General features: G+C 37.7%; 4 protein-coding genes, 2 long non-coding RNA genes and 1 other non-coding gene across 7 annotated transcripts; 1 reads left to right on the top strand and 6 right to left on the bottom strand.

The window, feature by feature from the left end:
- Positions 1–11,732: 11,732 nt before the first annotated feature.
- LOC110873378 lies at positions 11,733–12,878 on the bottom strand. Its single transcript, XR_002555102.2, has 2 exons — positions 12,471–12,878; positions 11,733–12,120 (listed from the first exon to the last, which is right to left on the bottom strand). It is a non-coding gene; the product is annotated as an uncharacterized LOC110873378 (long non-coding RNA).
- Positions 12,879–27,661: 14,783 nt separating this feature from the next.
- LOC110871317 lies at positions 27,662–28,167 on the bottom strand. Its single transcript, XR_002553643.2, has 2 exons — positions 27,887–28,167; positions 27,662–27,807 (listed from the first exon to the last, which is right to left on the bottom strand). It is a non-coding gene; the product is annotated as an uncharacterized LOC110871317 (long non-coding RNA).
- Positions 28,168–36,441: 8,274 nt separating this feature from the next.
- LOC110873379 (nuclear transport factor 2) lies at positions 36,442–41,919 on the top strand. The gene is made up of 8 exons (XM_022122296.2): positions 36,442–36,601; positions 37,095–37,283; positions 38,727–39,030; positions 39,140–39,568; positions 39,734–39,849; positions 39,948–40,013; positions 40,705–40,768; positions 41,498–41,919. The coding sequence occupies exons 2-8, from the start codon at positions 37,095–37,097 to the stop codon at positions 41,737–41,739; spliced, it is 1,410 nt and encodes a 469-aa protein (XP_021977988.1). The 5' UTR covers positions 36,442–36,601; the 3' UTR covers positions 41,740–41,919.
- A 638-nt stretch (positions 41,920–42,557) lies between these two features.
- On the bottom strand, positions 42,558–44,911 carry LOC110873380. Its single transcript, XM_022122298.2, has 2 exons — positions 44,754–44,911; positions 42,558–43,083 (listed from the first exon to the last, which is right to left on the bottom strand). Exons 1-2 carry the CDS (start codon positions 44,823–44,825, stop codon positions 42,676–42,678), a joined length of 480 nt encoding a protein of 159 aa, XP_021977990.1. The 5' UTR covers positions 44,826–44,911; the 3' UTR covers positions 42,558–42,675.
- Positions 44,912–47,322: 2,411 nt separating this feature from the next.
- LOC110871318 (AT-hook motif nuclear-localized protein 16) lies at positions 47,323–48,006 on the bottom strand. The gene has a single exon (XM_022120144.2). The coding sequence runs from the start codon at positions 48,004–48,006 to the stop codon at positions 47,323–47,325; it is 684 nt and encodes a 227-aa protein (XP_021975836.1).
- Positions 48,007–48,257: 251 nt separating this feature from the next.
- LOC118492660 lies at positions 48,258–48,449 on the bottom strand. Its single transcript, XR_004894663.1, has one exon. It is a non-coding gene; the product is annotated as a U2 spliceosomal RNA (small nuclear RNA).
- Positions 48,450–49,339: 890 nt separating this feature from the next.
- On the bottom strand, positions 49,340–52,068 carry LOC110870318. The gene is made up of 6 exons (XM_035990059.1): positions 51,946–52,068; positions 51,736–51,858; positions 50,627–50,849; positions 50,379–50,514; positions 49,898–50,202; positions 49,340–49,758 (listed from the first exon to the last, which is right to left on the bottom strand). The coding sequence occupies exons 1-6, from the start codon at positions 52,062–52,064 to the stop codon at positions 49,381–49,383; spliced, it is 1,284 nt and encodes a 427-aa protein (XP_035845952.1). The 5' UTR covers positions 52,065–52,068; the 3' UTR covers positions 49,340–49,380.
- Positions 52,069–72,089: the final 20,021 nt, after the last annotated feature.

Genomic DNA, 72,089 nt, shown 5'->3' with positions numbered 1-72,089 from the left:
GGAACATCCCATTAACCACGTTGTTATCTGCCTGAGCCTGACGGGCGTTGATGTTGAAGATTCGGGCGTGGGCTGCTTACTGTTGTTGCTGAGGCTGCTGTTGTTGCTGTTGCTGCTGGGGCTCTTGCTTGACTACCCTGTTCGGGCACCTGTTTGCGAAGTGGTTAGGGTCACCACATGCAAAGCAGACTCGAGCATTGACTGCAGGTGCTTGAGCTGTTTGTTGGCCTTGAGGGACGGGAAGTAGAGCTTGGTTGACAGTAGCTTGAACTGGGGCTTGACGGGGACCATAGCGACAGTTCGCAGTGAAATGACCGTAGAGGTTGCAGTGAGCGCAAAAACGACAGGCTAGACCCACTGGATGATGATACGAGCATGTCGGGCAGAGTGGGTGAGGGCCTGTGTATGCACGCTTCACTGGCGGTGCATTGATCACTGGAGCTAAGCGAGGGTGCTGCTGCTGTTGAGCTGGTACAGCTTGTAGGGGAGTGGCGTTTGTCGCGGCAGCACAGCTCTTGTTGCTGGAGCTGTTGTTGTTGTTCCTCTCCTTCCTTCTTGATGACTTGGAGGATTGAGCAGATGAGTCGGTGGGTGCTGCAGTGGCTTGATGTAGAGACTTGGTTTGCTTATCCCAAAAACCAGACTTCACTCGCTTGTCGTTTATCTCAGCGGCGAGTAGGTAGGTTTCTTCGATCGTTGCTGGCTTGGCGGCGTGAACAAAGTCGGCTACTCAGTCGGGTAAAGCTCGAATGTACTTCTTGATGGCTTGATCTGAGGTCTTGACTTGATCGGGACATATGATGCTAAGCTGCTTGAAGCGAGCAGTGAGAGCAGCGTTGTCTCCATCCTTCTGCTTGATTCCCCAGAACTCGTCCTCCAGCTTTTGGCGTTCATGAGGAGGGCAGAATTCGTCGATCATAATTGCCTTCAACTCCTCCCATGTTAGCTCGTAAGCTGCATCATTTCCGCGCTTGTTTCGTTCGGCTGTCCACCAGTCTAAAGCACGGGACTGGAAGACACCTGTAGCATTGAGAGTGCGGAGATGTTTAGGACATCCGCTCTGGCGCAGAGTGACTTCGACCGAGTCGAACCAGTGAAACATGGCTGTAGGACCATCTTCGCCAGTGAACTCTTTTGGTCCGCATGCTTTGAACTGCTTGAAGCTGAAAGCAGCCTTGCTTGAATCCTTAGGGTTTTCAGCTCGGGATTCTTCAGACGTTTTGCTAACATTTTCATACACCTCACCCACGGCCTTCGCCACTTGCTTGGAGATGATAGTAGCGAGACGTCTGTCCCTCTTTTCTTGGCGAGTAAGTGGGGTTCGGTATCCGGACGACGACATGGTCTGCATTAGACATCGTCACGAGACTCAACACAACGAAATCGAATCTCACCTCACACGTCTACTACTATCTAAAGCTTAGAATCACGTCGAAACACATAACATGTAATCTCATAGACACAAAAGCACAGAATCCACATAACCACAGAAGCACCTAAGAAAGTAGAGCACATAGTCACGAAAGGCACATACGCATTTAATCACAGAGCAGTTAATGTCACGTAATTCCCCTATAAGCACATATAGCATTCTGACTGCCTCAAGATCCTATCATTCAAAGCTCGTGTGTCGTTCGTATAGCCTATCAAATAGCATCGTATTAGCCTAACTTAGTCGTATAGCATATTATAGTATGATATCGTCTAGAGTTACGACAACTGGATGTCGAATTGAGATAGGACAGCAAATGGGAGTCGTGTGTGTCGATTGAATTAATATCAAAATCGAATAACATCCCAAAATATAAACACAAAACAGAGAAAGCACACAAAAACACATAGAAATCAACGAGTCATCAGAGTACGCGATTGCGGTTCTCAGAATCGAAACACATAAAATCGAGAGATAGATTGTCTGCGGCTACTAGACATCGACTACCCAAGGCAACTCGACTATTCATAGTAGACTTGTCATCACTTTCGACTCTAGAGGTCGTGTTTCTGCCTCGATTCATGGGCATTCCACACGCGTTCCCTAGGTCATACTTGTGAGTTCAGGTCGTTGGAGTCCGTCGAACGCCTTGGTGAGATGGAATAATATTCGGAACAAACTGCAAAGGTCAGGGTTTCACCCCTTGGCTTAGCAATTTCTTCCTTGTTTTTAAGGAAAATTAAGGAGAATTTCATCAAAATGGGGGTTTCACACCTGATTTGGTATAATTCTCCTTGTTTATTGGCGAGAATGTCGAGATGAAGGAGTAAATTCCCCATAAGTCAGTCAATTTAGTCGGGAGTTTGCGGTTTTCACACCTATCCCTCACTGAATCGCCTGACTTTAATTGAAAATTCGAGTGCAGTACTAGTGAAGAATTGCAGAATAAGGCACATAAACTGGGTCTGTTGGTTCCTAACTATAGTCTAGGTCTCTAAGACAGCGACCCGGACTAGGTCGTGTCTCGCCTAATTCCCTATAGTTATGGCTCTGATACCAATCTGTCACACCCCAACCGATGGCGGAATCATCGGGGCGCGGCACTGAGCGAAACAGATTTTTCAAAGAAATTCCATAACAACTAATATTGCCGAATAGTTTAAATATCACGTCCCATACCGTGACCCATAAGATAAATTTAGTTATTACAGACATAGGTATCCTTCAAACAAAAACATGTTCCGACAACTCAGATTTAAACACATAAATATAAATTGTCTTGGTTTCTAGACTCTTTCCTAGCCTCGATTTCACAGCAGGGAAAGCAAGTAAGCATCCTAAACACCTGTCACATACGTTAAAATAAAGTCAATACATATAATGTAAAGGTGAGCATACAAGTTTGATAATAGCATATAGAGTTCGAATAGTTTTCGCATAACCAGCACGTACACAGAGTGAAACGATGCACGTTAATTATCGACATGGACCTATCAATACCAACGACTGCGGGTTGACTGTCTGAGACAGTTCGCAATACATGATCTGTAACGCTCCGCATTTCTGCACTTTCTCGTTTTAGCAAGTCATGTTGTACTTTCCATATTTAGACTCTTGTACTCTCTTTGTAACCTACTTTCGTTTCGTTTGTAATTCGAGACTATTGATCTTGACGAAAATGAAACTACTTTAATCATGTTGTGTATTCATATTAGACTTATGTGCTATTGGTATTCAAATTTCGCGTTTGAATGATATATTATCATAGACTCTCGATTCGTTATTACGCTCAGTGCTCGTTAAACTAGTTGAAACTCGTAAAATAGTGAAACTCGAAAGCTTTGTGAAACGAATAAACGTTTAAAGATTTTTATTCGTTATAAATATGGTCATTATTCAAGTTTAAACTAATGAAATTGATTAAAATAATTAATTTTGTTATTTAAAAGTTTTTTTTTATTTTTATAATATCTAGTTAGTCTCGTTAGATATTAAAGTTAGTTTTTGTAAAAAAAAAAAAAGATATTAAGTTAGTAAATATAAACTAACTTAGTTAGTTTAAACTTAAAGTTAATTTTCCTTTTTAAATAACAACTTAACTTGGTTAATTAAAAGTCCAGGGACTGTTTTTGCAATTACTGAAAATTTGGTGTTTTCTAGAAAAAAAAACAAAGAAAAATAAACCTCAAAAAAAGGCGCTGACCACGGGACTCGAACCCGGGTCGCCCTTCTCCCACACCCGCACACTAACCAACTGAGCTGCGCCTACACATTTATCTTAACCCAGCATTAAATTCATTTATACAGTCCTTAAACTGAACCTGGCAGCCGCGACCAGACCCCCTTTTCAGCGCGTTTCAGCGGGATTTTTGTGTTTATTTGAGTTTTAAACTCATTTTTAACATTTATTATTCAACTACAAACTAACCTAATCACTCCCTATAAATACCAAGCCTCTTCCAAGCCATTTACACTTTTCTAATCACTCTAAACACTCTCAAATCCTCCCATAATCAGCTGCAAATCTCAAGTTCGAGCAGATTGTTGCATCTTCACAAAAGTGAGCATAACTCACTCATTTCTTAACCTTTTCACTTGATTCTTTTTCCTACTTGCTTGGTTAATCATGGGGTTTGATTCCTTGACTTCTCCTTGGAGAAATCAGACCCGGAATTGCCCCGAAATTGACCAAAAACTTTCTGTTTTGTTACAAACTTATGTAAACTTCATCCAACTTGTGTCTAACACATCTCATACCAATGTCCTAATGCTTACAACCTCTCTTATGGTTAGTTAAGCTTAAAAACATGGTTGAGACACTTAAATCAGAGGTTAAAACCTCACAAATATTCTGTTTTAGTTAGGGTTTTACCCACAAGTAGTGTTCAAGCATGAAGCTTGATGAATGTGTGATAGTTGGACTAGCTTGGGCTATCCTTCATAGAAATCCACTCACTACTTGATGTTTTTCCGTAGATTAGTTGTTGTTATTACATTATTACTTGTAAGTTCATGACCCTCCTTGTTGTTTATAACAACAAGTGTAGTGGTGAACAATAGAGGTACCTAAATGGAAGCTTGTTCTTCCTACCTCATGTATGAATTCTATGACACAAAGAGGTGCCTAAATGGAGACACTAATCTCCTACCTCATGCTTGAACCATAAGACTTTGTAATCTTTTTATTATCTAAGTTATTCCATATGTATACCTAAGTAACTAAACTTGATGATAACTTAATAGTTACTTGTCAAGAATATGTTACATCATCTATGACCATGCCCTTGTTACGACTCTAATGGACCTTTGAATCCATGAAATCATACCAACTCTTTTGAGTTTTAATAGTGTCAAGAACAAGAGTTATGTGTACAAGATGATTACTTTCACTTATGTTATTTTCTATACATTCTAAACTCCGAATCTATAATCTTCCGATTTCCCCAAACTCATACACCTTTGCTTTCCTCGTGTAGAAGGACAAGGTGCTCCAAACTAATTCATCTACCAACTTTGCTCTCGGAACTTCAAGTCAAGACTTGTAAACCGTGAGTATACTCGATCCCTTTTTCCCCTTTACACTTTGGGATGCAACATGTATACCTATTCAAAACAACTTTTATGCTTAAACAAAACATACTCTATCTATGAACGTGACATGAAACTATTATGAATATTTGCTATGCTTGTATGCTCTATGAACGATTTGGAACGTTATATGCTCATTAACTTTGCTAGCCCACCTTAACAATTATAGCGCTATAGGATTAACGCCCCGCCCGCTATTCTAATTGGGTATTGTTAAGTTAAACATTACCACCCCGCTGAACGATTGGGATTAGGCTATTTTTGTGCGTTGTATTCTTGGGTTTGATCATATAGTACGCCAAAAATTGCATTGCTAGTAAATTTATTCACTATGTTACATGTTGGATATGAGTTTTTATTCTATTATGCTATGTAGTCAAACTTGTATACTCGCCTTTGCTTTTGCATTGAACTCTATTTTAATACATGTTGCAGGTTAATTGTTGAAGTATGGACTAAAGATGAAACGAGATTTAGGGTGGACTAGATACACACCTAGATTAATTTATCTTTTGTTGTTATGATCTATGTTGAAACAATGTTGTTGTTTTTGTTTGAATCTTGTTGACTTTAGTATTGAAATGAAATTTGAACTTAATTAAATATTGTCACATAGTGTTATGAAGTCTCTAGCAATCTATACACACTTCGTCTCATCCCGATGTTTCCGCCATCGGTTGGGGTGTGACATGATCACCACCGTAAATCATGCAAGTAAATTGTCCTTAACAACCCCCGTGTGAACGGGTGCTGAGTCCAAACTATAGTACTACGTTGCTAAGGCAGGTAGACAGCATTCCACGTGTAAACATAACAACAGGCATACATTTAATCACGTAATACATGCAATCGGTTAGCGTTCAAATAGTTTGAATAGTGTGTTCGTTTGTGATTTTGATAAGTAACGTATGTAACACCCAAAAGTGCTAAAGCAAAAAGGGTTCGAGTATACTCACAGTGATTGATTATGGATTGAAGGGAGCGCTGGGAGTAAGGTTAGCCTGAATAGTTCGATAGCACAACAATGAGTAGCGTGGAAAATAAGACAAGTGTGAATGGATCGAATAGGCTGGTCGATCGAACGGCAGGTTCGATCGAACGGGCTGTTCGGTCGGCTAGTATCTCCGATTGGACAGTCCTGTTCGATCGGCCGGTAGGCTCGATCGGCTGGGCCATTCGAGTGGATTGTTTCTTCCTCTGGTGTGTTTGTGTTTGAGGATTTGAACTTTTGAAGTTTTCGTTGTAGTATATGAGAACACCAAAATGTCCTTACCTTTCTGGTCGATCGATCGAACGGTCCGTTCGACCGGCCGACTTAATCGATCGGCTGGGAACCTTAAAGTGTTGCTCAACAGGATGTCGCTCGATCGAACGGACTGTTCGATCAGCTGGCATTCCATACTACGAACGAGTTGTAAAACGATTAAGTGTTGAATCTGAACAGTAATGTTTACCAATCGAGTAGCGTATTCGATCGAACATCACTTCGTCAATAGCATACTTTATAAAAAGTGAAGAGTGTGGAACCATGTGCTAGCCAATCGGCTGGCTCGGCCGATCGGCTGGTATGTCCGATCGGCTGGGTTGTTTGGACAGCCTAGCCGTTCGACCAGCATTTCTGACCTGGTCGGCCTTTCGTCTAACACTTGGCTGTTTAATTATTTGTTGACATATCGAGGTAGTTTGATAACGAGTTGAACTATGATATCCTCCGTTCCTACTCGTTTCTTCGGCTCGGACAGGAATCACCCAAGTCCGGCCGGTGAACGGTTCGGAACGTCGGTTTAGAGTTTAACCCATCGTCGGTGAACCTTGTATATAGAATCCGAATCTTGAACCTCTTAACTGTTAGAATGATTAGTTAGCCGGTTCAAGCTTCGTTTCTACCGGTTTTAAGGTTTTGAGTGTAAAAGGTTGAAGAAAGTTGGAAATTATTCATGAATATGTTAAGATCCATAAGAATCTTAGTTTGTTTATGTGGAAATCGATCAGATCTAAGCTATTCACGGTTGAATGAGGCCAAAGTTTGGTGTTCTTCAAGAACACCATGATGACATCACTCAAGAATACTTAGATCTTGGTGATTTCATGGTTAAAAATCAAGTTTTGAAAGATAGAAAGGTGTAGAATCATGCAATGATAAAAAACGTACAAGAATTAGAGTGAGAACTTACCGGAGTTGAGAGAAATCTGAGAAAAGGTGGAGAAGAAGACTGGTTCGGTCAGAGCTTTCCAAAAATGGAAAGTGTGACAATGACAGCCCTATTTATAGGCTCCAAAAGGGGAAAGTGCCAGCCGATCGGCCAGGAGCTTCGATCGAATGGGCTGCTCGATCGGCTAGGAAGACGCTAGCCAATCGGCTGGCCTGTTCGATCAGGATGCCTCCTGTTCGATCCGCGACACACTTTGAGTATTTCGCGACTATTTTCGACGTTTCGATTTCGATGGACGATGACACGAATACGATAGAGTTCCTAGTCAAATTACTTTCAGTCCCAACTACTATATCTAACATACAATCTTCTATAAGTCACGTTTCGATGTCAGTTTCGATTGAGTTCGTTTGCTTTTCGAGTTTCGATTCGATTTTCTATTGATTCACTTGAATACCACACCAAACTTATAAGTAAGCACGCACAAGTAACACATAAGGCACACACACGTATAACAGTACCAGAGTTCGCACAATTCGAGTCTCGAGTTTGATTGATTGACTTGATGAACTTGACTATCGATTGATTAACTTTATCGCATTGTTACTTCCTACTATTCACAGTCGTAAATCGGTCGCATTGATTAAACATTCGATCATTTCATTTATACAACACTTACTCCACATAATACAAAAGTAAAAAGAACATTAACAGTCAAAGAAGTCAAAGTTGACTTGGACTTTGACTTTGACTTTGACATTCGAAAACACGGGGTGTTACATTCAGGTTCAAATCCCCGTGTCTTCTTTTTCATTTTTAATTCATGTTTCGTATTTGTTTTTAATTTTTAATTTTAATTTATGTTTTGTTTTTTATTGGAGCTGATTTCAGCTTGTAAAAAGGCTATTTTTTAGTTTTAATTTTGATTTTTCATATCTAAATTTGGGCCTCCATAAATTTACAAGTTTATTCAATTTTTCTTCTTATTTAACCATTTACCTAACAAACTTTACATGTTTTCTTGTAGGTTTTTTATTTCTCATTTAACCATTTACAATATAAACTTTGAAGAACTCAATAAGTCAATATCTAGTTCTATTTTCTTTTAATTTATATGAAAAGGTTCGTGTTGTCAAACTAATTTGGGTATGTGTTATTTTGCTACACTACTTTTGTTTTGTTTATTTTATAATTAAAGTCGTATTGTGGTTTTTTGATGTACGGTTGATGAGTTTATATATTATAGGGAGGGGCCCAATTTTTTTTGTTTCGCACTGGACCCAAAAGTATTTTATCATTTTCGGAGACGGCCCTGATCATAATTATAATGTGAAATAAAAAATATGTTCATAATATGATCTAAGTATATATAATATAGAGTAATATGCAGACCAAATACGAAATAAATATTGAAGTTTGTATAGCCATTCATAATAATATGATCTGTTATTTGTTTTAGGATTTGTCATAGGAACTTAAAATTTTGTACTACTACTAATATTTATTGTGACATTTTCTTGTTCAAAGGTAACGTGTCTGACTTTATCTGATAATAGATTATGCTGACGGGTTAATGTTGGCATACTATTATATTTTCTACCATCCAAATATAGTTTCTACACTTTCGCTATCATTAACATTAATATAAGGTATGCTAGTATTCAAATCTATAAACCAATATGAATTGTACGAAATAATTACTTTTATCACAATTAGTAAGGAAACCAATAAAAACTATTGATAATGTAATATATCCTATACCATTTGAAAGGTCTGAAAAGGGACTTCTAAAAGTAATGTAAATGAATAGACAAAAATTGAATCAATAAAACCAATTAACTATAGTTGAGAAAATATTGTTATTATTTAATATGATCATAATAAAAACAAACATTTGACTTTATCTAAATATTTATTCATATATAATAATTTGTATCAGTTATTATTATTATTTAATATGAGAGATAAATAGAAAAATAAGGTGAGAAAGAATTATACAATGGGAGTCAGTTTGGGTTATTGTATCGCTGCAACGGTGGCTTCACCTGGGACAATGGGAGTCGAGGTATGCTTTCTTTATTCTCTTTTATGCAATCGAATATCGATCATTGATATGTGTTGGTACATTGCAGACATTGGTTCGTTACCGGTTACCGGTAGTGGTGATAGTGTTCAACAATGGTGGTGTATACGGTGGTGACAGAAGAAACCCTGAAGACATTACGGGGCCGTATAAGGATGATCCCGCACCCACTTCGTTTGTCCCCGGTGCAGCGTATCATCTTCTAATCGAAGCTTTTGGTGGAAAAGGTTTTCCTATTGGGATCTAGATGAGCTTAAATCTGCTCTTACCGAATCTTTTTCTGCAAGAAAGACTGCTGTTATCAATGTCACGATTGATCCGTATGCTGGTGCAGAAAGTGGTCGGGTACAACACAAAAATTGAGGTATGTAAGATTTGGTTTTGTCTTCATTTTGCATAAGTATGGAAGAACATGCATTAATTCCCCTTTTCTTTGTTTCAAAAATTGTTTACCAATTTATTTGCATGAAGATCAAAATTTTGATTTTTTTTTTTTTTTGGATTTACCACTTTGATGCAAACTATTAGTTGATCTTGTGAAAATTAAAGAAAAAACACAAAATGTTCTTGCAAGAATGTCTAAAGAAACACCGTATTTGGGCAAGTATGTTGTGTTTCTGTTTACACATATCAAGGATTTTGATTTGTTTCATTGTTTGTAACGAAAATCCATGTATGATTGTTTGGAGAATCATGTACTGATGCACTTATAACTTTTATATAGTTGTAAGGAGCATTAGAAAGCATAGTTATGTTTATTTTTGAACGTTATGCTTATTTTAAGAAGAGGTAGTAAGTATATTAGGATTTTGATTATTTAAAATCTCATTCACAATAACGGTGATTCGTTCTAGATATATGGATTCAATCAAAATAAAATTATAATATAATGTTTAAATCTTTTTAATTTAAAATTTAAAATTTATCTATAAATTATTAATGCCCTCATTGAATGACATGTGTTCCAAATCAGGTTTCATATATAGTATAGACTAGTCTAAGATCCCGCGAGTTCCGCGGGTGGCTTAACACAAACATATAATATATACTGGAAATGAGATGAACTTTGTAATGAAAGAATTTTTCAATATAAACGTATAAAAATATGATTTTTCTCACTTAGGTAAATATGTTTTGATTCATTTTTTATAGGTATTGAGATGTTATTGTACAAATGATTTTATAGCAATTTTTAGAACCCGGATAGATTTCATTTTTAATTATTTTTTATAACTTTGGTTATTTGATACATATTTTCTTAAATAAAGCATTTTAACCAGTTTTGACCTTAACATATATTGAGCAGAACACATATTGACATGATTTGGTTTTTAGAACCCGTTTTGACTGACCCGAACCAAATTGGGATTGTTTAAAATCGGTCCATTATGACCAAACCCTATTTTGAGTTTAACCGGTTTTGACCTAAGTCATATTGGACTTGTCTAAAATCAATATGTTCTAACACATACCTATTTTGATCATAACCCATTGAGACCAGAACCAAATCGTACCTGTTTTAAAGTGACCCCGACCCATTATCCAACCCGTCGGTTTTGCAAATGAAATCAACTTATTAATACCCTTAGCATGAAAACTTAGGAATATAAAAAAACCATTTTAGAGTTAATTGCCAAAATCATCCCTGAGGTTTGGGCACATTTGCCATTTTCATCCAAAATGACACTTTTGTACCATTTTGCCCCCCCACGTTTGTAACTTTTTGCCAGTTTCATCCAAACCACTAATCTAGTTTATTTTTTCCGTTAAGTTGAAGAATTTTTGGATGAAAATGGTAAATACAAACCACAGGGATGATTTTGGCAATTTACTAAAACTCTTTTTAATTTCTTTTATTTAGTTTATAAAATCATAATATGATATTCCGGTCCATAATTTCTTTTATTTAGTTTATAAAACCCAGTCACCTGTTCATACTTTTTGATCTTTGAATCTTACTAACTTAACTTGTTATTTTACACAGGTAGGATTCTCTGTTAATGAAGTTATAATTTTAGCTTTTTTTTTTTTTTGGATTCTAAAGGCCTTCCTTGAGGTAACTTATTTATGGGTAAATTACTTTTTGAGTCCCTGTGTTTTATGGGTTTTAACTAGTTGAGTCCAAAAGCAAAAAGTTTAACGACCTGAGTCCCTATAAGCATTTTCTTTAACCATTTGAGTCCAAATTTCTAACCCAGTTAGAATTTTGTTGTTAAGTTTTGTTAAATGACCAAATTACCCCTATTAACACATAAAACACAGGGACTCAAAAAGAAAAAGAATATATTATTATTATTATTATTATTATTATTATTATTATTATTATTATTATTATTATTATTATTATTATTATTATTATTTAAAAATCATAACATCATCTTCACCAAATGGATCAACAAAATTATTATTATTATTATTATTATTATTATTATTATTATTATTATTATTATTATTATTTAAAAATCATAACATCATCTTCACCAAATGGATCAACAAACCCATAATAAGAATAATCAACAGTCTCAAATCTCACTGTTACGCCATAAAATCCGGCAATAACCCAACAATATTCGCATACAACCAGCTCATACACTTATACTCCAAACATGGCCTCATCAAAGACGCCTGCAAGCTGTTCGACGAAAGGCCTGACCGAAACGTCTTCACTTGGAACGCCATAATCTCCGCCCCTATTAAGTCCAACAACCTTGATCACTCCGAACTTCTATTCAACATAGCCCCATATAAAGATTTAGTGACCTACAACTGCATCACCATCCCCGCCACCGCACCACCGCCATCCCCGCCACTACACCACATAAACATGTAACCTGCTACTTATGTCCCCAAATTCCCAAATCATCCTAAATCACATGTCCAGAACATCAAATTAATAACAGAAACATTGATCATCAAAATTCACCCACTTATTATTTTTAAATTAGACTATATGTTTTTAATCTTTGAATTAATCGATTTGGCAGGCTATATCATTTAAATTAGACTTCTAGGTTATTGTGATTTATTGATTCAGTTCTAATCAGAACTCCATTTGCAGGTCACTGGAGATGTACTCATACACTTCAAAAAAATAGATGAACTGTGTTAAACTATAACTTGTACAGTTGTGATTAAAAACCCTAGATCTAGCAAACCACATGTCCAAAACATCAATTTGAAAATTAAATCCAAAAAAGACAATTAGAGATCATACGCGATACTGTCTAAAGCTCATCAAAGAGCAGATCAAGTGCTTCATTTACTGTTATATGAGTTGAAGAAGCTGCCGCCGCAGACGGTGGCCAGCGAGGGGATGGTGGGGTAGGTTTAAGCTTCAAATCTGCAGTAGTAAGGCGGCGGTGGTGTAGGTTTAAGCTACAAATCTTCACGGTGGAGTGGCGGCGAGAGGATGGTTGGGTGTTCGGAGGTGGCGGCAGTGGGATGGTGGTGTTGGGGTTTTAATGTTGGTGGTGTTTTCGGCAGTGGGATGGTGGCGGCGGCTCTGATGGTGACGACGGAGGTGGTGTGTGGTGGTGGATTATTGTGGTGATGGTGGGTGGTGTTTATAGAGAAAGAAGATGAAGTTGCAGATAGTTATTATGGTGATGGTGGGTGATCTTCATTATATCTCTCTCTATCCATTCAGTAGTCTATTATTATTATTATTATTATTATTATTATTATTATTATTGTTATTATTATTATTATATATTCTTTTTGAGTCCCAGTATTTTATGTGTTAATAGGGGTAATTTGGTCATTTAATAAAACTTAACAACAAAATTCTAACTGGATTAGAAATTTGGACTCAAATGGTTAAAGAAAATGCTTATAGGGACTCAGGTCGTTAAACTTTTTACTTTTGGACTCAACTAGTTAAAACCAATAAAATACAAGGACTCAAAAAGTAATTTACCCAATATTATTTTAACCAACGTTTTAAATCTTAGTAACACAAATTTCTATAGGGTGTGGGTCAAACCGTTCAACCTAACCAGTGGGCTTGTCATAGGTGCATTCAAATTTTGTAAAAAAAAAAAAAAAAAAAAAAAAAAAAAACCTTCTCAAAAAGCAAAAGATGATAAGGGATCGGTTGATTGGCTAACAAAATCGTACTACGACAACCAACTCAAACGAATAAACAATGGTTCGGTTTTGTTTTAATCAAAAACAAAAATTACGATACGGTTTTGGTCACACCTCGCTTCAAAACTTAACCATATCGAACTTTTTTCAATGTTTGTCAATTTAATACATAATTAAACGAACTACATGATTGAAAAAGTTTTCTAAAGTTAAAGGCCACTATTTTTTTTAACAAAGCAAATTAGGCCTAAGAAGATATAAGCAGTCTTGTAAACAGATTTCATGTTATAAAGCTATGTAGGATGGAAAGGGATGTCATCGCACTTTCCTGAAACAAACAGACAGAATATGAAGCAATCAAATTTTGGACTGGGTCAAAATATGCATTACTTTCAAGGTTAATACATATCAACATGTTACCTTATTTGGCATATCTTTTGAGATAAAATTGTATATTTATAATATATTCTGCATGTGGTAAGTGTCATGTATGGTCTATGGTTTTTTATTCATAATTTTTTATTCGGGGCCATTTTTATGAAGGGAGAAAATCATATAATATAGGCCAATTTTATTTGAAAAGTTTGACAGTGACTTGAAAAGTTAAAAATCTTTTTTTGCAATTTGTTTTGAGCTGAGCTAAAGATTGTTATGACTATGTTTCTATCTGCCATAAGACCATGTGTAGTGGGGCATTATGGGGCATTATTGGGCAAGAAAAACGCCCCCTTCTCCATTACATAGGGCATTATAGGGCAAAGAAAAATGGGTTTGGCGTTTTAATGAAAACGCCTAAATGAATTGTGGAAGGTTTGAATGGGTTTGACTAGCCAATGAGAAAATAGTTTTTTTTTTTTTTTAATGATTGGTAGGGCATTATAGGGCATTATGCCCACTACACCACTTTTGTTATAATGCCCAAGTGTGACTAGAATGCCACATGTCATATAATGCCCCATGGTGGGGGCATTATAAATTGCTACCACTACACATGGTCTAAGGAGATCATATATTTTTTCTAGCAAACGAATGACAACAAAAGGTGAAGGAAGTTTTGAGTTTTGTGGATGAACAGTCGGGCTGACCTTGTGGATCAAAAAGAGTAGTGACCTAGTGATAATGGTTATCGCCTTTGGGACCTGCAGAGCAGTCTACAGGTGGGTCTTGGTTGAGGTCTGCCATTTCCTTCTGTATCATCTTGCCTGATGATGTTCGTGATGGCAATGACTGCCCACCACTCAAGCACCCACTGTTCATTAAGCACCGACTGCAGTTGTTCGCATAAATCGAATTCACTATACACAGTCAATGGGATATACACGTACATGGGCTTGAGACACTTTCCTCTATGCCTCAACAACAAAAAAATGCTATAATGGTTATATTTGGTATTTTCTCCTCAGGTGTCCTAGCTTGTAGTGCTGCTGGTTTTCAACCTTAGTTCGACCAATCCTATGAACATAATCTTCAAATGAACGCAAAAAATCAATGTTTTTCACATATTCCACATCCTTCACATCTGCAATTAAATTGTAAAGATATATACCACAAAAGTTGAAATATAATAATTTAATCATAAAAAATAAACACATAATACGATTCAAAATCTTGAATTAACTAAGTGTATAGCCGCAAATGCCAACCAAACCAAATCATGTATAAATGACACAGAATTTTCCGAAAGCAAAGTGAACAAACTATCCAGCATATCCTCAAGCCTAGAACATACCCCATTAAATGATCTACAATCAAAACATCAAGCCGCTAAACTAACCAGCAAAAACCTCTGTAATCAGATTAGTTATCAGTCAACATATTTATTAACATCATTAACCGTTATATCATGTACCCCGATCCGAATTACAGTTAGCCAATTCTTAACATCACCCCTTGGCCCTTCTTGTTTACAAACAACTTCCATATATAAATCAATCTCACCTTCTTCCTCCTCACTATCTCCATCATAACCATTTATATCTACTATAACCTTCTTATCATCAACCAGCCCAAATGGTCATGATTTCGCCAAGTAGTCCTTTAAGAAGCCGCACATATGGTATCTAGAAACATAAAATATATTCTCTTCAGTTTTGTTCATTGTCACTATTAACAAATATCTAAAAATTAAGTTGTTTAATAACAGAAGGAGTCCATCTGATTTAACATTATAAGGAAGCCGTCTGATTAGAAGATTGAGATGTGTAAATTGAAGAGAATTATATGAAAGTAATTCATATGATTTGAAAGACAAAAAATATAAAATATATTACATACTACATGGATTCAAAATATATTCAATTTTCTAACCAACTTTCATATTTTCAAGTAAAGTCAACGTCTTTTCTTCTTGTTGACAACTACTTGTTCTACAGCTAGGGAATCATGTGCGTCTGCGTTATCGGCCCATTCTTCACCATTTAAACTCTTATTTGACCATGACCCAACCCGACCCACCTGTTTTTTGCTGCCAAGTTTTATTAGTTTAATAGCAATAAGGCCTTTGTGACAACTCGAATTTCCAAGATTCTATTTCGCATTTATTGCACGTTCTTGTATGATTTAGTTGTTTACTTGCACAATTGATTGCCATGGAATTATATATGTTTAATTGTGTGATTGTGCATGATTGTTTGTTAATTATGAAATTAGTAAATATATGAACATGGTGGTGGAATTGTGAAATTGTTAGGGGATGGTGTACTTGTGTAAAATATAGAAATTCAGGATGTATAGTGTAATTAGTGAAAATTAAACCATACTTAACCCTAATCTCTTTTACTAATCATTCACTAATCATCACAAGAATCAAAACACGTACCCACATTCCCTAATCCTCTCTACAACCATCTTCTTATCATTCTTGGATTCACAAGTCTTTTGCATCAAGGTTGATTGCCAATCCATCTAGAATCGAATCAAGGTAATTGTTTAATCATTGTGTGATGTTAATTGTTGATTGATTGATTGATGTTAAAACCCTAGTTTCTCATATGATAATCTCTGCATGTTTGATTGATTCTGATTCATGAAAATGATTTGAGTTGTTGTGGAATCATTGCTTGATGATTTAGATGCAAGATATGTTGAATGATCGATTGATGATTGATTATTGCACTGTACAAATGTATAAAGTTAGGGTTTTGAGATCGCTTGAACAATAGAAACGTAACTGCTTTGATCGCAATGAACGCATGATTATTCGTTAGTCAGAAGTTTATTGGATGATAGTTGTCTGAGTTTAATTCATCAAGCATGATCCGAGGTTTAATATATATATGATTGTTGTCTGAGTTTTTGCAAAGAAAGTGATATATGCCGACCTTAGTTGATGATTATGCCCGAGTTTGTTGTTATAAATGTTGCCCGACCTTTAACACAATTGTGTGGTCCGAGTTTTGCCAAGTAAAAAGGGGTCCGAGGTTCTTTACTTCATGTAAGTCCGAGATTATTATAGTGTTATGTGGTCCGAGTTTGTGTGATATGTTGATGATCCGAGTTTATGAAAGGGTATAGGGTCCGAGTTTGGCATGATCATGTAGTGTCCGACCTTCTTTATTACATGTAGTCCGAGTTTAATCCCTTAATGCTTGCCCGAGTTTCTTGAATGATTGAAGGTCCGAGTTTATTGTTAAGTGATGACCGAGTTTACTTGTTAAGTGATGTCCGAGTTTGGTGAGCCTCCCTTGGTCCGAATTTTATAAGCACAAAACAAGTGTCCGAACTTCTTATCAAGTGAAGAAGGTCCGAGTTTGGATCCTCATGTGGTCCGACTTTCAAACAGGGGAAACCCCCCCCCCCCCCACTTGTCTGATATTGTGTAACTGTATGATGCTGTGTAATTGTCAATTTGAAACAAGTAGCTGCATGATGTATTATGTTAATTCTGTTAAGCTGTGCATGACACTTTGATTCCCTGACTTCGTTAAACATGTGAAGTATTTACACTGTTAAATGTATAAAGCATGTTAACAATGGCCACTAGAATAATGTACACGTAAGGTTAAACCGTGAAATCAGGGACGCTACGCATGAATTACGTGAGTAGGATTGATTGCTTACATGATGTATGATTCTATGTGAATAATTGTGTGATATTGAATGCAACGGTATGATTCTGCATGTGTGAACATTATATGTAATATCATCGTGTACACAATAAACACACAAAGCACCGTTGTTTGAATATCGAGGATTTGTAAACCCTAATGGAACGAATCATGTGCAATATATCCTAGGTCGTGTGTAACGGACTTAGAGATTAATAAACCCTGGAAGCAATAACATACCGAGCAAACCAAGGTGAGTTCACACTCTTACTAAGGCATGGGATTCCCAGGGCTTGGGAATGGGATTGAAGGAATAAGGTTGAATAGATTCGTACTGACACTAAAACTAGACTACCATACCACTATCCTCGGTTGTGAAGGATACTTATACATATTACTATCCTCGGATGTGAAATACCTATACCTACTACAATCCTCGGTTGTGAAGGATACTTATACATATTACTATCCTCGGATGTGAAGGATACCCATACCTACTACTATCCTCGGTTGTGAAGGATACTTATACATATTACTATCCTCGGATGTGAAGGATACTTATACTTAATTACTATCCTCGGATTGTGAAGGATACTCACGTAAGACCTACGTGAACTTATACTTACTACTGTTCTCGGATTGTGAAGAACACATATGGTTACAAGTAGTCTAGTGGTTATACAACGTGGGAAACCCCCACCAATAGATCGTACTAACGGCCCAGTAGAGCCACCTGTTACAAACGAACTTACTATTACGCATTTACTTTCTGTGAACTCGCTCAACTAGTTGTTGATCCTCTGTTACATGCCTTGCAGGTCGTTAGGTATATGGAGCTTGCACATGGAGGAGCGGGTCGTTGTGGGCTTGGATCGTGATTATCTTATTAAACACTATTGACATTTCGTACTTAATTATGTTGGGTTTTGATTATACGCTTCCGCTAAACAATGATAACTTACTTATGTTTTGGAAACACCTTTCATATGGATTTGGTTTGGATTATATTGCAATTACTTTTACTTTATACAATGTTCTATATAATAGGTGGCTTGATCCTGGTCAGTCACGCTCCCAAGCGGTGATACTCCGCAGGTGGATTTTGGGGGTGTGACAGATTGGTATCAGAGCCATTGGTTATAGAGAACTTGGTTTTAATATGGGAAAACGTTTTTATTAAAACCAGACTATAACCAGAACAGTGCTCTCAACGATCCACAACGACGCTTCGCTCCACGTGCAAGACTCGACATCCTAGGTAATAAGGTTTATGTTTATTGCCTACATGCTAGAATTGCATAGAACTTTGCTCGTAGTATGCTTACATTACTTTGCTCACTACTTGTTACTGCTTGAGAACACCTATATGACTACACTTTTCTGTCATCGCACTACTCGCGAACCATTTATACTTATGCTACCTTTACTGTTCGATCATGTCTGGACGTGTTGACATGACTCAAGCCCAGTTGACGGCTCTCATTAACGAACAAGTTGCTGCGACACTTGCAGCCGCACAAGCAGGAAGTATAACCTGCTATTCCAGACCTATCCTAGGATGTTAGATCCTACTCTCGTGACCCAACTCTCGCGCTTAACCTTGACCTATCTTTCTCGCGCAACGGGTCGGAACGCATAGCAACCTGTCTGCACATTCAAGAACTTCATGGACAGTCGTCCAAGCACATTCAGTGGCACGGAAGGAGCAGTGGGACTACTCCATTGGTTTGAGAAGCTCGAGTCGGTATTCGAGATGTGTGAATGCCCTGAGGCTCGCAGGGTCAAGTACGCCACTGTTACGTTGGAAGGAATCGCGCTAACCTGGTGGAACGCGCAAGTTCAGATATTAGGGCTGGCAGCTGCTAACGCCACCCCTGGGAATGATTTCAAAGAACGCATTAAAAGGGATTACCACACGCGTGATGTCGTCCACAAGTTGGAAGTGGAGCTTTACCATTTGAAAATGACAGGGTCAGTAATTGATGCTTATACGAAACGGTCGAACGAACTGGCCACCTTGTGTCCAACCATGGTGGACCCTCCAAGCAAGCGTATTGAATTGTACCTCAAGGGTCCAGCCTCAGAAATTCAGAGCCATGCTACATCGGCCAACCTCGACAATATCCAAGACATTCAGTGTCTTGCTCATCGCTTCACGGATCAGGCAGTGGAACAGAACAGGCTGCCTAGTTGTATCAGCGCTATTACTACCGCTACCGCTACCACTTCTGCTACTCCCGCTACTCCTAGTGACAACAAGCGGGAAAGGGATGGGTATTCCAGCAAGGGTTCAACTACCGTTCGGTCTCAAGCACAGCAGCAACAGCAAGCAGAAATCTTATGCAAAGAAAAGATTGTTCGCATTCCTGGTTCTAGTCAAGAACCTCTCGAAGTTCAAAGCGACAAGAGTGGTGCTGTGGTTGGCATCACCTATTTCTTGAAGGCTCAGAAATGTTTGCGGAAGGGCCACACCGCAATTTTGGCTCTCGTTACTGACGCATCAGCGAAAGAAAAGAAGTTGGAAGACCATCCAGTTGTACGCGACTTTTCTCAGGTGTTTCCTAAAGATTTACCTGGTCTACCGCCTCATCGTCAGGATGAATTTCAAATCGAGCTCGCTCCAGGAGCAGCACCCATAGCTCGAGCACCGTATCGCTTAGCTCCACCAGAATCGGAAGAACTATCGACGCAGCTACAAGAAATCTTGGATAAGGGATTTATCCGACCTATCTCTTCGCCTTGGGGAGCTACAAAAACTATTGGATACCAATTATCGGTGAAGAAGAAGGATGGCACCTTCAGGATGTGAAATTGATTACCGTGAACCGAACAAGGTCAAGGTGAAGAACCGTTATCCTCTTCCACGCATTGACGACTTATTCGACCAGTTGCAAAGGTCGAGTTACTACTCCAAGGTTGATCTAAGGTCTGGTTATCATCAGCTGAGAGTCCGGGATGAGGACGTCTCCAAAACTGCATTCAGAACTCGCTACGGCCACTACGAGTTTCTTGTCATGCCATTCGGGCTTACGAACGCGCCTGCAGTCTTCATGGATCTTATGAACAGGGTGTGCAAACCCTATCTTGACAAGTTCGTCATTGTCTTCATCGACGACATTCTGATCTACTCCAAGAGTCAGGAGGAACACGAGCAGCATTTACATCTTATCTTGGAACTGCTACGAAAGGAACAACTGTACGCTAAGTTTTCAAAATGCGACTTCTGGCTTCGTGAAGTCCACTTCTTAGGCCATGTGGTGAACAGGGATAGGATTCATGTCGATCCATCCAAGATAGAGTCGATCAGGAAGTGGCCTGCACCGCGTACACCGACAGAAATACGCCAATTCTTGAGTTTGGCTGAGTATTACAGGCGATTTATCAAAGACTTCTCCAAGATCGCACAACCGCTTACTATGTCGACACAGAAAGGTGTTACCTACCGTTGGGGAGATTCTCAGGAAACAACTTTTCAGTACTTAAAGGATAGGCTTTGCAGTGCACCTAATCTCTCATTGCCAGAGGGCACCGACGATTTCGTGGTCTATTGTGACGCATCGATACAGGGGCTTGGTTGTGTATTGATGCAGCGTGATAAAGTTATTGCCTACGCTTCGCGGCAACTCAAGATTCATGAACGGAACTACACGACGCACGATTTAGAGCTGGGAGCTGTTGTTTTCGCGCTTAAGATATGGCGACACTACCTGTACGGTACCAGGTGCACGATTTACACCGATCACAGGAGTCTCGAGCATGTTCTTAAGCAAAAGGATTTGAACATGCGTCAACGGAGATGGGTTGAACCATGGTTGCAAAAGTCGCTAGGCGCTCCCTAGTCGGTTAACTGGGGAGTTGAGAGTACTCGGCCTAGGCAGAGAGTACTCGAGGAGTACTCGAACATGTTAAATTATAAAGAAATTAGTTTTCAGAAATTAAATATATGTCAGATGACATAAATTTACTAATATTCATAACAAAATACGTTAAAATGATATCCATTCTTTAATATGGTAGACATAGATAATATGCTTTATTTTTTTAAGTCAAACTCGGCCCGAGTTGACCTACTAGATCCGATTCTGGCCAAGGTTGACCGCGTTTGATCAATTCCGAGTAATTAGGCGGAGTTGAAGAAAGTCGCCTCGGCAGTCTACCTTGTAGCGACTACTCGGGAAGTACTCGGGCTTGGAAACCTTGTTTTACAACCATGGGTTGAACTACTGAACGACTACGAATGCGCCATCAAGTATCACCCAGGCAAGGCCAATGTTGTGGCCGACGCCCTCAGTCGAAAGGACACCCTACCTAAGCGCGTGCGAGCGCTACAGCTTACTATTCAGTCCAGTCTTCCTGCACAGATACGAGCTGCTCAGTTAGAAGCTTTAAAACCCGAGAATGTCATGGCTGAAGCCTTACGCGGCTCAAGGCAACGCATGGAACAAAAGGAAGACGGCGCCTACTATGTAACGGGGCGTATTTGGGTCCCACTTTATGGCGGTCTACGAGAGCTTGTGATGGACGAAGCGCACAAGTCTCGCTACTCGGTACACCCAGGGGCAGATAAAATGTACCACGATATTAAAACAACATACTGGTGGCCAAGTATGAAAGCCCACATCGCCACCTATGTTGGCAAGTGCTTGACCTGTGCAAGAGTCAAGGTTGAATATCAGAAACCCGCAGGCCTACTTCAACAGCCTAAGATACCTCAATGGAAATGGGAAGAAATTTCCATGGATTTCGTTACAGGCCTACCCAGATCCCAGCGTGGGAACGATACGATATGGGTGATCATGGATCGACTCACCAAGTCTGCACACTTCCTAGCGATAAAGGAAACGGATAAGTTCTCCACTCTTGCAGACATCTATCTTAAAGAAGTTGTTTCGAGGCACGGGGTGCCCACCTCCATCATTTCGGATCGGGATGCACGATTCACGTCAGAGCTATGGCAAGCGATGCATAAACCTTTCGGCTCACGGTTAGACATGAGCACAGCATATCACCCTCAGACGGATGGGCAGTCTGAGCGCACAATTCAAACTCTGGAAGACATGCTTCGGGCGTGTGTTATCGATTTCGGCAACGGCTGGGAAAAACACCTCCCGTTAGTAGAGATTTCAGACAATAACAGTTACCACACCAGCATTCAAGCCGCTCCATTCGAGGCATTATACGGACGTAAATGCCGGTCACCTCTCTGTTGGGCAGAGGTGGGGGATAGTCAGATTACGGGTCCAGAGATTGTAGTGGACGCCACGGAAAAGATTGCACAGATACGACAACGCATGGTGGCAGCACGCGACCGTCAGAAAGCCTACGCGGATAAGCGTAAGGAAACCGTTGGAATTTCAGGTCGGGGACCGGGTTTTACTTAAAGTCTCACCCTGGAAGGGTGTGGTTCGATTTGGTAAACGAGGCAAACTCAATCCACGGTATGTTGGACCGTTCGAAATCACTGAAAGAATAGGCTCAGTAGCCTACAGACTGAACCTACCAGCTGAACTCGGTGCAGTTCACAATGTATTTCACGTGTCGAATCTGAAGAAGTGCCTGTCAGATGAGACCCTCATAGTTCCTTTTAAGGAACTCACTATCGACGAGCGGTTGCAGTTCGTCGAGGAACCAGTTGAAATCACGGACCGGGATGTTAAGGTCCTCAAACACAAGAGAATCCCTCTTGTTCGAGTTCGTTGGAACTCCCGACGTGGCCCAGAGTACACTTGGGAACGCGAAGACCATATGAAAGAAAAGTACCCCCAGTTATTCGAAAACCGCGCAACCACTACTGAGACTGAAGCTACTACTGCGGAATTTCGGGACGAAATTCCAAATCAACGGGGGGATGATGTGACACCCCAGGAAAACCAGTGAACGATACAGCTTACCTAGCTTCCTCAGTGAGTGCGTACCAAATTTCGGGACGAAATTTCTTTTAAGTTGGGGATAATGTGACAACTCGAATTTCCAAGATTCTATTTCGCATTTATTGCACGTTCTTGTATGATTTAGTTGTTTACTTGCACAATTGATTGCCATGGAATTATATATGTTTAATTGTGTGATTGTGCATGATTGTTTGTTAATTATGAAATTAGAAAATATATGAACATGGTGGTGGAATTGTGAAATTGTTAGGGGATGGTGTACTTGTGTAAAATATAGAAATTCAGGATGTATAGTGTAATTAGTGAAAATTAAACCATACTTAACCCTAATCTCTTTTACTAATCATTCACTAATCATCACAAGAATCAAAACACGTACCCACATTCCCTAATCCTCTCTACAACCATCTTCTTATCATTCTTGGATTCACAAGTCTTTTGCATCAAGGTTGATTGCCAATCCATCTAGAATCGAATCAAGGTAATTGTTTAATCATTGTGTGATGTTAATTGTTGATTGATTGATTGATGTTAAAACCCTAGTTTCTCATATGATAATCTCTGCATGTTTGATTGATTCTGATTCATGAAAATGATTTGAGTTGTTGTGGAATCATTGCTTGATGATTTAGATGCAAGATATGTTGAATGATCGATTGATGATTGATTATTGCACTGTACAAATGTATAAAGTTAGGGTTTTGAGATCGCTTGAACAATAGAAACGTAACTGCTTTGATCGCAATGAACGCATGATTATTCGTTAGTCAGAAGTTTATTGGATGATAGTTGTCTGAGTTTAATTCATCAAGCATGATCCGAGGTTTAATATATATATGATTGTTGTCTGAGTTTTTGCAAAGAAAGTGATATATGCCGACCTTAGTTGATGATTATGCCCGAGTTTGTTGTTATAAATGTTGCCCGACCTTTAACACAATTGTGTGGTCCGAGTTTTGCCAAGTAAAAAGGGGTCCGAGGTTCTTTACTTCATGTAAGTCCGAGATTATTATAGTGTTATGTGGTCCGAGTTTGTGTGATATGTTGATGATCCGAGTTTATGAAAGGGTATAGGGTCCGAGTTTGGCATGATCATGTAGTGTCCGACCTTCTTTATTACATGTAGTCCGAGTTTAATCCCTTAATGCTTGTCTGAGTTTCTTGAATGATTGAAGGTCCGAGTTTATTGTTAAGTGATGACCGAGTTTACTTGTTAAGTGATGTCCGAGTTTGGTGAGCCTCCCTTGGTCCGAATTTTATAAGCACAAAACAAGTGTCCGAACTTCTTATCAAGTGAAGAAGGTCCGAGTTTGGATCCTCATGTGGTCCGACTTTCAAACAAGGGAAACCCCCCCCCCCCCCACACTTGTCTGATATTGTGTAACTGTATGATGCTGTGTAATTGTCAATTTGAAACAAGTAGCTGCATGATGTATTATGTTAATTCTGTTAAGCTGTGCATGACACTTTGATTCCCTGACTTCGTTAAACATGTGAAGTATTTACACTGTTAAATGTATAAAGCGTGTTAACAATGGCCACTAGAATAATGTACACGTAAGGTTAAACCGTGAAATCAGGGACGCTACGCATGAATTACGTGAGTAGGATTGACTGCTTACATGATGTATGATTCTATGTGAATAATTGTGTGATATTGAATGCAACGGTATGATTCTGCATGTGTGAACATGATATGTAATATCATCGTGTACACAATAAACACACAAAGCACCGTTGTTTGAATATCGAGGATTTGTAAACCCTAATGGAACGAATCATGTGCAATATATCCTAGGTCGTGTGTAACGGACTTAGAGATTAATAAACCCTGGAAGCAATAACATACCGAGCAAACCAAGGTGAGTTCACACTCTTACTAAGGCATGGGATTCCCAGGGCTTGGGAATGGGATTGAAGGAATAAGGTTGAATAGATTCGTACTGACACTAAAACTAGACTACCATACCACTATCCTCGGTTGTGAAGGATACTTATACATATTACTATCCTTGGATGTGAAGGATACCTATACCTACTACAATCCTCGGTTGTGAAGGATACTTATACATATTACTATCCTCGGATGTGAAGGATACCCATACCTACTACTATCCTCGGTTGTGAAGGATACTTATACATATTACTATCCTCGGATGTGAAGGATACTTATACTTAATTACTATCCTCGGATTGTGAAGGATACTCACGTAAGACCTACGTGAACTTATACTTACTACTGTTCTCGGATTGTGAAGAACACATATGGTTACGAGTAGTCTAGTGGTTATACAACGTGGGAAACCTCCACCAATAGATCGTACTAACGGCCCAGTAGAGCCACCTGTTACAAACGAACTTACTATTACGCATTTACTTTCTGTGAACTCGCTCAACTAGTTGTTGATCCTCTGTTACATGCCTTGCAGGTCGTTAGGTATATGGAGCTTGCACATGGAGGAGCGGGTCGTTGTGGGCTTGGATCGTGATTATCTTATTAAACACTATTGACATTTCGTACTTAATTATGTTGGGTTTTGATTATACGCTTCCGCTAAACAATGATAACTTACTTATGTTTTGGAAACACCTTTCATATGGATTTGGTTTGGATTATATTGCAATTACTTTTACTTTATACAATGTTCTATATGATAGGTGGCTTGATCCTGGTCAGTCACGCTCCCAAGCGGTGATACTCCGCAGGTGGATTTTGGGGGTGTGACAGCCTTACCAAAATTATCATTTTCCTATATGTTAATGTACATATTTAACTGGTTATTTGGTCTTATTTTTTAGCATATTTCATAAGAAACACAAATAAAATGAATGTTGATGCAAAAAAAAATGAAAATAACAGGAAACATCAGATAACTTTTTCTACATACATGTGACCATAAATGCCATGCTAAATATAAGGGCAAGATGGGAATACTGATTCCATGGTTTAGCGCTTAAATTTTTTCAACAGGGGTTTATAGAATGCCATGTGGCAACTAATGATTTAAGTGAATGCCCCCTCAAATATTTCTTACAGGCCCCACTAAAGCCCCTTGAAGGACCCATGTAAGTCTCTGTGAAAACAACTTTAATCTAGGAGAGGGTTCATTTTGAGACATGTTCTTATTCATTAAACAGTATTGTTAAAGTAATTAGCGGTGTTTTATGTGCTGGTTTATGAAAATTGTTGGACAAAGTTCTTTACATGCATTCGTTCTTAATTATCCATGCCACAAACCTCTGCTATATCATTCTGATCATGTCCTTGTGCTGTTGAAATATCATAGCTCACACTACTGACTACCCTTCAACATCCCTTTATCTATTTAACAGTACATCCTGTTTTTCAAGAATACCTTATAAAATTAGGCTCCTCAAACTGTCAATGTACTTAAAAGACTATGGATTATGCAACATCAACAACCCTTTCTCCATTTTCATCCCGTTCTAACCCGTTAATGGGTCATCTAACACAGTCGACACACACACACACACATTCATAAGCGCACACACACTCGACACAACACATAGGCACCTAAACTCACATCGGCACACACTCTGTAAATGAAACGCACCCATTCATACACAAACATCGACATACAACGTAATCAACTATTACCTCATGGTCAGAAGAATGGAGAAGCAACAGTGGCGGTCCGCTACACCGGCGTAGCTTGCCTCCGTGTGATGGTAGTTCTGAATAAACATCGATCCTTGTTACAACCTTAGTGATCCTTGTAACAGAATGCCTGAGTAGCTGGAGAAGAAAATGAATACACAAGTACAGAGGTTAAGAATGATTTATTAAGGGAAATTTAAGCCATAAATGATGCCCGTTAATGATGACCATCTGTTTGATCAAGCGTTAAACGAAAAATCATGCATTTATGCTAAGATATTTGGATTTCTGTAGCTGGAAGGGCTGCATAATAAAGGGTTAGAACAGTCATACATTCCAGCGTTGTAATTCGGATTCATTCCAAATTAAGGCTTTTAAGCACATGCTAATCTTCAAAGCATCAATATAACCTCTAATTAAAAGTGTTCTAATTAGCTTACTGAATACAACATTTTGTGTCACAAAACAGCAAAACTAAACACGGTTTTGTAACTGGAACCAATCAACAATGTGTTAACATACAGATCTCAAGCTAACAAAATAATCTGGACACAGTGTATTAATGAAAATAACAAATTGAAAATCATGGGAAACAAAATCGGAAATTAGCACCAGTGATATACATTTAGAACCATATTACTAACGTTGCCCGCTAATTCGCCGGAATTATCGGCTCAATATCCATTTGATCCGTTGATTAAACAAACCCTAACATCTCAAATTTAACAAAATCAACATCCTAACCTAATATTAAACAAACATATTTCAAAATTAAAACAAAAATCAACAGAACAATCTTACTATAATATATCAGGCAGCCCAATAATCGTGAGGCTCCATTCAATTCAAACAGATTGTTTTTGTCAGCAAAACGGGCAGATAATCCATCAACAGGATGGTTACAAGGATCTGTAAGAAAAAAAGCACTAATCATAATCGGATGAAAGTAAATCGAGTTTAGAACCCTAGAATTGAAAGAAATAGAGACATCTGAGTTGTTTCTTCTGAAGTAAGAGATTTGCTTGAGAAGGAAACGCAATGGATGGAAGGTTCTAAAGAGAGATTGATAAACACAGGCCCCTCTTAGGGTTTCTACAACCGGATCGTGAGATGAAAAGACAGAGGTCTTGTGGTGGTCGCAGGTACAAAGAAGATGGCCACAGATGCGGTAGATACGAAGGCGGCCATGGATGGTTGAGAGGGAGACATCATCATTAGGGTTTGTGATATGAAGACGTGTGAAAGTGTGAAGGAATAGAGCGAAGGCATAGCCGCATAGGTTTTGTGTTTTTAGCGCTCAAATTTTTTAAAGATGAGAGGATGACAGGTGGCAAATAGTGGTTTAAGCAAATGACAAGTGGCTAAAAATTATTTTGCTTTATTAGAAGTAGTAGATTTGCTAAATTTAAAAAATAACAATGAAGAATACAATATTAAAAGTTTTAAAAAAATGCAATGCTCTTTTAAATCCTGTTGACCCTTCAGAATTAAAAATACGTTGGGCTAATTAAAATGAACCCAAAACAGCTTAAACCTAATATAAAATTAATAACCTTTCCTACTCATCTTCTTCACATAGTTTTAACAGCATCTGCAAAAAATTTCATTAATCGCCAGAAAGCAAGTTCAATTCGGAAAACGAAATCAGATCTACTCTTTTATCACCTTTCTCTTTACATTTTAGCCACCACATCGACAACATGAAGGGTCAAACTCTAAAAACCCAATCAGACGATTGATACCCCTCTTAATAAAGGTTGGCCGGCCGGAGGATCAACGGACCCTCCTAACCCCCTGTAGTTTTTCCCCTGTTATATATACAATATAGAGTAAACTTCCGTTTTGCTCCCTGTGGTTTGGTTATTTTAACGGTTTTGCTCCAATAGTTTAAAAATAGTCATTTTCCTCCCTGATCTTTCGAGTTTGTCGCCAGTTTGCTCCCTAATCTTTCGAGTTTGTCGCTAGTTTCCTCCCTGATAGAGTTAGAGGTTGGGAGCAAAATTAAGATAAGTTAGAAAAATCAGGGAGGAAAATGGCTATTTTTAAACTATTGGAGTAAAACCGTTAAAATGACCAAACCACAGAGAGCAAAACGGAAGTTTACTCTACAATATAAAGAGAGTATGAGGTTATATACAATTTAGAGAGTGAGTGAGGTCAATTACGTAACACTAAATTATTACCAAAACAAAATAACAAGCCTAAATCATATATATATTTTTTATCATGGATCATGACTCTTCTTGGTGTTTGTCTTCATTTATCTCCTACATGTAATCTGAAATTTAAAGAAGAGAACCACAATGGCATTTAACATAGGTTAATGATAAGAATCGCCTAAGAACAAAAATTGCAATTATCGGGATCAAGTGTGTAATTATTGAAGCCTTGAGACCAACTCTGCAATATCCGTAAACCAAAGGGACCAATCAGACATTTAATTCTTTATTTAAGGAAGATATTGTATAAAACTTTTTAAATAATCTTAAAATTTTAAATAATTGGTCATGTTATTGAATTAACAAAATGATGGTTAACTCTCATCTCACAACAATTAACCTAGACTAAGGTGAATACGTAAACTAGCTTTCTCTTAATCCATTTTAAGTCACAAATCGTCATATAATGAAACAAGAATAACATAATATACAGGCTTAAGAAAATTATGACAAAAGCAATAACTCTTTAAACAAGTTAAACTAGTTTAAATACTTTATCAAAATAAGTAAAATTTATATTGATTTTTATCAAAATAAGTAAAACTTATATTTTTTTTTTTTTTGTAATACACTAAGGGCATGTGTAGTCATAAAGCCCTTTTAGGGGCGTTATGCGACATGTGGCATGCCACGTCACCCCGGGGCTTTATGGGGCGTTATGCAATTTGAGGCCGTAGTCATAAAGCCCCAGTGTAATCATTAAAGGAAAGGTTGAAAAATAAATTGAATTTTTTTTTTATTAAAACTGACCGTTTGTAACGGTCATATATTCAAAATCGTCCAACATCACGCCGCGAAGATTATCGCGCTTCAAAAAAATTTTCGAGCATAGCGCCCTTGGGGGCGGTGTTTCCGGCGCTATAATGGCGCGATCTCCATTTTGGGCGGTATATCAAGCCCCACTACGTTCAACCTAACAAAGTATGTCTATGTATATACGTAGCTGGAAGCCGGGGAGTATCAAACCATTCCTGAAAGGAATCAACACACGATATGAGAATAATCACATTTTGGTTTGAATAAATCAACTTTGTAATAAATGTGTCATATTTGATTAAATTGTCCGACTCATTTTATGAAAAAGTCATGTTTGGTTGTGCATATTATACTAAAGAAGTCAACCTCTTTAAAACTAAAATGGCAAGATTTTGAAAGTTATGATTTATATGTTCAATTTATTAACCCATTTATAAAACTGTATTACAATTTGTTTCTTTTTTAATGGTAAATTTGGATCACTGACGAACTATTAGAGTATCATTGTGTCATTAGTGGAACCACCTGATCATATCCATCTCCATTAGAAAATAATGTCTATACATCAATTCAGAAGGAAACCCAATAAATCTAGAAAAAACTCTTATTGAGAATCAAACACAAAACCTAATGGTTCATAAACCTTATCCCACCCCCAGTTAGAGATGGGCAAATCGGGTTATTTTTATACCCGGAACCGGTTGCTAACCGTACCCGGTTCTTGACTGAGGTTCAATGGAACCGATTCTTGTAGGAACCGGTTCCAGTTCCTACCCGGTTTTAAAGCAAAAATACCAAAATCGATTCAAACCGATTCCGGGTAGAGTGTAACCGGTTCCTCGGAGGAACCGGTTCCTTCGGGTAACTTACAAAAAAAGCTGCAAAAACCTGTTGGAATCGATTCCAACGGCTATAATGCCATTAGGAATTGATTTATGGCCATTTAAAATCGGTTTCAAGTATATATACTTATCAACATCAAACATAAGTGTAGGAGTTCCAAAACAACTTAAACTGGTTTCAAGTTTACACCTTCTAATCGCTTTCAAAGCTCGTTATGGCGTGCAACGATGAAGTAGTCATGGTTTTGGAAACCAAAAGAAACCCCCAAGTTTGGAAGCACTTTTATTTGTGCTTGATGACTGATAGCCATGAGATGACACGGTGCAAAGGTTGCGGGAAGTTCATGAAGGTTACGGCGAACTCGACGCTTAAAAAACACACCGATCGTCATTGTCCGGTTACAAAGGCCACGACGAAGAAAAGTGAAGCCGGTGAAGCATCCGGAACCGGTTCTTCGAACGTTTAGTGTGTTTATGTAATGTTGGATTTAGTGTGTTTTATGTTATGTAATGTTTGATTTAGTGTGGTTTATGTTAATGTAATATTTAGTGTTTGGTAATGTTTGGTTTTAACTTATGTAACCGGTTCTAATTTAATGTAATGTAAAGTTTGGTTGAAATGAAACAGCTAGGAATCGATTCCACCGTACATTGTCTACAATTTAATGCATCGGGTTTCAGTTGGGTATAGAGGAACTGGTTCCGGGTAGGAACCGGGTACGTATCAGGTTTTTATAAAAAGTGGAACCGGGTAAGAACCTATGGGTTTTTTCAACCCGGAACCAGTTCTTCTATAAGGCGGGTAGGGACTGAAACCTGTTCCAGGTCGGGTCTGCCGGGTCGGGTTTGGAACCGGTTATTATGCCCATCTCTACCCCCAATATGCCACTAGATTATAATGTCATGAGCTGCAATTAGGTATTGGGTTACAATTTGTTTCTAACCAACTCATTTAACTACTCTCATGAACTATTTATAACTAGTTGGATTTCTCCGCGCTATGCGGCGGGAACTTGGTTGGTATCGGTTCGGTTTGTTATAGTATCGACACTCGCTATAGCAACAGTAAAAGAAAACCCAAAAAATAAAATCGTGACATATACAAAAGAATATCAATATATATGTTTTATCTGGCGAAGACCATAAAGACGAATACCTATCGAAACGTCGATACCGGTTTGGCTCGATACGGTATGGTGCGATATTGTTACGGTATCGGTACTCGTATATTTTCTTATGAAAAAAAAAACAGTTAAAAAAGAAATAAACATATCTACGCATTTTTTTAAGCTAACAAACTCAAATGATTCAAATTTAATTAAATAATAAAGGAAGCACTATCATGAATCTTTGCTCTTGTGTTTGCAGGAATCTGACCCTGAATCATTAAGCCCAATTGTCCATTTTATTACTTAAAGAAACTCCCCAGAGCTCATTTTGAATATCAAGAAGTTATTGGGCATCTGGCCCATTAGTAGGCACACGTACCCAGTTCCAACACCAGCGATTCTTGCTTCCTTCTTCAACAATGGCAGTATGGTAAATAAGCTTCAAATGTTGGCTAGTTGCTATACTGTTCCTAAGGTCCAACCATAGTTGTTATATATAAAATATCAAAGCAGTTCAATCAAGATCAAAGATAGAAGAATGATGTATATAAATCTTCATTCATGTTAGTATAAGACATTTTTGTATACCTTCCATTTGTAGAGTATTGATGGAAGACAACCTTTATATATTTATATCCATTCCATTTGTAGAAGACAGCTTTAAAGTAGTTTCATGTATTATTTCATTTTATGTTATTTTTTTCTACATGTTGTTCATATCTCTTTATATGTATTTGCATCCCTTTGTTCTACATATTGCCTATGGTTTTGTACTTTCATCTTTGAAACTTAATACATATTGTTTAAGAAAAAGAAATGGTTGGTGAACCTTTAATTATAAAAGACATCCATTAATCCATTATATCTCTACCACCAAAAACAAATTGACGTGGCATTATAAAAGATGATTCAGTTATAACAATCATTACACTATTGAAATATGCCTTTAAAGGCCTTTACAAGTTATTACACTTGTGAGATTTTGTCCTTAAATACCCTTAGCATTTAAGCCTTTCCACAAGGGCCTTATTTTTCTTGGTTTTTACATGTTGGTGGCCCATAGTAAAAGCAAAAAAATGTTTTATTTAAATATTGTGTGTATTGGGTAGTTAACTAGGTGAAAATTAAGAAGTGTAAGGATATTTGTAGAATTTGAGATCAAATAAAGGTTTTTAGGATTTGTAAGGATATGATATGGCAGATGACGTGACAGCTAAGGACGCCTTAGGACGCACGTAGCATTGGAGATAGTCTTATAGGTTGTCTAGAAAGAGAAGAAAGATAGTCATTCAGACACTTCCCACCTACCACACTTAACGAGAAGACAATCACTTCATCTTTTATTAGTCATGTTGAATAACACCACTTACGATTGGATTGTAATTTTTTTCTTTAAAAAAATTGTTATAATTAGTGTATTACTTGCCTTACCCCTCCCCTCCTCCCACCCACCTACCCACACACACTTCTTATAGACTAGAAAACTTGTAGTCAAAATCAACTTGTTTGATCTTCGCCCAAAACCAAACCAAATCGACTCATACTCACACGTACAAACTATGTGACATTGGCGTGTACGTCTGATGCCGTTGGAGATTCTAACTACACTCTTTTATAAACTTATTAGTCCTACCATAGTATTGTTTGGTATGTGAACGACACCCTCAAACCTTACCTTGCATGGTAGGATGTTAATAGTATAAGTTTTACGAATGAGAGGTATTTCTAGGAAAGTCGTTCATAAAATAAAATATCATTTTAGTAATTTCTAATACAGATTACAAATTAAAAACAAACAAAAGTAGTAAACATATTACACATGTACTTGAAATTACAAATAGAACGATGTTAAAAATAACATTACAAACAGAATGAAACTGCAAAACATATTACAATGAAGATGAACAAAAGAGTAGGAAAAAAAACAAGGGGCGCTGAGGCACGTTCAAGACGCTTCCCTTAAAACATATTTTGGGCCATCCAAGTGAACCTGTTTGTTTCCCATGGTACAACAGTCAAAGCAGATTGTATTGTCGGGATTAGCCTTGCACCTGAAAGACTATCTGAAACAAGAGCTCGGAGGGTTGAAAAGTCTGGAAAACGTTGGAGCTCGTGTGTGATATGCCATGAACCATACGAGTTGTGTGTTCTATATCTACAACAAAGCACAAAGCTTTGTATATGACCTGTTAAGAATTCCAAATGAAAAGTCTCAACTGAATACATAATTCAATAAAAATAAAGTCTAGAATTCAATGATATAATGAATTGTGAGAATTGATAGGTTGGAATGTAAACAGTCTCTAGTTGACCACGCCAAGCCATTAACTCGAGCCCACACACACCTAAAAAATTGGTAAAGGAGGCTCCAAGCAAAACGCCACATTATGCTTATCGCCCTCGTCCTGAGCACGCATCTGGTGCTTCGCACCCTCTTGGCTACCACTGGGTGTGACTTATCACATAAGAATACATTCCTTTAGAGTATTCCACTAATAAATCAACAAATTATCTCTCCACCTATGTAAGACAAACATAATTTCTCACACATTAGAGTTCAAACACACAAATTTAAAGCTGAAGATATCTCATTTATTTTAGCTTTAATTATTAAATAATCAATATACTTATAATAAATATAATATTATTTAAAATTTCCAACAGTATTTATATCATTTATGTACACAAGTTTCTAACATACATCCATCCGCACCATGTACATGGAATAGACGCACCATGTAATACATAATCAAAACCCATTAGAGCATTCACATCCTTTCCACAATATTTACCCAATAATTACATTAAAAATAACTACATTTTATTTTTCCTTTCAATTAAATAATATTATTACATTTTCTCTCCTTCACTCACAACCACTTTAAAAATATATTAAAAAAAATATAAAGGGTGAACAATGTCCACTCAAATATAAAGATGAACAGTAACATTTTCTCTCCACTTCACTCTATGGGTGCAACTTAAGTAGGGCGGGAGGGGCCGACCGACCCCCTGAACTTTTTGCTCAATAGCGGAGAGTACGTAGTTTTTCTATAGAAATTTTTGGGTATATATGTTTTCGACCCCACAATTTTATAGAAATTTTCAGGTCCGATCACTTCTGCCCCCGATCAGAAATCTTAAGTTTCACTACTGCCTCACTCACAACCACTTGTAACTACTTTTTATAATAAGAAAATATCTTTTGGACGCATTGTGAATACTCTTACAAATATGAGAACACACATCATATTCGAATCTATACTATATAATAAAAGAAACCATTTATGGGACATTTGTCATCATATTAGGTCATGTCTTATGGATAATTATCATTTTAATTTAATCTCTTCTAATTAATTATAGATAACCCTCCTAATAAATATTATTTAGTTTAATATCTTATAGATAATTATTATTTAGTTTAGAGTAAATTGCCAAAATCGTCCCTTAGGTTTGGGTATGTTTGACATTTTCATCAAAAACAACTTTTTGTTCACTTTTGGGATTGGTTGTCATTTTATCCAAATGTATGACTTTTTTTTTTGGATTGTTTGTCATTTTCATCCAAATGGATGACTTTTTTTTTTGTCAAAATCGTCCCTGAGATTTGGGATTTTATGTCATTTTAATCCAATTGTTTGATAGAAAAAATAAAGCAAATTAGATGTTTTGATGAAAATGACAAAAAAATCACAAAAGTGAAATGACTATATAGTACAAAAATGTTATTTTGGATGAAAATGACAAACATGTCCAAACCTCAATGACGATTTTGGCAATTTACTCTTTAGTTTAATGTTTTCTAATTAATTATAGATAACTCTCCTACTAAATATTATTTTGTTTAATCTTTTATACCTAACTATAGATAATTATTATTTAGTTTAAATTTAATGTATACTTCTCATTTATAATATTAATATTACTTTATATATAAAATTAAATTTATTACGGGGTTTTTAAATATAATTTATATTTTATCACTAGAATGACTGCTTATTTACTTCTTGAATAACATGTTTGACCACTGTATTTCCTTTTCAATAATCATCTCCGCAATCACCATATCTATCGCGTACCGAGTATATCCATTAGTTTTTTTTATATAATTTTCTTATTAATTGGTATATAAAATCATATTTATTCAAGCCGTGTAATACATGAGGGTTTTTTAAGATATAATATTTTTATTATTTGGTAAACAATATTATATTTATTCAACCGATGTAATATACGTGGTTTTAAAGATATAACTTTTTTATTATTTGGTATATAAAATTACATTTTTTTTAATCCGTACAATATGGTTCTTATATATATAACTTTTTATTATTTAATATATAAAATTACATTTGTTTAACCCGTGCAATAAAGGAGATTTTTAAAGATATATTGTTTTATTATTTAGTATATAAAATTTATTTATTCAACACGTATATTACACGGGTTATATCCTAGTTTAAGATAATCAAATTTTGCAATTTTATGAAATAAAAAACAAAGCAATAAAATACAAAAAATATTTAAGGTTCAAAAATAAAAAAATAATAATAACAAAAAATATTTAAGGTTAAAAAATAAAAATAAAAAAATAATGAAGATTGACTATAACAAAAACCTCCTTTTCACTAGGATTTGATCTCGTTTTCAAGAACATCCATAAATTTATCGAATCTTTGCTTCTTCTTATTCTACTCCATTGTCCTCTTGTCTTCCCTTTCACAAAACCCTCAACAAACACACACACACCCCCTTCTTTCTCCACCCAAATCAGGTACTATTTCGATCTCAATCTTAATTCAAATCCAATATCATTAATTTCATTCTTACTTACCTTAATTCGACATTTAATCGTTCGTTTCTTAATTAATCTTTTTTGTTTGATTCAAGTGTTCAAGATCTATTTTTGGTCTTTAAATTTTGTGTATTTTTTGATTTCGTAAAAGGGTTTTGTTTTGGTTGTATTTTGCTGATTAGGGTTTGTTTCAAAATTTAATCTTGTTCAGTTTTATTAATTCTTTTTGTGTTGCTAGGTTATGTTTGATTGGATATGGTTCTAGATGTATTTGGCTGTTTATGTTTTGTTAAAGATATATATTTGATATTTTATTTATAGGTTTTTATTTTTAATTTTGTATTTATTTTGGTGGCATTAATCAGTTATTCAGTTTCCACTCCAGTTGTATTTTATGTTAGTGTTCATTGTCTAATAGTTGTTATTATACATGCTTTTGTTACCGGATACCGATGTTGAATGTGTTGTACAGATGGCGTCGCAGGCGGCGAGTCCTGCTGCTGTTCTTCCGAGTGCTCAAGTTGTCGGCAACGCATTTGTGGATCAGTACTACCATATTCTTCATCAGTCTCCTGAATTAGTGCATAAGTTTTATCAGGATTCGAGTATCTTAAGCAGGCCGGATACAAACGGCTTAATGAGTTCTGTAACAACCATGCAAGTGAGTTCCTTTTGCTGTTTTTAGTTTGTTATGTTATGGATTATTCGGCTGTTAAGTTATGTTTCGATGTTCGTCACATGATGGACGCATGTTTGTGTTTATTATTCTTTTTTATCGGGAAGCAAGTTAATGGCAATTTGTCCCTACATGTTGGACTCTTTATTGCCGTATTATGTCATTATATTGTTATTAGAATCAAAATCATTTTTAGGCACTTAGCCAATTAGTTTTGTACTTACTTATTATCGTTTTTAATCATAGCAGGTGACTTAAATAATAATAAAATGACATTTGCCTAAGTTTCTAAGGGCATGATCTCAACTTGTGTGTGATGTGGTTAGGTGATAGGACCCCGCTCGGTTTGTATTAAAAATTAGTGAAATTCATGTAATCAAGGGGTTTCTTCTTTTTATATAAAAGGAGTTGTTTCTTTCAATTGCCTTTCTTGTAAGAGGCAAGCTATCTGTCGTACGTGATGTACGTTAAGCCGTATTGTACGTTAACTGGCCTCGAAACATAAACCCCCCAACCGGATTGTCTTGCAGTTCCACCTTTGTCATTTTTTTTACTCCTTGTAGGGATTTTACCGTAGCTTCTTGGGGTGCTTTCTTGTTCGGTTGTCAGTTTTTGGCATCCTTATCAACATATTCCCTATCCTTCACATTGTTAATTTTTCATTCATCCCTCTAACTACACACCTTGCCTTGGTTTAAAATGTGCGCATTAGGAGTGCATAATGCACGATGCGTTGATGAGATCGCATCAGGTGATGCGATGCGCTACGACTACATAATGCGAGGATGATGTGCTCCAAATTGCATAATTCGCTTCTAATGCGCTTGCATGATGCGCCCTGACACACACATTTTTCTTAAATTGACCACTATAGAGTAAAATTGTACAATGTGCTTAAGAGGCTTGTACAATGCGCCGATGAAGTTGTTAAGTGAGTTCCTACATAGATTACTTGTACCTTTTGCATAGACTACTCGTACACATAAGAGTTCAAGGCTTATTTTGGTTATATTGAACTTCTTTAATGGTACTAGAGCTATATTTTGTATTTATTTAATTTAATATCTAATATTCTAGTGTTTAAAGTTAACAAGTTAAAAAATTATCTATAAATAATTTTTTTAAATAACAAAGGCCTCGCATACGTGATGCGCGTTGGCTTTTGAGATCAAAACGCATTGGAGCGCAACACGCATTTTAAAACCAAGCACCTTGCTATACTCGTGTCAACTTTCCTTTTAAACAAGCCCCAACCACCTCTAGGACCCCGTCCTCCTAAATGTTTAGTTACGCACATCGTCTTACCCCCCCCCCCCCCCCCTTCCACACACACACACAATAAGCTTTGTGTAATTTGTTTTATTCAAGAAACTCACGACCAATAATAAATATTTACTTATATGTTTTCTGTCTAATTGATTAAACCAGGCAATTGATGAGAAGATTCAATCCCTTGATTACAAAAACGTCAAGGCAGAGATTAAAACTGCAGACGCACAAGATTCACACCAGGCAGGAGTTATTGTTCTAGTGACCGGATGCTTAACTGGAAAAGACAACGTGAAAAGGAAATTCGCTCAAACGTTCTTTCTTGCTCCACAAGAAAAAGGATATTTTGTTCAAAACGACGTCTTTAGGTTTGTTGAGGAAACTGCACCATTGGAAACACCTTCTACGTCTCTCGAGAATATCGTAGACAGCGTTCCAGCTGATCTGGCGGTACCAAATTCAGGTTTGTTGACTGTGGGATAACGATAATGAGTAAATAACTAACTTAAACATATATTATCTTTGAGGTGAAAAACATCATCTAAGGTATACTTATATTCTCATGATTTCAGAGGCGACTCATGTTTCCGACAATAATCCCACATATGATTCTCCAACAACCTTGGCAGCCGAGGATCTCAATAACGGGCCAGAAGTTTGTGACCCGGAGGATAACGAAGGGTCCGGGTCAGGTCTTGAGGAAGAAGTTGTGGATGTACCCGAACCTGCTCCGGTTCAGACAAGCCCGAACGAAACAGGTTCCGTTCAGAAACCAGATTCTTCTGCAAGCCAAGAAGAGAAGAAATCATATGCTTCGATTGTAAGGGTAACTAAGATTACCGGATCATCTGGCTCGGGTCATGTTCAGACCAGCAGTTTAAAATGGGCCCCTGCTAACACTGATCAACTAAAATCTAGGACCGCAAAGCCTTCTCCGGAACCAGAAGCATCGGCCCCTGTGGTCGTTAATGGTCCTGAAAACAGCAAAGTTAGTGACGATGGTAACAAACATACATTTCTATTCTTTTACTTTTTGTTTATCATGCACATGCGGACCGTTTATTTGTCTGTGGTTGCTGAAAATTAGAAATTATAAAGTTTATTGTTTTATAAACGGCTAATTCTATTTAAAGAGATCCTGAGTATGTTGATACATTGAATTGAAGGCCACTCTATATATATACGGAATTTACCGATGAATGCAACTGTCGCACAACTTGAGGAAGAATTTAAAAAGTTTGGGCCCATAAAAAGCGACGGAGTCCAAGTCAGAAGTAATAAGGTTTGATTTTTGTAATTTCATTTGTTCGATCACTTTGAAATTTTTATGGTCTTCGTTATTTTTTAAAAGTCGTTTTTTTTTGTTTTTCTTATTTCCAGCAACAGGGATTTTGTTTTGGTTTTGTGGAATTCGTGTCATTGGATTCCATGCATAGTGCTATAAAGGTATGGCCTTGATACTCTGCTATTTTTCTGTCACTCTTTCTACTTGACTCAAATTCATGACGGAATATCGGAGATTAAGAATGAAAACTCCTATTTGCAGTTAATGTTTTTTTTTTTTTTTTTTTTTTTTTTTTTTTTTTTTTTGCCAATGATCTCTAGGTCAAGTGGTGTAAGCCTGTAAGGCTTGTATTTCTCTTGGGAGATGCAAGTTCAACTCCCACTTGGTGTAGAGTGAGGCACTGATGGTGGGCAATGACAGGAGACCCAGGGAAACCTGGGTTCGATCCTTGAGCCAAACGGGTTTACCGGTAAATTCACCGTCATGCCTACGGGCGGGTGGGTTGCCTGGTTTTCCCCGGAATTGGTGGTGGACTCGGGTTACTCTCGAGTACTCCTTTTGGTCCAGTGGGTGCCCCGAGAGTGCTCGGGATTGATACTGTTGGCCGTTAAAAAAAAATTATATTTTTTTTAAACTAATTATTTGACGTGTCTCCTATTTAGTTTTTGTTTTTCATTTCTGCCAATTATAAATCGTAAATGAGTTAAGAGATAAATCGTAATCTGAATTGACCCATGAACTGAGCCCCGTTTATAAGAAACGGGTTGAAGTTACCACCTCTAGTTACCGCATGCAATCATGCATGTATACTCTATTGATCTACCTGTGCTCAAGATTTAAAATCTCTTACAGGAACCTTCTATCACAATTGGCAACCGTCAGGTGGTGGTTGAAGAAAAGAGAACAACTACCCGAGGTAACTACACTCTTTTGTTTTCAACTACGTTAGAAACTCGTGTATTACATGGGTTGAATAAACGAAATATTAAATAGTTAAGTAATGAAGATTTAAGAATCATAAAACGATATTTTGAGATAAAATACGATTGAAATTAACTTTTTTAAATTAATAAATTAGATTACAAAGGGGTGAAATACGAGAAGCGGGAAAAAGAATCCTGGGCTTACAAAATTGTGAAGAGTAAACTGCCATTTTGGTCCCTGTGGTTTGGTCACTTTTGCCACTTTAGTCCAAAACTCAAACTTTTTGCATCTGGGTCCCTGTGGTTTCAGTTTTATTGCCATTTTGGTCCAAAAATGAAATCAGATCATATTTGTCTTATAAAATCCTGCAATTTTGTTATTTTCCTCAAGGGCAAATCAGGTCATATTTGTCTTATAAAATATGGTATTTATTTATAAAAGAGAAATGATCATTTTGCCCCTGCGGAAAATGACAAAATAGCAGGATTTTATAAGGCAAATATGATCTGATTTCATTTTTGGACCAAAATGGCAATAAAACTGAAACCACAGGACCCAGATGCAAAAAGTTTGAGTTTTGGACTAAAGTGGCAAAACCACAGGGACCAAAATGGCAGTTTACTCAATTGTGAAACATGGCTCAAGAGTTATTTATTAGGTATAGATTCTTCAGAATAATTCGATTCATCAGTGGCCTAATGATGGTATTTTGATTTTTCAGTTGGTGGTGGCGGTGGAGGAAGAGGACGGTACCCTTCTGGAAGAGGTGGTGGTTTCAGGGGTCGTGGTGGTTATTTCGGGGGGCGAAGCTTTGGCAGAAATGAGTTTAGGTACCAGGGCGAGTTTCCCAACCGTTCAAAGGGACCCACAGGGCGAACCTCAGAGGTATATCAACGAGTCGATCAGAATGGCGGTGGCAGATCAACTCATCAACCAAGTAAAGACGTTGAACCCGGGCAGTAATCACACCTCCGATCACAATTTTGACCATGATTTTCGACTTATCGTTTTGTTTATTTTTTTGTGACTTGATTATGTATGTATATTCAAGCGTCACAAAAGTTTGATCTTTCTTGGACCATTGATGTTTGATTTGGATATTTGTAGCCCTCTTTTGCAAAAGGTATTGATTGGAATTAGTTATTTTGCAGTTTTTGTGTTTGTTTATTTCATTTAATTATTATACAATTACTTTTAACATGCACCTAAGGGTAAATATCTGACACGACTCGAAAACATGACACGAACCTAACACAAAATTCGCGGGTTCGAGTTGAACCTGCGAATCCGTTCACTTAAAGTTAAACGGGTCGGGTGGACCGTTTAACTAATTTATATTATATTTTTTACAGTATGTTTTATGCCGGGATGTGTATTTTATGCCATAATTATAATTTAAAAAGAGAAATTAACAAAAGCTTTTATAAATTAAATGTAATTGTATTATATACATTTGTGTTTTTTTAAGTAAATTTTAATTTTAATATATTAATTTACGGAAAAATAAATAAAAAAATCAAAATATTCGGGTTGAACGGGTCATGTTTGGGTCAATCCGCGAATATTCAGGTCGTGTTCGGGTTCATAAGTATGACACGATTTTCGGGTCCGGGTCCGGGTTGGGTTCGTCTAAAATTTTCACGACCCGTTTAGCACCCCTTGATGCACCTCTAACACCCCCTTAGTATATTTATACAATTTACTACTTGGTTAAGCTCGATCTCAGGCTTGAGTTCGGCTTGTGCTTGGTGTGTAAAGCTTGGCTCGATTCAAGCAACGAGTTAATCTCGAGTAGCTTGGTTGGTTTACAACCTATTTATTAGCCTAAAAGTAAGTAAATTTCAAGAATCCAAACTGTATACAAGAAGAAAAACATGGAAAAGCACATGTGCATACTCTTCAACTTGACTTTTGCAAATTAGACACAAAATTTGAAGCTGCAAAAGCAGCAGAACCACCAAGAACAGAAACAAGAGCCACCACCACTTGCAGCCCAATTTCCCAAGGGTACTCCTCAGGTACCAAATACACCAAAAAAGGACCCAAACCCAATAGGGCCAAGCTTAAGGTGAATAGAGCCGACGGTGTTGAGGGGTCGGTTGCAGCTGAAAGGACCCCGAGCTCTTCGGCTTTGGAAAGCAGCCCGAGTTTTTCTATAGAAGATAATGAAAATCCAGCCTTCTCTGCGGCGGAAAGCAAACCCGCCTTTTCCGCTTTTGTTAGCAGTCTTAGTTTTTCAACATTTGTTAGTAGTTTGATGCCTGATGTTGTTTGCTTGCTGCTGCTTGCACTCCTCATTGTTGCAGCCTGTGTTTTTTTTTTTTTTTTTTTTTTTTTTTTTGGCAAATGTGAAAAAGAATACAATTAGAGAGTCATGCCAATTTCTTAAACATTTTTTTTGTATCGTTATATTGTACGCTACAAATAATAATGCATAATCGACTCGAAAATCGCTAAAGACTCATCCTTTTCGTCTTTTAAAGTTCTTTTAGCATAGTGAAACCAGATTATAAAAACCATCTACTTCTCTTTTGTTTGTGGTGATTCTAACCAATTCATACGAAAACGATGACGAATACCATGGAATCGTGGATTGGGCTTAACGTCCGGGCTTAGGCCTAGGTATGTTCGGCCCATTGGGCTTGATGTGGGTAACATCCCCACCCAATATGATGCAGCAACATTGCTTATATCATTTTGATAGAAGAACAAAATCTCCAAAAAATATTGTTTTATTTAAGAGTAAAATGCACGGATAGTCCCTGTGGTTTGGTGAAATTTCACCTTTAGTCCCCAACTTTTCAAAATTACACTCTTAGTCCCTGTGGTTTGACAAGTTGTTACTCGGATAGTCCCCAAAGCGGATGGAGGTTAGTTTTTCTGGTTAAGTGGCTGTGAAATGACAAGGACTATCCGAGTAACAACTTGCCAAACCACAGGGACTATCCGAGTAACCTTCATCCGCTTTAGGGACTATCCGAGTAACAACTTGTCAAACCACAGGGACTAAGAGTGTAATTCTGAAAAGTTGGGGACTAAAGGTGAAATTTCACCAAACCACATGACTATATGATTGATACATCAGCCAATAAGATAATGACACGTCTACAACACCATTGGGCTTAACGTCTTAATCCCAAAGGCAAGTTACATCGAAAGGTAAACATGCAACAAGTTGCTGTGTCGTTAACCCTTTTTTTTTTTTAATAGCAAAACCAAGTGTTTAGATAACTATTATTGCAATAGGGGAAGGTTCATTTGAGAAGAAAATTTAATTGAGAAGAAAAAGAACAAAGGGTAATTTTGTAAAACATTAAATAGTTTTTTCACTTATCTCATTTATTATCATTTTTGACTAATTAATTAGTCATAAAGACTACTATCCTCCACACTAACTTTTTTTGCCTACACACATCAAAAGTTATCTTACATATTTCGAAATTCATCCTACACGTTAAAATTTATCCTACACAACTCGTAATTTATCCTACACAACTCGAGATTTATCCTACACTTTAAAATATTTTATTTTATTTTTTTGAAAAAATATATATTTTGAAGATAAGTTACAAAAAATTTAATGTAGTTAGCTATTAAAGAGGAAGACTAGAAATTAATGACATATGTAGATTTACCAATGTACCCTTATAGTAACATTAAATACTTATATTAAATGAATTAAAATAAAACATTCTTATTGGTTGAAATTTCTTCTTTTTTCTTCTTACAAAAAATTTTTCTCATTTGAACTCTCCACTATATTTTCACAATTATATATAATTATTTATAAAACCTAGATAAAACTCCCAACCCTTTTAAACCCCAATTACTCAAAGTGAAGTTATATGATTGATACATCATGCCATATACTATTCAAATCCTTCTTCAAGATTCAAGAAACACAAACAAGTGGAATCTACATAAAGCATCTAAATAATATAAACCTGTACAATACAACAACCTAAAGCAAGACAAACCTTCTTATTATATCCACAAGTGTTTGTAGCAAATGCAAGAGTGGTAGCCATTGATGAAACCAAAAGTGCCATCCTTCCTTGTGCTTCTTTTGATTTTTTGCTCTTATTTGTTTATTTACTTTTATGCTTTTGGACACTCTTTGATTTTATTTGTGTGATGCAGAAATAAACTACATGGCTCTTGGATTGTATTATTGGTGTTGTAGACGTGTCATTATCTTATTGGCTGCCTGGGAATTTGGTGGTGGTCTACTCTTTTACTACTATCCATGGACATCTTTATCCAACTCCCCATGTGCAACGTTTGTCACCAAACACACCCCACCCGATGTTAAATTTACTAACCATGGGACCTTGACTTTTAAATGTTCTAAACGAGCTATACACTTAACTACTTGAACTTAAAATTATGGTGTATGCCATCATTAGGCGTCCCTCACCGAACAGTCTCACGACGAAGATGAGAAAGGTAAATTATGTGGTCCAGAGAAAATGAGATGGTGTCAGGGTTTGATTACGAGACATCCGCAATAAATTCCCAGCTCCTTACTTAAACTATTTAAACTTTATAATTTTAAGAGTAAATTACAAAAATCGTTCTTTATGTATGTAAGTTATTGCAAACTGTGTCCTTTGTCTTCAATAATTACAGAAAACGTACTTGATGTTTGCAAACCCTTGCAAGTTATATCATACTCAGTTAATTTTTGTGGTTAAATCTGAGACCTCACATAAAGATATATCGTTCATTTTACCCTAAATACTAAAAAAATAAAATTATAAAAAAATTCAGATTCTCTCTCTCTCCCTTTCTGAATGGCGATCTCTCTTTCATCAATCATTCTCTTTCTCTCTCTTTCTCTCTCTTAACTCTCTCTATCTCCCTCTTCACACCACCATTCTAGCACCACCATCATCACCGCCTTCCACCATCACGTCACCACCATCAGAACCTTCCACCACCACCACCCACCCCTCTAGCATTTCCAGCTCTTGAAGAACAGAGTGTGCAGATGATGATGATGCTAAAGTTTCTATCAGTGAGTTAAGACAGAGTGTTCTTAACCCTTAAAATCTAGTAACTTGAACAGGACATGTGTAACTCATTAACTTAAACAAGTCAACCAGGTTGGCGGGTCATAAATAGGTTAAACGGGTTGACCTTATAAAAATATATATATTTTCTATTCTATGTTTGAACGGGTGACTGTTTAATCAAGCTGGCTAACAGATCACCAAACACGAACCCGTTTAATCATAGTTGATTATCATGTTCTTATTGTTTAATATATAATAATCACTTTCAACTAGTTTACCAAACCATATATGTTTGTGAGTATCTAACATATAAATCTATGTTATACCCATGAACAGGAAAGTATCCTCTTATTACATTCGAAGAGTACATTCAAATTGCGATTAATGCACCAAGGGTTGTCGGAATATATCCAGAAATTAAAAACCCAGTATTGGTGAACCAACATGTAAGTTATACTCTCAACATCATGTTGCTGATTTTAATGTCATCATGGCGATTTTAATTTAGTTAGAATTACTTAAGATAAAAAAGAAACGAGTATAAACATTGTTACAAGTTAGGAGGTGTGAAATACACACTTGTACAAATCTAAAAAAACTTGCACATTAACCGCCGTATTTCAAAACATTACATTGGATTCATGAAGTTAAACATGACAGCTGATTATCAAAAACATTTGCTTTTTCCATTTTATTACAGCTGATTATCTGATCATGATTATCCGTATGTAGACGTTTAAAGAGATCACTTCAGATCATTATTTTAACTATATCAAAGAATATAACGTTGTCGGGATTGGTCCATGGAAAGACATCATTGTTCCTGACTTCCTGTAAAAGACGGCCACCTTCAAACGCCTACTGATCTCGTGACCAGAGCGCACACTCATGATCTACAGGTACATCAGTCACAGTTTGACTTTGAGGTCAAACATGTTACTTCCAAAAGTTCAAATTGATGTGGATTTTGTTACTAGTTCCTCACAAAAATATTTTCCCACCTATATTATGCTAGTAAGTTCATTTTGATCATAGAGGTGTTCTTGAAATTTTTTTGAAAATTCATAACCTAATGGAGTTGACTTTTTATCGATTTGACCTTAGAAAGTCAAAGCTTTTGCCAATAGGAGTTGACGGACTATTTATCGATTTCCCTGGTAGCCTCCACCGTTACCAGGAATGGACCTCTTCACCTTCCGATAAGCTCGTTGCCGACAAACTATCGAATGAAATGGTTACGTGAAATTACTATACTACCCTTGCCGCGGTTATTACTTAAAAGGATAATGCTTTGAATCACATTATTTAAAAGTATACGAATAATTGTACGAGCTATGTTAAGTGGCCGCGGATAATTTTTAAAAACTGATCTGACAGTTTTGAGCATATTCTTATAGCATTTTCACTAATAAGAGTTTACATAACAAACTTTTAAAACACAAGATTAACACGCTAGTTGATTCTAAGTAATACAATTTGGGCTTCCATTATGTCGAGTTATCAAATTCTTGAACAATAGTGAAGCATATTCTCATGCCTTAGATAACGGTCGGGCCATTGACCAAGTATATATCTCAGGAGGAGGGAGGGTGGTCATGTTTTGCGAAGGCGCATAGATATCCGAAACACCAATTGCACGACCATGCAGTTGATCATGTGTAGCAGCGGTTGCAATCGCTTCATCTTTGTCGATGGGCAACCTATCGAAAGTGGCGTTCATGAAAGTAGCCGCCATGATCACCACAGGTCCAGAGGCCATGAGTGGGCCAGCAATGGCACCACCCACGACCTGGCCCTGTGGGCCCACTAGGTATATGGCTAAGCCAGTGACACCTAGTGGAGCAGGTGGCGGCAGTACAGAACCCACCAATGATAAAATCTCAAACCGGCCATGCAGGGTGACCACAGGCCCGGAACCCGGACCAGCCGATGACATAGACGGCTGACGCAACATGACGTTGCTGACGAACCCGGTGGCACTTAGCACCCATACCCCTTGTTGCTTCCTCCTAGCAAAAGTGGCTAAACTCTCACCAATGTCGCAACCCGGGCTAACCTCCATGGCGTGAGCCCGCAACGTGTTGGGACTGTCTCGAGTGATAATGATGGGTGGTTTGGGCTTGTTTTTGGAACCTGCTGGCCTGCCCCGTGGCTTCCGAACTACATTTTCACCGGTTTTCGATGTAATGGTGCTAAGGTCTCCACTGCCAGCCATATTCGATATTTCTACATGGGATTAACCGAAATGTTCGTGTTTATGTAGGGAGATTGTTGTAGATATATTTATGCTGAAAAATCAAAAGAATGACATATAATTAGGAGATAGTTAAGTAACACAGCAACCATTGTAATTAATCTTATTTTTTTACTTATTTATGCATCATAAATTCCTAACTCTCAACTACCACTAATCAAAATCTTCAGTTATTTGTTTCAAGAAAATAAGTAATCTTTAATTATGGGTTGGAGGGGTGCGCCAGGCCTCGGTGAAAGTGTAAGTAAGACCAAGGCAACGCATGAAGACCCCAGTAGCTTGACGGGCCTTACCCCTTAAAAAATAAGATTAATATCGAGTGGGTCGATGACCCACATATCAGATATTAAACTGATAAGAACAGATACTACACTTGATCTTAGCCAAAAGGCCGAGAAAGGTATGCTTTTTACAGTCCTGGGCCTTTGATTTTATACTCAAGTCCCTTCTTGTATGTTTGTTAATCCAACCGATGTGGGATGCAACTAGCCTTCAATAGAAAGTTCGGGCGCCCGACCCCCCGAACTTTTCGTTCAGTGGTGCTCGGTATGTGGTTTTCGTATAGAATTTTTTAGGTATATACGTTATCGACCCCCCGGTTTTATAATTTTTTTAGGTATATACGTTTTCAATCCCCCGGTCGGAAATCTCAAGCTTTGCCACTGACGGTGAGGATTTGGAGATTTACGTTGTGACCAGCATCCGACATGAGAACAAGTGAGGCTTGAAAGCCTTATGCAGAGTCGATAAAATAGCATCAAATGCCCTTCATCGTGAGTCTTTGCCACCGGCGCAGCAAGCCTGCTTGTCGGGCCATGGTCATTGGCTTTGTTCGCTTAATAATGGCATATACTTTACTCGTTCTAGATGTGTATTCACTATTGTGCCGGTCTAGGGGGTTATCCCTTCACTTGTAGGCAGCCAAAAGTGTTAAAAGAGTGTCAAACTTGTAACACAACAAACTTATGAGTAAGATTGCATTGTGGATTAGTATTCAGGGGTCAATTAAACAAATCCTTGTGTTATCATTTTGTGACATTTCATTTTGAGGCAGATATTAGGGACAATGAAATCCGTCTTTAAAATCGCAACATAAATTAGGGACGATGAAATACTTAAGACATATTTACAACCAACCTGTGTTGCGGAAAATTGGTCGCTAATGCTACTTACATAATTCATATAAAACCCGTGTTGATACGAAACTACATTTGCCTAGAATTAGGAACAGATCCAATACATTATCAAACGTGGCGTTACAATTAAATCACTAAGAAATGAATGTCATAAAGTTCACAAATCACTACAAGCTCGAGAAAATTTTATAAACGAAAGTTAGAAATGGGATTTTCTTATATGATTTAGCGACCCTGGATACAAGAACGACATCACATAGGATCTTTTTATAGGACTTGGCAAAGCAAACAATAACTTAGCTTTGTCGGGATCTTTGTAGCAAAGTTCAGCAGCCCTTCCAACATCCTCGTCAGCTAAGCTAACATTAAGAAGTGCATCAATAATCTCTTCCAACTTCTCATCGCCCCAAGAATCAGATTTTGTCGCAACACCAATATTTTCGTCATTGTTATTCTCGCATGCTTGTGAAATGTCCTCGGTTTTTAGTTGTGTTGCTATATTTGTGCCCCAAAGCGAATCCAGTTTGTACAAATACGGGAATTTCAAGTTCCACAATCCGACTGCGTTATTGTGATCCTACAAAAAATGAAACCAATATTATTCCAAAAAAAAAAAAAAAAGATACGCGTTTAAAAACGTATATACCCAAAAATTTCTATACGAAAACCAAATATATTACACTGCTGAGAGAAAAGTTCGGGGGTCGGGCACTTACCTTACACCAGTCATCATACCAATGCTTCTCACAATTGATTTTGTTATCAACATAATCCCATCGACAACCGCGTTGCATCAACATCTCCGAAATTGCACTATGCTTGTTTCTAAGATATTTGATCATAGAGTCTATGTGTGGGTTAACATCTTTATCAAAATCAGGAAATTTTTGCACTAGTCTTTTTCGCACTTCAACCATGGTATTCTTGTTTTCTTGATCACAAGCAAGTTCTCGTAGAATATCGACTAACGCTTCAACTTCCTCGTCACTCCACTGTTGTTTCTTCTTTCCACTCACACCATCTTCAAAACATGAAAATTTATACCAATGCCGTCGTCAAGAAAATAGATTTTAACAACAAAGTAATTAGCCATAAAACCTAAGATTGAAACATACTATATATTCATTCTAGTTGCATATGAACAAGCTTAGAAAATCATACACTAACTCGGCACTATGTTTACGCGGGGCATCTTACCATTAAGCTCTTTGTGATTAACATATGTTCCCTCTTTTAAAGATACTTTGGATGTGTAATAAACCTTGCCCACTTTGAATCTATCTATGAAGTTTGTTGCAGCATCGCTAAACACAACTGCTTCGACTCGAGTACCCTGCAAAGTAGAATTTCTTGATTCACTACCATGGAATCGGTAATCTGCGACAGCCAAAACCATCGCAAAAGGATTTTGACAATATCATACAAAGGAAAATGTGTACACTTACATCTTCATCAGTTAACTCTACATTATAAACACAAACTGCTTCGTTTTGAGCAGCTGACTTAGCTACTTCTTGATTTGGTTTCAAAACAATACGAGCATCTTCTCTATTGGTAAAAGTCTCCACCTCGGTTTCTTGCTTCGGCTTTAAATTATCGCCGGCTTCTTCCTTAACTTCTATCTTTTTAGGAGGAGAGACAACTTCATATTTATGCACCAACAAATACCTTATAGGATCATAAATGTGGGTAAGATTAAAAATCTATAATTTACCACAAGTTTGTTATAGATTCATATATGTTCAAATTAAAAATCTATAATTCACTATAACCTCATACTTCAAGTTTGTTTGAAAATAAAATATCCATTTATATATGTTCACTTGTCTCACTTAAGTTTAAAAAAAAACATTTAAAACTTTTTTATCACAAAAATGCAACACCTAATGAAATTGAGTAATTGTAGAATTAAAACTATAAAAAAAAAAAAAAAAAACTTTGATTGATTTGAGTAGACCATATAAACACCGTATAACAATATGTAACACCATATAATAGCATATAACACTATGTAACACTATATATCATTATATAACAAATATAACACTATACATCTATCATAGACACGCTATCAGACAACCTATAGTGTTATATTTGTTATATAACGATATATAGTGTTATATGGTATTATATGGTGTTAAATATTGTTATACGGTGTTTACATGATGTTATATAGTATTATATATATAGTGTTATAATACACTTCTCACACTTTGAGCACTTTTTACATGATCCTCTACCTCATAAATGTGGGTAAGATTAAAAATCTATAATTTACAACAAGTTTGTTATAGATTCATATATGTTCAAATTTAAAATCTATGATTCACTATAACCTCATTCTTCAAGTTCATTTGAAAAAAAAAAAAAAAAAAAAAAAAAAAAAAAAAAAAAACCATTATATATGTTCGCTTGTCTCACTTAAGCTAAAAAAAATTATAAATTTTTTATCACAAAAATGCAACACCTAATGAAATTAGTAACTGTAGAATTAAAACTATAAAAAAAACTTTGATTGATTTGAGCAGACCAAAAGAAAGAACTTAATACTCACCGGGACCAAACGTAGTACTCAGTGATACATATAAGATCAAGATTTCGAATCTCTCCATACATGTTTGCAGTTGAGAAAAGCACAAATGAAAATAGCTTTGCATTTCCATCACTCACTGTAAAACTAATAACCCGAAAAGTCGAAAACACAATCAGTAGCAACCAAACTTACAACAGAAAACAAAGCAAACTATAAAAAGATTATCCGTACAAGTATCGGTCTTGATAAGGCTGTATGTCCGAGACTTGTACAATGACTCGGATATCAGTTGAAGGATCCGGACGAGGATTTGACGGTATCAGTGATATACCATCTGGAGTCACTGCCATCACTGATTATGTTTCTGTATGATCAAACAACAAATTCATTAGTTAAAACATTTATTAAAATGCTCCAACATGTCCAAAATTAGTTTATATATTTCAGGTTCTACATGACTACATTTATGATCAAGCTATTTGTTCGTAACGTTTATTAAAACAATCAGATCAACAGTAAATAACAACTATAGGGTTATAACTTGTAAATGAACCGAACGAATATATAACAAGTAGTTATTTAAAACTAAGAATGCATACTGCGTACATTAGCCAAATCATACACAGTTTTGTCCTTGTTAAGAAAATAAGTTTGTTCATGTGTGTTTACAGTTTATATATGTTCTTGGTTAAGATGCTATCATGTTAACACAAACAAACATAAAAGAATAATAACAAAAAAGACATATACAAAAACAATAAGTTGCAGATCCTAAAAAGCCAAATCATGATTTATATATAGTAAGTACTTTGTTTTCTAACAAAAATATACATATAATATATGCAATACAAGTCAAACTGATCAGCTTAAAAGTAATAAACCCTAAATTGTAATATACACTTTACGTGTTTGTGTGTGTGATTGATGAACAATAGATAGAAACGGGAGATTCAAAGTTCAAACCTGCAAGCAAACGAACTAACGAAGAACACGTGAAGAAGCCACTAGGTTTCATATTATATTGGTTTAACAGTTATTAACTTTATAAAACACAAGACTTGGGCCTATGTTTCAATTCTTTTATTTGGTTGGGCCTAATGGTTTGTTATATATGTTGGAAAATCAGGCCTTTAATCGAACATACAAACATGATATTGAGCAAATTCGTTCGACTCTTTTTATAATATATGAATGAACGCACACCAATACAATAACCCTAAGTCCTAACAATCTATTTATATTAAACTCGTTCTAGTTCTAACCCTACTAAAACACTATTAATATAAATAAATAAACCAACTACAGAAACCTATCTAATTTAAACTAACAATTATCAGACTCAATAAATAATTCATCAAGAATTATCTATAACCCGTCATGATCTTGATCTCCTCAATTCAAGATTATCATTTTCAATATATGTGTTATATGATCCACGGTTTTCTATTTAAAATTGATTTTACATGATAACGAATTTATGTCTTGATGAATATCACATATTTATTGAGGAATATTTGCATGAAACGGTGTTGTATATTGATTATTGTTGGGAAAAGTATCCTAAGTACCTTACAATTTAAAATAAATGATAACAATAAACTTATAAACATATAACATGATGGACTAATTTTGACCATAATTTAGGTAACAGTGGTAGACTGGTAGTGGTTGTAGCTTAAGAAATCTTCAGGTGTTTGTTTTGAGAGAAATTCTTTGGTTCCGGTAACGAATGATACAGCATGGTTTCTACACAAGCCAATATTGATACCACATGGTTCTTACACAGGCCAATATTGATATTTTAGGTCCCGATACGTATTGTGTTGGGAAACTTGATCATTTGCAGCGGAAAGTTTAAGTTTGTTCGAATCAACAGACATGATTTCGAATGAGGAAATGTGCAGAAATATCGAGTATTCAAGGTTATGTGCAGAATATGAAAGGTTTAATGGACAATTCTGATTGAAAGGATTGTCTTGATACCGGAGAATGTTGCCGGTAAACAAGTATATATATACATCATGTTTAAGCGGTTAATTTGGTGGGAAGAACTGCTCCGGCAGTTATTTTGAAATTACCCGCTTATCACACCACATTACATAGGCTATCATACTTGTTCGAATACATATCATTTAATACATATACATAAGCATAATTAAGTTTAATACAGTTCTAACATAATCCCCCTTAAACTTGATTATGCTTTGTAGCATACATCAAGACGCTGTAATTTGCTTCATCAACAGCTTTCCGGGCTTCATTGAAGTTGAACCGGCGACGTTTCTTGTGCAGGTTCCAGGTTCCTTCCCAACTATTTCCGGCATAGAGAGCATAATGCTCTGTTGCAGCCTCCTCCGGTGCCATGTCTGCACTCCTTCTCCTTTCTTGATCACTGCCGGTTGTCGACGAACTTGTCGGAAAGAAGATAATAGATAGTATAGGGGGCTAATATGTAACTTGGTGTTCTATATAAACACCATTCTTTGTAACCCTATTTTTTGATCAATACAATTCTCAATACAATTCAAACCCTAATTGCTGTGTTTGTTCTCCACTAGACAACATGGTATCAGAGCAGAGTTTCTGATCCGTGGATACTCTGTTCATCAATCTCCAACCAGCAAAAAACAAACTTTGGAAAATCAAATCTCCAACCAAAAACCAAAACCAAAATCGTTCAACAATCTCAAACAAATCAATCGTTCTACAAACCGTTCGACCAAACCTTTCAAATCTGTGTTTCTCTTTTTTTCCGTTGCCTCCGCCGGAAACCGTCACATCGATCGCCGGAAAACTGCATTCTTTGTTGCCCCTTCTTCTTGTTTTAAATCTGTGATTTCTTGGCGACCACAGTGGGATTTCTCTTTTCGTTCCTTTATCAGCCCAGATCTGTTCACAGATCCAAAATCAAAAAATCAAGTTTCAAAAAAGTCAAAGATCCATTCCTTTTTTTCGTTCCTTTATCCCAGTGGTTTCTTTTTTGTACAAATACTTTCCTAAATCATTGGAAGCTTCTTTGTGAAACCAATATGCATGTTGTCGGCCACTATTATCAAAGTTGTAATTAAATATTGAAAGCTTTTGATAAATACACTGTTGATCGATAGCGTAGTTGTTATTAGCAGCCTATTATTTGTGAGCGACTTTAAATCTTGAACGCGAGTTCAAGTTACCGGTGTATTTAATAAATTCGCCGGTAAAGTACCTTCGCTACCTAGCGACGATATTCCGAACTAAAATCTTGAACGCGAGTTCAAGTATCCAGCGAAATTGATAAATTCGCCGGTTTAGTTGGTTACTTAATAGCAGTGCCGGGACAACGTTAAAAAAATGGCAATCAATCATGGAAAAAACAATTCTTGGATATTTGATTCTGGTGCCACTGACACCATGACGTTTGAACCATTAGACATACGGTCAATGACCCAACCTCAAAAATCTCAAATACATACAGCAAACAACGGAACGATGCAAGTGAAAGGAGGAGTAATTGAAATTTCACCAACTATGAAATTGTCAAATTGCCTCTATGTTCCATCCTTATCACACAAATTACTGTCAATCAGTCATATTACCAAAGAATTAAATTGCACGGTACTAATGCACCCTACTTTCTGCCTCCTACAGGATATCAGGACGGGTGTGATTATTGGACGTGGTACTGAGCGTCACGGATTGTACTACGTGGATGAAGTGACTCAACAGGGTACTGTAATGTTGGCACATGGAACCGAAAACCGGGAAGCCTAGCTATGGCATAGACGTTTGGGGCATCCATCCCATGGCTATTCGCACCTTTTGTTTCCAAAACTCTTCCCCTCGAATGGAAAAATAGATTGTGAAACCCGTCTTCGTGCTAAAAGCCATCGACAACCGTTTAAACCTAGCAATACGAAAGTTGCTTCACCTTTTTCACTAATCCATTCTGATGTGTGGGGTCCTGCTCCTGTGATGGGGGGCAGGGTCTTCGGTACTTTATACTATTCGTGGATGATTGCACTCGCATGACATGGGTATATTTTTTGAAAAACAAAGCCGAGGTTTACGAAAAATTTATCACGTTTTATGTTATGGTTCAAACTCAATTCCAAACCCAAATCCAAATCCTTCGATCCGACAATGGGGGAGAATTTGTCAATACGTCCATGAAACAGTTCTTTAAAACCAAAGGATTAGTTCATCAAACCTCTTGTTCTCATACCCCCGAACAAAACGGTGTTTCCGAACGGAAAAACCGTATTATTCTTGAAATGACTCGAGCCCTTTTGATCGAATCTCAGGTTCCTAAATCTTTCTGGCCGGAGGCAGTTGCAACCTCTGTGTATCTCCTGAATCGACTCCCCACAAAAGCTCTTAAATTTAAGACTCCCTTAGATTGTCTGTCTAAGTCTGCCAGTATTCCCCATCCTCTTACACTTGAACCTCGAATTTTCGGATGTACTGCATTTGTTCACATACCCAAAATCAACCGAAACAAGCTCGGCCCATGTGCTGAGAAATGTGTGTTTGTCGGCTATGGGATCGACCAAATAGGTTATCGGTGTTATAATCCAAAAACTCGTCAAATGTTCACCACAATGAACGTTGACTTTCTTGAAACAAAATACTTTTATGACACCCAACTCAGTGGTCAGGGGGAGGACGAATGCATAGACCCTCTGAGTTGGCTAACCCAACTTCCCTCGTCTGAAGAAGTAACAACAGAACTTCCTCACAGTACTGCGAGTCCTTCAAACACAGACACACAATTTGCGGAGCACAGTACCACTGAAGAAAGTCCATCCAACGTGATGCCTGAGGTAAGAAATACTGAGAACCCTGAATGTTCTACGTCTTATAACTATGAGACAACAGGGGAATACATAGAACATGTTGATCCAGTTGTTGAAGATGTTGATCCAGTTGTTGAAGAGGTTGATCCAGTTGTTGAACATGTTGAACCAGTTGTAGCAGAGACTACCGGAAGATACTCTCTTCCACCTAGAACCAATAGAGGGGTTCCTCCAAAACGGTACTCCCCAGAGAGGGAAACCAGAAATTCAAGATATCCTGTAGCTAATATGGTCGACGGGAACTTATCTAATAGTGCGAAAGCATTTATTACTTCACTATACACTGAACAAATACCTAATTCCGTAAAGAAAGCTCAAGGTAAGAAGAACTGGGAAGAAGCAATGGAAGTGGAGATGCGTGCTCTTATGAAAAACAATACATGGGAGAAGTGCATTCTTCCTAAAGGAAAGAAAACAGTTGGATGCCGGTGGGTGTATTCGATTAAATATAAACCAGATGGTTCCATTGGAAGATACAAAGCCCGGCTTGTAGCCAAAGGGTACACTCAGACGTATGGGATCGATTACTCTGAGACATTTTCTCCGGTTGCAAAAATGGATACCATCAGAGTCCTCTTTTCCGTGGCAACTAATAAGGATTGGCCCCTTCATCAATTTGATGTTACAAATGCATTTCTTCATGGAGACCTAACTGAAGAAGTTTACATGGAAGCACCTCCAGGTTTTTCAGGGGGTTTTAAAGATGGGGAAGTTTGTAGGTTGAAGAAATCTCTATACGGGCTAAAACAGTCTCCTCGGGCATGGTTTGGAAAGTTTACCTTGGCCATGAAAGAATACGGGTATCGCCAAAGTAACGCTGATCATACCTTGTTCCTCAAAAGAAGGAACGGCCTCGTAACTTGCTTGATCATATATGTGGACGACATGATTATCACCGGAGATGATGTAGAAGAAATAGCCCAACTGAAAAGGAATTTGTTTTCAAAGTTTGAAATGAAAGACCTTGGGAATCTCAAGTATTTCCTTGGAATAGAAGTTCTCAGGTCTAAACGGGGGATTTTCATCTGCCAAAAGAAGTATGTTCTTGATCTCCTGGCGGAAACTGGGTTGATTGATTGTAAACCAGCAGATACGCCAATGGTGGTGAACCACAATCTTCACATGGAACTCGATGGAAAGCTCGCAGACAAAGAAAGATATCAACGGCTCGTGGGCAAGTTAATTTATCTCTCCCATACTCGCCCTGATATAGCTTACGCTGTTGGAGTGGTAAGTCAGTTTATGCACCAACCACAAGTTGCCCACATGGAAGCTGCTCAGAGAATTCTAAGGTATCTCAAGGGAACCGCGGGCCATGGAGTGTTGTTCAAAACAAATGGGCATTTAACTGTTGAGCTCTACACTGACGCAGACTGGGCAGGAGATAAGGGAAACCGAAGGTCTACATCAGGGTACTTCTCCTTGGTTGGCGGAAACCTTGTTACCTGGAGAAGTAAGAAACAGAAGGTGGTTGCTCTGTCAAGTGCAGAAGCAGAGTTCAGAGGCATAGCTCGAGGGTTAAGCGAAGTTCTTTGGATCAGGAAGCTTCTAGAAGATATTGGTTTCCCCCAAAGAGTACCCAGTAAAATTATGTGCGATAATACAGCTGCAATACAAATATCAGAAAACCCAGTTCAACATGATCGAACGAAACATGTAGAGGTTGATCGGCATTTCATCAAGGAAAAACTGCAGGAAAGGATCATAGAGCTCCCGTATGTAGCATCAAAAGATCAACTCGCAGATATCCTCACAAAGGCAGTCAACGGAAACGCGTTTAATAGCTGTTTGAGCAAGTTGAGTATTGGTAACCCCACTACTCAACTTGAGGGGGAGTGTCGGAAAGAAGATAATAGATAGTATAGGGGGCTAATATGTAACTTGGTGTTCTATATAAACACCATTCTTTGTAACCCTATTTTTTGATCAATACAATTCAAACCCTAATTGCTGTGTTTGTTCTCCACTAGACAACAGAACTTCCTCCTTCTCTAATGATTTCTTTATCGAAGACCTTCTCTTGTACAGATTTAAACCTGTAATAATATATCAAGACATCCAAATACATAGCATAAACTATTCTCATAAATTCTTCTTCTTGATATTCAAAACCCAAATCCTTTGCGATTGCCGGCCACAAGTTATCATTCGTGACACTCCGGTAGCCTCCGTCCCTTTCTACCATTACATATAAGCCCAACAGATCGATCTTTCTTTCATCAGCCATCACTGGTGGAATGGGTCTTGAAGATATTCCCATCTTCACGGTTAGAAACCAACCCACCATTTCTTCGAATTTCTTTTCTAGATCATATTTGTATTTGAACACAAAATCCCTATCATCGATCATATCTAGCAATGACTTGCAATCCGCAAAGTCATGAAACTCTAGTGCCCGTATTATCATCCAACTCCAATCATTTTCATCATCATTTGAAACATTTAGTGATCCAAAATATGAATTCAAATAATTTTCTTTGAATTCTTCATTCACCGAACACAGTTCCATCAGCCTCTGTTTTTCGCTTAAACCCAGTTCTTCTTCTTTAGTTAACCCACTCACATCATTCATCGTGTTTATTACCGGAGATGAAAACTTTGGGAAAATCTTACACGTGTCACCGGACTTCCTGACCGTAAAGCCTTGAAGCGTTAATTGATCAAGGCTCAGGACTTTCCGGTCTAGTTCCGGTGAGTAGAACACGCTTTGTATTCTCAGTGTATCGTTCCCAGATTTCATTTCAACAGCCCCCACCCCTCGTATGAACAGAAAATTGTTCTCTCCCGATCTTGTTTCAACACCCATCATGTGTTTTACACGTTTGAAAACATTTAGATTACCCGCGAAATGATGATTAAACGTTGGATTTACGTACCAGATGTCTCCCCATTGTCCACCCTCAGTCCCGGTGACAATCATCTCGTTCTGGCAGTGAACATCATCATCCTGTCTTTTAATTCCGGTGTTAATTGCCTGCTTGATCAGTTGGGTCGCTTCATCGTTTTCTTTTGCCTTGCACATGTAGATTTGGTGGCCCGGTTGATGGCAGTAGTAGCAAAGCCTCACACGAGGGATCCGTCTTTCTTTCTCATTCTTCTCATCAACACAGTGTTGACATGGCATGGTGGTTGAATTCGGTTTAATTTCTGCACGCTTCCCAGAAGTGGCTCTGATACCACTATGTTGGGAAACTTGATCATTTGCAGCGGAAAGGTTAAGTTTGTTCGAATCAACAGACATGATTTCGAATGAGGAAATGTGCAGAAATATCGAGTATTCAAGGTTATGTGCAGAATATGAAAGGTTTAATGGACAATTCTGATTGAAAGGAATGTCTTGATACCGGAGAATGTTGCCGGTAAACAAGTATATATATACATCATGTTTAAGCGGTTAATTTGGCGGGAATAACTACTCCGGCAGTTACTTTGAAATTACCCGCTTATCACACCACATTACATAGGCTATCATACTTGTTCGAATACATATCATTTAATACATATACATAAGCATAATTAAGTTTAATATAGTTCTAACAGATTGTCGGACTATGATGATTTCTTGTTTCGGGTGCCGTAACGAGTGTGGAATCCACGTTACGACACAAACCGAGCGAGAGAATGTTTTACACAATAAAGATTCAATGATTAACTATGTATTCAATTCTACCGAGTTTCGGTACAATATTCGCACATACAAAGCAAAGTATGCTTCACGTAAAGTTACATTCACTGTATTGTTGGGACCCGTAAGTTTACCCACGAGTCTTCATGATCACTAAATTATAAAAAAAAAAAAAAAATTAAGAATGAAGATGCTAAAAGTTCTCATTTTCATAATACTCCTCATACGACAGAAACTCAGGCATATTTTATTAACTAGCTTCAACTGCATCTAGTATCTAAAGTGAAGAGAAAATCGGGACACCTGGCAGGGTTGCACCCGCATCGGTAATGAACACATTGCCGCTTACGTACACAGACGAGTCATGAATCGGATACCTGACTAGTCTGGTTGAGGCTGGATTAAAGGAACAGTTTTTTTAACCACATTGTCAAGCCACTCTGTTAACAGCCCCGGATTAATCGAGTTTACCCTGATGTTGTACATACCCAATTCCATAGCCATTGCCTATTCAAATCATTAGATCTTTGAAATACAAAAATAAAATAAAATAATAAAACATAAATGGTGTTTTGGAATCTTGAAGATTACCTTGGTCAATGTATTAACACGTGTCTTTACGTAATGGTTTACATTGAATGTGTAATCACGTATCTTGTAAAAAAATTTAAAAAAACTATAGCAATATTCTGCTCGAATTAAAGAGAATGAAATGCTCGTTAATACGGTGTAATTTTTATAAAAAAAAAAAAAATATAAACGTATGCAAAGGTTGTAGCCGTCTGAAAATCAAGAGGGAAACTAGTTCAAGGGAGAAAGTATCATCATACTCTTCCCTTCTTAAATTGAGAAAGACACGAGCAGGCACGGCCGTGATTCTCCCCTAAATTTTGTATGAAATTTCTCACTTGTACATGATCTCTTATCTCTATTATTAATGTTGATTTTAATCGTATTTTGTTTTTCACTTATGAGTTTAAAAATACGATACTATATAAAATTTTAGGTATGGCATTGTTACGTGTTTATTTTTATCTTTGTCGTACATATAATAAAAGCTACTTCATGGTAAAGACTTTTTTTGTAATATAAAGTGACGTTGTTTACCATTTCGCCATGCTAATGATATAACATAATTCGTTATATAATTTCGAATATACCTTTGTGGAAGCCTCTCTTCCACAAATTGCGCACTTTTAATCAAGTAGCACGTCCGGTTCAAAAGCGAAGGGTCACAACTTTGGGCAAAAACTATTACAGCAATACACCGAAGCCCGAGAAAATGGGAGTGCATTCCAGTCAAAGCAACCTTGGGTGGGGTTTGGAAACACATCATTAAGGCTGGAACAGATCAAGGAACTCGCTTCATTGACACATGTAACAAAATTGTGGTGAAAATAGGTTGCGGCAACAACACTCTTTTTTGGCTTGATAAATGGATTAGGGACCAGACGATGAAGGACATGTTCGGGTAAACAAAGCAAGATCAAAAGCCTTCGAGGTTATCATAGCTACTACCTGTTGGATGTTGTGGAAGGCCAGAAACGACATCATCTTCAACGGTAAACAACCTTCTCAAAAATCTTGGGCGACATCAAGGCTTCCTCTTATCTGTGGACGCGGCGAGCAAAAGCAAACATTCAGGAGTTGGACTGGGAGAAGTGGAACAAATTTGAATTTATAAATTTTCCCATGTTGCTTTCTGTGTGAAGGTCTGTGCCTACTTTCGTGTGGACAATTTCATTCTGTTTGTACTGTACCTTCAGCAACTTGCTTAAGCCATTCAAAAAAAATTGATGGCTTTGGGTTGAAATTGAGTCAATAAAGGCTCAGGTATGCTCTTATATATTTGGACATATTCAATAAATACATGTAGTTGAATTTGACAATCTAGAGTTAAATTGTCCCAAACAATGTATGATGTAATTTGGACTTTCTAGCGACTTGCTAGTATGGTCGTTTGTTAATATTATCCCCGCCTTCCAAAACATAATGTTAAACTGTGTGTTTGAACAAAGGCGTGCAGTTGGAAAGCCTAAATAGCCAAGATATACTGTATATCAGTGGCGGAACTAGCCCATTAAATCAGGGGTATCCCAAAAAAAATTTTACCGTGCAATCATACAGTATTAAAAAAACGACAATAAATAAATAAAATAAAACAAATACCTAATAGATTGGTCATTTTCTTTTTTCATAGCTTGAAATCGTTCCATCACATCGTCATCTTTTACTTTATTAAAAAATTCCTTTTCGACTGTGTAGGTCCCTCTCGGAGGATCGAGAACAAACCTAAACCTTGTTATACTAACCCACTAGCGAGTGCGGAATCCAAGCTAGTAGGCAAACCGGGATGAGACAAGTATAAACACAAACACACAAAGGTTTCACCGATTAACACAACTTGTATTAATGCAAATGAAGGTTTCGGTTACAAGCACAATGTTTACAAATCTAACTTGCAAACTCTCAAAGTGTGTGTGTGAGTTTCCAGGCAGAATGCTCTCAAGCTTTCGGATGTGTGTGTGTTCTGTCTCACAAGTCTGTCAAGTCTCTTGAAACTCAACACATGCATGGGTATTTATATACCCAGCTCATGATGCCTTAATCGAAGGATCCGATAGATGGTCCGAAGGATCATCTATCGATCACAAGTTGTTCGAATGATCAGCATTGACCTCGAAGGATCATCCTTCGAGGTCTAATCAGTCGAACCATATCTTTCGTGCACCTCGAAGGATCAACAGCATCCTTCGAGGAGCTATCCTTCGATCAGAACATCTTTCACTATTTTACCAACTGTTGTCCAAGTCAAACCGGAGGATGGTTGACTTGGTCAACTTACAACACTAAATAGAACATCGTACATACAGACCGAATACAGACAAAGTACAGACACAAGTGCACCAACAAACTCCCCCTTGGCTGTAGCTTTGTCTTTATCTTCTATGGTTGTAGACTCGTCTTGAACTTCGACGGTCTTTGGTCTTCGAGTTATCAAAACTCTGATGTCCTTTCAAGTCTTCAATGTCGGAGGATCTTCAAAGTCTTCACGTCTTGCAAGCAGAGAGTGTATCAACAAACTACCCGTATCATGTAGGAAGTGTGTTGACAAACTCCCCCTTAACATAAACTCCCCCTTGAGTTATGCTCGTGAATAACTTGATCTTTATGAAGTGAGATCCTTGTGGTGTTGATGATGGCCAGCGGCAACTCGATCATCTTCATCTTTTGAGCGCCTTCTCGTCGTGTCTTCATTCCAATGCTTGTCATCGACCATGTTCTCCTAGCCTTTAGAATCTGCACATGCAAGAAATCTAAACGCGTAATGAGAACAACTGCTTGGAATATAGTTAACATACACACATGACATACGAATGACCATGTCATAATCAAACACCGTCCGACAGTTTGAAAGTTTAATAAATTTGACAATTTTAGATTTAACTTTCAAAACTTGCAAAATTTGACCGTTTATGAAGATTTAGTCAATTCGGTTTTCGTTCAGGTTTCAGGTAACGAAGACTTGAGCTCCAACATCGTACGATCGAAAATAAAGCAGAAATAAAATCTTTTTGGTATTTTTGAATTTAAAAGACACAATTTAAAATCCTTTGAGTGTTATCAAACGACATCACCGCTAATGTCGTGCTGATATGCACCAAACGACGAAACTGTTTAAAAGAAACACAATAAAAGTTAAGCAGTAAATAAATATATACAAACATTCTTTTTGCGAGTTTCGAGGGTAAGAGAATCATATCAGTGTACGGTCATGCCAAAACACTCTTGTTGTTCAGTTAGTTAACATTAAGATAAGCATCCTATAACAATTATCGGTATTGTTGTCCACTTAAGCTCAACTTATCAGATGTAATCATGTTTAGAGGATACGTTAATGTATGATTTATACTTACCGACCGGTGTTCATCCACATCACGACACATTCCCGTATCAAGGTATGCACGAGAGTTCATCTTACCGGTGAGTATACCGATTATCATCTGTTTGACCGTATAAAATGTGAGATACTCACTTATTTTGAATTGAAAACAAGCCCTATGTGATAGAATCACTTATTGATGAGGAACTTGATTTTCGTATGCATGAGGGCACAGGTGCAAGTCCGTGAACAGGTCAGTACTTCCGTACAGCAGAGAGACGAACTTGACACCCGGAAAATGTGATATTTTATCACTTATTTGTTTTGGACATGTGATTGTTTATCACTTATTGAGGTCGAATGCAGCATGTAATATGTACACGTATGTATAGTATCATGGAAGATCTAGACTTGCGTCCCCGTTATTTTTCGGAAAAAGATACAACCATGATACCCAGATGATAAGCAGCAAAAAGACCGAATATCTCAGAACCTCGGCAATCTATCAAACGAAATTTCGGTACTAAGACCATATGTCAATGAATGGTTCCCACCTGGTCTTCAGTCGATTAAGATTTATATCACCCTGCACACTTTAACATGATTGTGAGCCTACCGATACATCTTATATAGAGCTGCTTATCGTTTTTCATTTAACGTTTAAAGAGGTTTGGATAGACCACTGATGTACTATCATTTTCTCTTTTGCTCGCCAGGAAACTCATTTTTGTTTTTCTATTGTTTTTGTGTTTTTGAAATTTTTCGATGTTTTTGGATTTTCTGATTTTTGGATATACTCCCCCTAAAATCAATAAACTAAGATAAATTTAAAACACAAAGGTATTTACAAAAATGATTTTCCGATGTTGGTTTTACTCTTGCTTGACCTTAATGCCGTTTACCAATAATAAAAAGTCAAATCTTGATTTGTCAAAAGCTTTGGTAAATAAGTCGGCACGTTGGTCATCGGTGTGGACCTTAACAACATCGATTAGCCTTTTCTCAAAGCAATCACGTATGAAGTGATATTTGATTTCGATGTGTTTGGTCTTTGAATGCTGCACAGGATTTCTAGTGATATCTAAAGCAGCAGAATTATCAACGTAAATAGGAGTAGTTAGGAATTCAAAACCGTAGTCCCGCATCTGTTGTTGGATCCAAAGAACTTGGGAGCAACAACTTGAGGCAGCAATGTATTCAGCTTCGCATGTTGATGTAGCTACACACGTCTGCTTCTTGCACTGCCATGTGACTAGGCGATTTCCTAAGAACTGACATCCAGCCGTTGTGGATTTACCATCGATTTTGCATCCGCCAAAATCAGAATCACTGAAAGCTACCAATTCAAAGTTATTATCCATAGGGTACCACAGACCGGTGTCAGGGTACGCCTTCAAATAACGAAAAATCCTTTTAACAGCAGCAAGATGTGAGGCCTTCGGGTTAACTTGATATCTAGCAAGCAGGCACGTTGGGTACATTATGTCTGGCCTTGATGCTGTGAGATACATGAGAGATCCGATCATGGCGCGATAGATAGAAGGGCTAACAGCTTCTCCCTTCAAGTCTGGAGTAATTCCGTGATTAGTTGGCAATGGGGTACCAATGGGCGTTGCATCAGACATCTGGAACCGGCTCAAGATGTCACCAACATATTTAGTCTGATGGATGAATATCCCAGACTCCGTTTGTTGTACTTGTAGGCCCAAGAAGAAGGTCATTTCCCCCATAGCACTCATCTCGAATTTATCCTGCATAATGCGCTCGAATTCCCTACACAAGACATCATTAGTAGAACCAAAAATAATGTCATCAACGTATACCTGTACCAGAAGAAGATCTCCATCTTGTTCCTTGATGAAAAGAGTACAGTCGATAAGACCTCTACGAAAACCGTTCTCCAGCAGATAGTGTGATAAGGTTGCATACCAAGCTCGTGGTGCTTGATGAAGACCATAAAGAGCTTTGTTGAGCAACCAAACCCGATCGGGATGGATAGGATCTTCAAAACCTGGAGGCTGTTCGACGTACACCTCTTCTTCAACCACACCGTGTAAAAATGCACTTTTCACGTCCATCTGATAGACCTTGAATCCTTTGAAGGACGCATAGGCTAGAAAGATTCGAATTGCTTCGAGACGTGCAACAGGTGCATAGACTTCGTTGTAGTCGATCCCTTCAATCTGACGAAAACCCTGAACGACTAAACGTGCTTTGTTTCGGATAACAACTCCGCGGTCATCCTTTTTGCATTTGAAAACCCAACGGGTACCAATCTTCTTGTATCCAGCAGGTTTCTCTACTAGTTTCCAGACACCCAGCTTCTGGAATTGTTGCAGTTCTTCCTGCATTGCTTCAACCCAAGCGCTATCTTTCAAGGCTTCTTTCCACGTTCTTGGTTCTTCCTGTGAGACATAATACGCGAAAGACCAATCGTTTTGTTGCCCGGATTCTCGAATAGCTGCATACAAGCCTGCATTGTTGTTGTTTCGCAACATGTTTCTTGTTTGAACGCCACTTTTTACATTTCCAATGATGTTTTGTTGAGGATGGGTATTATGAATCCTTGTTTCTGGATTATCTGGAACTGGAACATTTATACCCAGATTGTTGAGGTTAAGATCAACAACCAATTCAAGGCCCGGAATTGACGAAGAGGATGATGCAGTAGCCTCAGCTGTTCTATGAGCATCTACTGGAGGAGTACCCTCTGAAGTACCATGAACTGCTGTTGTAGGAGCTTCCTGATCTGCATCTAGAAATTCATCATCCTCTGAAGATTCGTTCAATTCGTTTGCATCATGAAAATCCTCATTGTTGAGAGTATTATTGTTCACCGAAGAAGATGGTTCTTGATTAACAAGAATTGGACGAACCACCGGTGAAACTGTTGCATTGTCACTCTCGAAAAACATCCTAGCCGCAACATTTTCTTCAACGGCTTCAACATTGATTTAATTGAAAAAGTCATCGTACTCAAACATCCAAGGTTGACCCGGATTTTTGACTGGCAAGGTGTGCCTTTGTACTCTGACCTCAGACCATTCCTCGACCCTTTTAGTCTCTAGATTCCAGACTCGTAAGTTAGGGGTGGCATACCCAAGAAAGTATCCATCAATTGCTCTTGCCCCAAACTTTCCATTAGGATCGATGATCGTGCATGGAGCTCCAAACGGTTCTAGATAAGACAAATCTGGTTTCCGTTTTTGAAGAAGCTCAAAGCAGGTCTTGTTGTGCCTTTTGACTGTAAGGACTCGGTTCAATGTATAACATGCAGAGGCCACAGCTTCAGTCCAGAATGGAATGGGTAGCTGTGACTCTACCAACATTGTCCTAGCAGTCTCGATCAATGTGCGGTTCTTACGTTCAGCGACACCATTCTGTTGAGGAGTATAAGCTGCACTAAACTCATGAAGAATACCCTTTGAAGTGCAGAACTCCGCCATGGAATGATTCTTAAATTCAGTACCATTGTCGCTACGTATCCGCCTAACCTTCAACTTATACAAATTCTCAATCTGAATGATTAAGTTTTTGATAATACCAAAGGTTTCACTCTTGTGTGCCATGAACGCAACCCAAGAAAATCTTGAATAATCATCAGTAACCACGAGGCAGTATTGATCACCCCGAATACTCTTGTGCTTGACAGGACCGAACAAATCCATGTGCAAACGTTCAAGAGGAACTGCCACTGTGTTGATCTTCTTTGTAGGGTGCTTCTTCTTTGTTTGCTTTCCTTTCTGGCACGAAACACAGATGTCTTGAAGATGGAAATTTTTGAGGGGAACACCATTCACCAATTCATTTGAAACCAAATGATTCATTTTTCGTAAGTGAATGTGACCCATTCGTCTGTGCCAAGAGATAGTGTCTTTTTCTGTGGCTTTGGAAACGAAACAAGTTGCTTGTGCAGACGTAGTAATAGCTTGGCTCATGTCAAGGACGTACAAATCATTTATCCTTGGAGCCGACAAGAGAATCCATTCTTTTGGAATTTTGAAGCCGGGTTTCAGCACATAACATCCATTAGCATCAAAGTGTACTGAAAATTTCTTGTCACAGATTTGAGAAACACTAAGAAGATTGTGATCAAGTTGTTGCACAAAATTGATCTTGTCAAAGCTGACAATCCCGTTAGATATCATTCCTTCACCCGTTATATATCCACCCTTATCTCCAGCAAAAGCAACATAACCTCCTCTAATAGATTTAACGTCGTAGAGAAGCTTCATGTCGCCTGTCATGTGCCTGGATGCCCCACTATCTACAATCCAATGACTACTGATAGTTCCTCCTGAAGCACCCTGCACATGAACTCAAATGAATTAGTTGGAGATGGGGACCCAAGCCATTGTGGTCTTGGGTCTTCCATTTTCATCAATGACAATAACTTCTTGTCTTTGATGGTTGGTGAATTGTGATGGTCCCCCTGATTCAGTAACCGATTTAGGTTTCCATGTCTGTTTTGTTTTACCAGTATCTTTCTTTAAAATTTTAACTTCTTGATTGTTTGGAATTGTAGAAGTTTCTGGTTTTACAGCAACAGATTGTTTTTGAACCACATCAGTTTTAACTGCTTTTTCAATTTTCTTGACCTGTTGCCTTTTCTGTTTCTTTTCCCTTTCTTTTACAAGTCGGGGATCTTGTTTTGTGGAAACAGTTGGCTTATGGTCAGTTTTGCCACGGGGATCATCAACCTTTCCTTTTTGTTTGTGAAGATATGGACAATTACGAATAATATGTCCAATGGTTCCACATTCAAAACATGATCTTCGTTCTACAAACCCCGAAGAATCATGTGATCGTCTAGCCGATGATGTTGAACTTTGTGAACCCGAGGTACTAGGTTTTGAACTGCTTGGTTCATTTCTTTTCTTGACAATAGCATTCTTGACAAAATCTAAGTTAGATTGATTTTCAAACTTTTCAATTTTGTCCGTTCCCATCGATTTCACAAAGTTAACCTTTTTCTTCTTCTTTTGGTTCGGCTTCTTGTTAGCTTGAGCCGGTGTTTTACCTTTGGGTTTGATGTGATTTTGCTGTGTTGGCACTGTTGGTAATTTCTTGTTACCAAATTGTTTTCGAATTTCAGCCTTTGGAATAGGAGGACACTGTGTAACTGTAACTTTAGGTCCTGCCTTTCCCAAGAACTTACTCGTCGAATTCTCAAAGACTTTGCAGATTAAGGATTGATTAACATTCTTAATGGGAAAATCTTTGTCTGAGTAAATTCTATCATCACCAACTAGAGTGTACAGCAAATTCACACTCTCCAGCTTTTCTGCAGATGAGGACTCAGTTGCAACAGTCTTAGCGGGTTGAACAGGGGGATCACATAGAATGTGATTCTCAAGAGGTATGTCCTCATTTTTGACTACCGCATCAGACTTTGCTGGGACAGTATCATCAGATTCATCATCAGACGAATCAGCATCCTCAATCACAACTGGAGGATCTTGATTCTGTTCAGCACTCACAAATGTATCTGCTGACACGTCTGAATCTGAGGATACTTCCTTTTGGTATCCGAGTCCTGTAGCAAACTCCTTAACATCTAGAGGCACAGAAGGTTCAAAGAATACCCTGTCCTCTTCATCAGGCATGGCGTCATAATTATGTCTCACTGGTGGTGGACACTTCTTGTAGCCTATGCATGTGACATCTCTCTTTTCCTTCTGAACATCAATGATGTGATCTAACACATAGCTAGAGCTCAAATAACTGTCTAGCTTGAGTTGGATCGCATCACTTTCGGTTTTCACACAAGCCATCTCTTTTTGCATTGTTTCAAGACGAGAGATATACAAATTAATGTCCGTCTGTTTTCTTGAAACCATTTTTGTCAATTCAGTTTTATCTTTCTTTAATGTTTCAATCATTGACTTAAATTCTTTTTCATGGTTTTCATGAAACATGTTGGCTTCTGTGCATTTTGAGAGATCCACAGTCAATTTCTGATTGTGGAGAAAGGTCACATCATATTTTTCTTGCAAAGCGTCATGCTTACTTTGCAAGTCACTCAGATTCTCATTCACAGTAGTATGTTTGTCTTGCAAGTCAAACAAACTAGCTTGTAAAGCATCATGTTTGCCTTGCAACTCAGACATACTTTTCTCCATTTCTGCACATCTAGCATGCATCCTAGCACATTCATCACAATTAACAGCAGTGGGTTCATCGACACATACCTGACTTGATGAACCGTCGACATTAGCCATAAAGGCTGAATGGAGAGAAGATGAAGTATAAGCAGCTTGATCCACCAAAATAGATCTTCTTTGAGTTTCTGCTGCAGCTTCCTCCAAAAGTTCATCAATATCTGCATCGATTGCTGCATTTGATGTCTCACCCATATAATCATCACCAGAATTGGATGATTCTTCATCAGCACTCCTGCTATAACCAGAAGAGTCTTCATCTTCAGACGATTCACCACCACTGGCAGAAGATTCTCTACCACTGGTGTGAACTAACTCTTTCACAATTTGAGCAAAACATGCTGTTCCATCAGGAGCATCACCACCCAACTGGATTGACCAGTCACAACCTTCATCCACCTGAACTGCAAGTGCTCGGTTGGTTTGGTTATTTGCAGGCACCAATGAACGCTCAGTGTTTCTGTTCTGATTCTGCTGGTTGCCTCGGTTTCTGAAGGGATTTTGATTCCCGTGCTGTGCTGGCTTTGTACATTCCCTTTTAAAGTGGCCCCGTTCACCACAGTTGAAGCACTTAACAGCCTGCTTATCGAACCCATACTTGGTGTCTCGCTTACTTTCCAAGCTGGTTCTGCCAGTACTTTCCATCCAATCCTTTGCTCTTCTCACAGCACTCGCAAAGGCCCACTTGATATCCATCAAGTCCATCTCTTCCTTATCAATCTGCCTGTAATCTTCTTGTGTCAGATTAATGTTTCCAATCTGACCTTCTATCAACCCACAGTACGCGCTCACTACAGTGTTAAGTAGCTCCATGTGTTCCTTAGCTACTTCTACACTGACTTTAGAGAAGCTTGAAGTGTCAAGCTGTACTGTATTTGGCTTTGATTGTTGACCTGCAGCAGATGATGTTCCTCCATAACACGCATATTGTGGTTGTTGAGCAGGAGGAGGAGGAGGTGGTTGTATTGGATTTCCATACAGATCTGTGGTTGGAGGCGGCTTTACAGGAACTTGCACTGGATTGCCATACATATCCGTGCTTGTGACAAACGCCGTTTGAAGTGGAGCATGTGAACCGGCTTTTGCAGATGAAGAAGTGGAGGTGCCATAATACATCTCTGGATTCTGTGGCACTGCAACTCTCTTTGCCTTCAACGTTTCTTCCTGATCCTTGTTCTCCAGAAGCTGCACGAAATCGTTGATATTTGTAGTTTTCAACGTTCCGTTGTACTTCAAGATTTCCAGGAAGTTATTCCATTGAGGAGGCAATGCATCGGCAAACTTCTTTACCACCTCTGTTGGAGTCGTTGTGACTTCAAAGTTGGTCAGCTCAGTAAGTAGATGATAGAAACGGCTTGTCATATCTCCCAAGGACTCCTTATCCATACATGTGAAGCCATCGAATTCTTTCTTCAGTAGATCTCGTCGTAGTTGACGTGTGGCTTCATTACCTACTCCTCTTGTCTTCAATGCATCCCACAGCTTCTTCGTAGTCTTGAAACTGACGAACTGATGATAAATATCCTTGCTCAGTGCTTGAGTGAGAATAGCGTATGCTTTCTTTTCTAAGTCATACGTCTTCTTTTGATCATCAGGAAGATCGGCAAATGTAGCTGTCGAAGAAGCAGCAACCTCGATAGTTTGATCGAATTCCGTAGTGAACCGCAACCACAACTCTGTATTTTGACCAAGAATGTATGTATGGAAACGATCAACCCATCCCGGATATTCATTAAGATGCATCAACTTTGGAGGCCTGTTCAAACTTCCGGTTTCACTTTCGCTTAGTAGAAGACTTTGAATACTCGGAGTTTGATTTGAAACAAACGCCCATTGACCAGCTAGAGTGGCATTTGTTTGTGAGGATGTAGATA

The sequence above is a fragment of the Helianthus annuus genome, chromosome 5 (assembly GCF_002127325.2).
Source record: "Helianthus annuus cultivar XRQ/B chromosome 5, HanXRQr2.0-SUNRISE, whole genome shotgun sequence".
NCBI lineage: Eukaryota > Viridiplantae > Streptophyta > Magnoliopsida > Asterales > Asteraceae > Helianthus > Helianthus annuus.
The sequence above is the reverse complement of the archived record's forward strand: the minus strand, read 5'-3'. Positions and strand labels throughout refer to the sequence as shown.

Excerpts from the sequence above, each read along its gene's own strand:
- LOC110871318 (XM_022120144.2), bottom strand. The coding sequence starts at position 48,006 with ATGGCTGGCAGTGGAGACCTTAGCACCATTACATCGAAAACCGGTGAA.
- LOC110873380 (XM_022122298.2), bottom strand. The coding sequence starts at position 44,825 with ATGGCACTTTTGGTTTCATCAATGGCTACCACTCTTGCATTTGCTACA. Across the intron at positions 43,084-44,753 it reads CTTGTGGATATAATAAGAAG|GCTGCAACAATGAGGAGTGC; the intron begins GTTTGTCTTGCT and ends AAAAAAACACAG.
- LOC110870318 (XM_035990059.1), bottom strand. The coding sequence starts at position 52,064 with ATGGCAGTGACTCCAGATGGTATATCACTGATACCGTCAAATCCTCGT. Across the intron at positions 51,859-51,945 it reads CCTTATCAAGACCGATACTT|TTTTACAGTGAGTGATGGAA; the intron begins GTACGGATAATC and ends TCGGGTTATTAG. Across the intron at positions 50,515-50,626 it reads TAGAGTTAACTGATGAAGAT|GGTACTCGAGTCGAAGCAGT; the intron begins GTAAGTGTACAC and ends TCTACTTTGCAG.
- LOC110873379 (XM_022122296.2), top strand. The coding sequence starts at position 37,095 with ATGGCGTCGCAGGCGGCGAGTCCTGCTGCTGTTCTTCCGAGTGCTCAA. Across the intron at positions 39,569-39,733 it reads CAGCAAAGTTAGTGACGATG|GCCACTCTATATATATACGG; the intron begins GTAACAAACATA and ends ATTGAATTGAAG. Across the intron at positions 40,014-40,704 it reads CCATGCATAGTGCTATAAAG|GAACCTTCTATCACAATTGG; the intron begins GTATGGCCTTGA and ends AATCTCTTACAG.